The 69,605-nt window shown below is 35.7% G+C and overlaps 1 protein-coding gene and 1 long non-coding RNA gene across 2 annotated transcripts; one reads left to right on the top strand and one right to left on the bottom strand.

Annotated features, from left to right (window-relative positions):
- Positions 1–40,510: 40,510 nt before the first annotated feature.
- On the bottom strand, positions 40,511–43,577 carry LOC131033974 (uncharacterized). The gene is made up of 3 exons (XM_057965300.2): positions 43,110–43,577; positions 42,857–42,946; positions 40,511–40,677 (listed from the first exon to the last, which is right to left on the bottom strand). Exons 1-3 carry the CDS (start codon positions 43,479–43,481, stop codon positions 40,663–40,665), a joined length of 477 nt encoding a protein of 158 aa, XP_057821283.2. The 5' UTR covers positions 43,482–43,577; the 3' UTR covers positions 40,511–40,662.
- Positions 43,578–47,260: 3,683 nt separating this feature from the next.
- Positions 47,261–48,591, top strand: LOC131033975 (uncharacterized). Its single transcript, XR_009103725.2, has 3 exons — positions 47,261–47,497; positions 47,587–47,681; positions 47,864–48,591. It is a non-coding gene; the product is annotated as an uncharacterized LOC131033975 (long non-coding RNA).
- Positions 48,592–69,605: the final 21,014 nt, after the last annotated feature.

Raw genomic sequence — 69,605 nt, 5'->3', positions numbered from 1 at the left:
GAAAACCCATCTCTCTTCGTTGACAATTCTCATCAGTATTCTGTTTCAGTGTGTTTGTGGCAGCCTTCTTTGGAGATTTTTGAGTAGTTTTATCAGTTTGAGGGCAGGTTTTTTACAATTAGTTGCAAGACAAACTTTATTGAGGCCATTACCATCTATTTTCAGTTCAATTCCAGTTAGCCACTCCATTTTGGGAAGAAAGGCATCGAACCTTAGGGTATAATTAGGGTTCTAGCATTTATTGGAGTAAAACTATTCTAGTGTCTCCATTTTGTTCCTTTTTGAGATGATGTTCAAAGCAACATTGTTTAAAGAAAAGAAAAGTAGTGAAGAAGAATAAATTAGAAAAGATGAAAAAAGTGGTGATATGTTCCATTCATGAGAAAGAAATAAAAGATTAAATTGTAAGATGACGTCTTTTTTAGAAGTTCTCTATGCAAAATTTAGGCAAGTGAGCGCTCAAAACAAGAAATGTAAATTAAAAGGTTAGATGAAAGAAAAAAGAATAATGAAGCGTTGGATTAAAAAAGTGAAGTGAGTTGCAAAATATGATAAGGGTAATGGATGTATGATTATGGATAAAATGTTGAATATGGATTTTATTAAATTGATGGATTAATGATTTGTTATGTGGACATATAGATAGTAACTTTGTTTTAATATAGAAATATATGTTATGCGCTAAATTATGATGCCTTTTTTGGGTCTTGTGATGATACAATCTATAGACATAAGGAGTTTCCTACACGTCGCATAGTGTTTGACTTTGGTGGGTCTTATGAGGAAACAACCAATAAACATATAACATAAAAACAATAAACGATACCTCATTGTTAGTCAATGTCAACCTTGACTAGATGTAATATGGGTCAAAAGATGAATCAAAGAAACACAATATTAAATCTCATTTGATTTATAATAGTGCTACCTCCTACCAAGGTGTTGTAAAGATAAATAGATGGATGATTATGCTTGATTTTGGGAAAGGATGCATCTTGTGAAGGCCAATGACGTGTGATAAAGAGAAGTTTATCATGGCAAAGGATGTGAGAACTGCATGTTATCAAGGTTGATATAGAGCACTTGCTTGCCATTGAAAGTGATGTTTTAAGAGTGTGATTTGTAGTACCCCTACTTGTTTGAACTCATTAGACTCATATTTTATTATTGTTTGTTTTTAGTGGATACATTACCATGATATATTATTCAGATTTTTATAACATTATGCTTTAACTGGAGATGAGATGTATATTTTATTTGCAGTATTTTAGTACTTGTGATTTATGACATTTTATGGATTATTGCTATGTACTGACATATTACTTTACCTATGCAATGTGAAATTATATGTTGCGTGTTAGCAAGTGTATTGGATGCAAGGGGACGATTTTCTTTCACTCATTTCGGTGAGACAAGGAACGTCGCGATTCTCCTTCATCGGTGTGAATGCAGTGTTTTCTAAATTATATATATATGCATGTGTGGTTCAGTGATGCAGATTATTGCAGGTACAAGTACCGGGTAGGTACGAGGTATCGTCTCCACCTGGCTTCACAGTTCTGAGCGCGCCTTATATTTTCCGATGGAAGTGGAGGAGATAGTAGTTGACCCTATTTTACTTAGTTACACTCATGTGAGTGTCGTCAGTTGGTCATCTTGTTAGTTTGTTCGGCCTTCGTATTTTGTCATTTTATCTTTTATGGGTAATTGCTTGAGATTTGTTTAATTTGAGTGTTTTAAGTGGATTTAATTAATTAATTAAGTTTATGAAATTATCTCATTATTGTATTGTTTATGCATTGAGATTATAAATTTAGTTAATTAAAAGAAATTATTAAATTAAGTTGCATGATATTAGAAATATATTTTTATTTAAATGGAAAAATAAATTAGATTAATTATATTTATTGTTTCCTTGGATTTTAAATAAATAAATAATTAAATAAATAAAAGAATAAATAAATAAATAAATAAAAGAATTAATTGGAATTAAAGTATTGTTTTAATTCTTTATTTATAAATTAATTAATTTGTATAAGAAAAGAAAAGAAAGAATAATGATTTTTAATTATCGTATGTTAGTTTATCTTTTGTTATAAAATTAGAAAAGAAAAGAAAATTACTTTTATTCTAAATTTAGGTTTTTAAAAAAAGCTATTGAACCTATAATTTTAGTTTAAATAGGGGTATATGTCTTTATTTTAGTTACATAGGAACAGGTTTGGAATTTAGGTGAAGGAATTTATTGGAAGCTTATTGAAAAAGTTAGGGCGCTTTTACAGATTTCTTCCAGGAAAGCTATATCAGGTTGGATGAATTCTTAGTTGTGGGTTTTAGTAGATATTTCTATTTTTCTCTGTTTGATGTGTGTATAAAATTATTGTTGAATATAAACCCTCTTCTCGTGAATTCGAGTTTGTTTTAAAATCCATGCCTGATGTGTTTTTTTAGTTTATGGGAAGGATGTAATTTTGAAAACATTGAGAAAATTATTTTATTCTCTCTGATTTGATTTGTATTAATAGTCCTTTAAATAAATCGTGTGGTTTCTTAGAAATAAATTTAATTGTGAATTAAATTTATTTGATTATCTAAATTTAAAAAAAATTGTGTTTGAAATAAAATTATGTGAAGGAGTTTTCAATTTATAGGAAATTTTAAAATTCTATGGGAATCCTGTAAAGTGATTTTTTTTGGTGTTTGGAAATTAATATTTTAAAAAAATATATATATAAAAAATGTAGGGCATATTACCTACGGTAGCATCTGCTACCGGCGGTAGTACATAGTACTACCGACGGTAGGAGCTACTACCTACGGTAGCCGTGCTACTGGACGGTAGTACTAGCTATCGTGCCAAGGGCTAAAAACAAATTATAATGTTTTTTTAATTTTTAATTAATTTTCTAACCCCTGTGCGTACTGCGGTATGGTTGTTTCGGGTTTCATACCCAGGGGTTGGGTAAATAAAATTTATTATGTGTTATATTATATATGTATATAAATAGATATATGTATATTCATATATGTGTTTATATATTAGATATGTTTTTCTTATGGTGGTTATTATAATATTTTAAATATTATTTAATTATAGTTTTTGAATGTTCAGAAATAGAGTTTATAATTTTTATAAATATGTTGAAAATACATTAGGAGAATTATTTCTATTTTAAATCTTTTTGGACAAATGACAAGATGGATGTTTTTGTATTAAATAGTTGTATTTTCTTATTATTGGAAAAATCTTTATTTGCAAATAATTTATGCTTTGGCTATTTTAAGAAAAGATTGCTTGTATTAAGATCTTGTGTAAATGGAGTTTTCAATCAAGTTTAAATTTCATTGGTATTCTGGTTGAATTGTCATTGTGTCCTATGTTATTATTTCTCCTATAGTAGGTGTTGTTGTATAACCTTTTTGATATGAGCCATTGTGTGTTTTTGTCCAAATGGTCAATTTTGGGTTAGTATTTGTGTATCCTTCATCTGTGCTTGTCAGGATTATTTATGGTTGTCTGTTTTGCCATATAGTTCTTGTAGAGAGACATTTCCTGCTAGTGTCCTATGAGAGAGTGACTTTCAAGCGGGGGTCGTGCCCGAAGTGGATGACATGATAACCCGTCGGAAGTTAGTTAAAAAGTGATAACATAATAATATATTGGGGGGGAGTGAGATAAATATTAATTAAGATAAGTGTACCTCGTGCATAGGTGAGTGCTTGTACAGGGCTCATAATGTTACGAGAAGGTCTGTAATGACAAACTTACCACCTTATCTTCACGAAAGGATTGGTAGGGTCCGCATGAGACTTAGTTGGAACCGGCGGCTCGGGAGAGGTTACTAGGAGAAACCCAGGATGGGGGCCGAGACCTATGGAGGTTGTACCATGGTAACCATCAAGCTATGCGATGACACTCCCTCCTTAGAGTCACTTGTGTTTTGTGAGTTGAGTTACATGGATGATTGCAGAGTCTTATAGTCCTTTTGTACTTGTCTTATTTTGCTTGTTTGAGGGTTTTCTACTATCTCTTAGCACGGTGGGGTGGTTCCATTTCGGGATCACATGGTCGGGTGGTAGTGCCACTTCCCATCGGATGTTCTGGATTGTTTCTTCAGGCAAGGAAAGGCTTTGTTGGTGTTTCTTGATTCGTGGTTCTTGTACCAGCTCTTGTTCGAGATCGTTGTTCAGTTGAGACCTTGTGGTCATTGTATCGGACTTTTATGTAACCTTGATATTGTAACTTTGTAATCCGTGGTATTATTGGAAGCCATGTATGTATGGATATTGCAATATTATGTTAGTGAAATGAATGTTATTGTTTTGATCTTATGTTTAAATGGTTTATAGAAATTGGATACATTGGAATACTTTTATTTCTTTATTATGAAATTTGGATGTATGTGTAGTTTTAAACTTAAGTTTTCAATTTATCTAATTAAATGGATTAATTGTAGTGTTAATATAATCTACGAATTAATCTTCGTTGGTAACCCTTAGGAAAACATATGTTAGACTTCTGCTGTGTTATTAAACGTGCAATGGTTTTAGTTAGTGCACTTAGTCTTTAAAAGAAAAAAAAATTATTTCACCCTTTAGTTGCCTAGTTGTGTTGTTTTCCTTTAGGGTTCCTGGCGGGGCATTACATGATTTGAGGTGTAAAGAATTTATTGCTATTTGATGTTTGTAGAAACATGAATGGTGGGAAATGCATGAAGCTTGTTATTATGGAAGGCATCTAAATCATGGAGTGAGCTAGAAGGTGCATATCCAAATTTATTTTGAAGGAAGATGTAATCATCTACCCCTAGTATAGAACAAGGTATGTAATGTTATGGATGAAGGAATAGACTAATGTGACAAAAGTAGATGTATGAAGGATGAGGACTTGAAAGATGATGGATTTTTGTTATTGCACATGGTGCGAGTAGGTTTTTACCATGGTATTTGTTCAAGGTACCACCTTTTCATTTGAGGATGATATTTTTCTTTATTGTTTTGAATTTTTTAAATTTTTTTTGGTATTTTGTATTGGGATAATCTGTAGATTATGCATAGAGTTTTTGAGGTGCATGATATTCATGGGTTCATAAAGCTTTTAACCTTTGGGAGTAGCTAGCTAATAGGAAGCTCATCAATATTTTGCAATAATAACATATGAGCCCAATTAGTTAGGTTTAAACATGTACTTTTTGTCTATATCATAAAGATTTCTCTAATTGTTTTCAAGTACAAGATCACTAATATTAAACTCTTTGAATATCTTATTGTAGCTATAACAAAGATGATTCTAGTATGATCATAAGCAATTAAGCGTGTTGAGGTGTTGTTTATCAAGAAGATCTAACTATGTATGTGTGCAACTTAATATTCTTCATCATTGATGATATTACACAAAGAGATGCAATGATGGAAGTTTGATCTCAATAATGTAAGTCGCATTAATGATAGAACTTGTTTAAGGACCATGATGGTTGGGCCACCTTGGTTTGGATAGGGGCACCCCAAGCGCCCCTGTCCTCTCAAAACAAGGCAAACAAGCAGGCAAATAAAAGGGCATAGTCCCAAGATGGGGTCCATTCAATCATGTAGCCAAGTGACATCAAATTTGAAGTAAAAATGGCCAAAACAAACCTAGGGGAGAACTAGGATGGGACACACTAAAGTAGGGGCATGAGAATGAGGTGTGAATTGTACTAGGTAATAATTTACATGCTACATTTAGCCCTCACTTTAATGCGAGTATAAGCCTATACAAATACTAACGGTAAAGTAGAATGATGAGGAAGAGAGAGAGATAGGTATATGAGCAAATAGTAGTGACATCGCAAAGAGATATAGTGCTAGGATCTTAACTTGTACAATCACATGCAAGGGTACACAAAACAAGGCAAAGACAAAAAAAACCAAACAAAGACAATCAAAGACAAAAGACACAAGAAAAGGGTCAATACTAAAACAAAAAGCTCCAAGTCAACTAGTTGAAGAGACTACGATAGTCAAAATGTCTCAGCCACTAATCTCATTCTCAGAATACTATTACAAGAACACCAGTGGTCACATGGAAAGAGCAAGAGTATGCAACGGTGATTGTACCACGATCCAACAACTAGCAAAGCTATGAGCTCATGTGGAGGAGAAATGAGAGAACATAGATTCCATGGGCTAGCAAGCTGTGTTATGTTAGGTGATCCATGAGAGAGAGAGAGCAATAAGGAACATGGATTCCATAGGCTAGCAAGCTTTGTTATACTAGGTGATCCACATAAACATGAATTCTCACGGGACAACAAGCTATGTTATGTTGTGTGATCCATGTAGGAAGAAAGAGTCAAAATAGTCTAGGAAGTTGTGTTATGCTAGTTCCAGTAATCTAAAAATGTAGTCTCACAAGGAGGGTTAAAAGCTCTAGCAAGTTGTGTTACGCTTGTCAACCTACCTTAAAGAATTTGGAAAAGGAAGAGTTGAAAGGTCTATCAAGTTGTGTTATGCTAGTCAACTCTTCTTGCTATATATGTCATCTAGTTTTAGGATTTAAGAATCGTGTCTAAGACTTTGGTTTGGTTTTGAGCATGAAACAATTTGTATAGGATGTGCAATAAGGATAACTCAACAATGCATCATGTAAGGAAATCCACAATCTTGAATTAAAAAAGGATAACCAAGTAAGGCATCATGAGAGGAAATTCACAACTTGAATTGAAAAAGGATAACCAAGCAAGGTATTATGCAGGGAAATCCACAACTTGAATTGAAAAAGGATAATCAAGAAAGGCATATGCAAGGAAATCCACAACTTGAATTGAAAAAGGAAAACCAAGCAAGGAATCATGGAAGAAAATCCACAACTTGAATTGAAAAAGGATAACCAAGCGAGAGATTATGCAAGGGAATGCACAACTTGAATTGAAAAAGGATAACCAAGAAAGGCATTATGGAAGGAAATCCACAACTTGAAATGAAAAAGGATAACCATGCAAAACATTATGTAAGGAAATCTGCAACTTGAATTGACAAAGGATAACCAAGCAAGGTATTATGCAAGGAAATTCACAACTTGAATTCAAAAAGGATAACCAAACAACACATTATGCAAGGAAACCCACAACTTGAATTGAACAAGGATAACCAAGCAAGACATTATGCAAGAAAATTTGCAACTTGAATTGAACATATGTTACAAGGAGGCCATGATGTATGCCCCCCCTTAAGATGTCAACATAGCCCTATATTGATGTCTTAAGAAAGATAGAAACAAGGACACACACCTTCATCACCAAGGAGATATACTTTAGGCAACAATGTACAAACTCCAAGATAAAGAGGTATAACTCTTATAAGCAAGGAAATATAGTTGTAAAAGAGATATCTTGCAACAAGTGTAAAGGGATCGTTTTGGGAGATGCACAAAGGAAGAGATCTCTATCCAAAGATGTTTGCCTCCAAAATAGAGGGGATCTTTGATAAAGATAACATCTTTGAAAAGGAGAAGGAAACTAAGAATACACACCTTCTCCCATTGCTAATAAAAAAGTGGATTCTTAGTAAAAGATTGCACACATTCACTAAGGGGATGTCGTTCATTAGAAGATGCACCAATGCAAACAAAGAACAAGTCCAACAAAGGGACATATATGTACTTGCACGGAGGACCAGTATACGTAAGAAAGGACCTCAAGTTATGAAAAATGCAACTCGAAAGAAAAGACAATCTTTGAAAAAGTGAGGGAATTGAAATATTCTTCTTGCCCCCCCAAGGTTGGAGACAAGGAAGAGTGACCATTATGATACTGACCTAGAATGATTGTAATTTAAGCTATACAAAAGCACATGACAAAGAGCCCCAAATAAAGGTAAACTACAAATGTGATATGGTAATGAGCAACATAAATAGGTAAATGGAGTGCTAAGTCGTACTTCCAAATTTGGATTGAGAAAAAGCATGTGATCAATAGTAAGAGTGATACAAGCTCTATCATGTTGGTCTTGAAAAAATTCTTTAAAAGCTTTAAAATTTCCAAGAGAATGAGAATATCTATGATGAAAGAGACAATCTACATTAACATCTTTGTTCTTATAATTATTGTGTAGTGCCTCTTCCTGATTCGTCTTTCCTTTTTGTGCATCATTAGAGTATATTGGTGCAACTTAGACTATTTCTATGATGCTTCGACTAGATGTTTATGGACTTATCTATGTTTTAGATGCTTTCTATATGGATATTAGACATATTATATTGTGCTAGCATTATTATTACATGTGGATAACGACATTTCTAGACTATTGTGATGATGGATTACTCTTTGATGATTGATATGTGTGTTTATCCCTATGTGTGTATCATGTTTGCTCTATGTTAATTTGATGATATCTTATGATGTATTAACCCTATTTCATGATAATGATTATATGAAATGACTTGATGTCTTATTGTGTGCCTGTTTGTGTGAGTAGAGACGATTTCATATCACTCATTGCGAGCATGATATGCCGTCGCGATTCTCTATCACTTGTCTGTTTATTTCATGTTTCATATTGTAACGTCATAAATTGTACGCACTTGCTAAAGCAATACAATTTAACACCTAGTTTAGCACCCGCCTTGGCGCAGTTGCATTTTGCATTGCATTTCCCCTTTAGCACTTAATTAATCAAATTAATTAGGTCTAAAGGTCCTATTTCATCATTTTCCACATCATAAAGTCGGGCCCTTTCATTAAAGCGTGCCCCTTTCATTTTATTCTTCCAATACACTACTTAATCAAAAACCCTAATTAGGCCCTATTCTGAGCTTGGGGGCTTGATTTCGGGGGTCAAAATATCTCGAAATCACCTGTAACTTCGGGATTCTCTCTAAAATCATCATATCTGATGGCCCTTAAAATTTGGTGAAAAGTTGTTGGGACCGTGGCGCCCGGAGTGCACACGGTCCCGGACATTTTTCCTGAAATTTTAGGAGCGCGATCTAATCATAAAATAAAGCTTAACCCCAAGAAATTGGCGGGATATTCAATCTCTAGGTCGGCCAAAAGACGAAATTACGACCTAGGGTTTCATACATAAGAGCTCTCTTTCTTCATTTGAAGGGATGAGAATTTTGTTTTCAGGAACCTCATATGCAGCGAAAGAGCAGATCTTTGAAGACTTCAACAACATTCAACACCCTCTATCAAGCATTCATCAATTTCATTCATTCATTTAGGGCTTGGAAAACATTGAAGAACAATAGGAGATCACCGACTGAAGATTGGCTTGTACTCCTCCCTTGAGGGTTGGGTATGATTTCATGTTGTTTTCATGTCTTTGCATAAGCTTCAATATATCCTTTATTCATGCTTTAGATCACTTTGCATCTTGATTTAGAGCATTTACATTATCATTTACAAGCAATTAGGGTTTACTTTCTAGGTTGCTCTAGTTTGCTTTCTTGCATTTTAGGACCTTGCACACACACTAGGTCTGCACACACAATACATTTTACAATACAACTTGGCTATTCGTGGAGGTGGAAATCACCGAAGTGGGGGTTTGACTAAGGCAAAACCCTATATAGCCGCCCAAACACCTTTTTCAGATATAAGTGCAGGTTTCAAGACTCGGACGATGCTGCAAGTTGCAGATCCGGAAATAGCAGGTTGAGACAGCACCCCACAACAAATTGCAGAGTAGAACACCAGGACAGGGGCGTGGGGCGCCCTGGTCCTGCCAGGACAGGGGCGCTGGGCGCCCTGGTCCCTGGGACAGAGGGGCTGGGCGCCCTGGTCCTCCCGACAGACAGCATTTTCGACAGCTTCCGACAGTGTTCCAGAGTGCAAAACAGCAGTTTCCGGTGCAGTTTTCAGGACAGTGGCGCCCGCGCCCCCGTCCCGAACATTTTCAGTCCGATTTTGACTCCGGGTACGCATCTGCATTCTTATTTCATCCTTGTATTTACAGCTTTCCATTGTTTAAGTTCAATTCTGCAATCTTGTTACTAGTTCATACTTGCATTCTAGGGTTAGGAATTGAACTTGCATAATCTTACCTTTCAATTACAACAAAGGAATAGAAATCCTAATAGGTAGCCCGTGGCTCTCTCTTTCACAAAAAGAAGTAGCCAATTGTGTGATACCTCTGGACTCTTTCGTATTCCGTAATGTGTGACAAAAGGTAGGATTAGGGCATGATAACCTAGTCTCGCTTTTTCCCCCACACACATATATTAGTGTATATGTTGTTGTATACATATTGGTGGGGACGGGTTTGCAGGTACCAGACACCGACTCCACTTGGCTTCACAGGTCTGAGCATGTCTTATCCCAATGGCAAGTTGATCGAAGATGATATGAGAACCCACTCTATACTCTAGGTTTAAGTTGGTCACCCTTGTCAGTTTTGCATCTTGGTGTGAGTTGTTGTTTAGCGTCAAGTGGTCCCTTGGGTTATTCTTATTGTGTAGTATGTTATTATTGACTGGTTTAATTATTAATTAATTAATTGATTTAAATTGATTAATTTAGTTTAATAATGTTAAATTAAATTATATATATATAGTTGGTATAAATATTTAAATAATAATGTGTTATTATTATTATTATTGATTCCTTGGTTTTATATTTTATTAATAGTTTTATATCACCTTGGGTTATCAAGGATTATTTAGTGAGTATTATTTGTTAATTGTTTATGGTCTTTATTTATACCCCTTGATTATTTATTATTGGGCTTTTATAATTATTTGTGCCCATGATTTTCTTAGTTGTTTATATTATTATCCTCTTGTTACTCTTTTGGGTTAATTAGTAAATTCTTTCTACCTACCCTATTATTCTATTGGCAGAATTATTGGGCAAGTTAATTAAATAATATTTTATTATTCTTACCTTAGTTTATGTGAAAGGTTAGTAAGAAATATACTATTTTGCATTATTTTGATTGGCCGGTATTTTCTATAGTTTTGGTTTGATTTGCTATTTATTGGGCCGACTGTGATTTTTGCAGGGTTACCTTCTCTAAGCATTTTCTACATTTTGAATTTGGAGCTTGGATCTTTTGGCCTTTGGATTGTAGGCGCTTCTACGAATTTCTTTTCCATAACTTCAACTTATAGGTCGGTGGATTTCATTGCTTATTTGTATATTTAGAAATTTACCCTATTGTATATTCCGTGTCTTTAGACTGTTTGCGGGAGTTGGGGATAAACGATTTTATATTCTAAAGATTTTATATAGATTGGGAATAAATATTTGGGCTTAAAGTTTATAATATATGAGGGATTTATATAGTTGTATGGGAAATTTATTATTTTTTGAGAATTTTGCCTTGAACGCATTGTTTTTGGATGTCGAACTTCGTTTGTGATAAGGCTCTCTGAGCCATGGAGCATTGAGTCTTCTGTTTGGTTATGTATTGCTTGATTACTGAAGATTTTATATTTTTTGTTTAATAGATTTGGACTTCCTGTGTGTCGCTGCGTGAAGTTCTGAACTTCATTGCCGTGAAGAGTGTTTTGGTTAATTCTTTTCCTTGGGTTTATTATTATTTATTTGGTTTATTTCATTGATTTTGTATAGTCTGGGCGACCTCATAGAACCTATTTTCGGGTCCTTTTGATTTTGTGTATGAATTTATATTTTGATCGTAATTTTTTTGAGTGTGTATCTGTTTTGGGCAAATGTGCTAAAACTATTATCATATGTGAGATTTCTTTTGGTATATGCGTGACCCTATGTCGTATTGTTGGCATGTTGGCATAACTGATGATGATGTTGATATAAGGACTATTGGTGATGATACATTTGATATGATGAGGAGAATGATGTCATGATGATGAATGACTGGTATAGTTGAGATGTTGATTGGTGACTTGATGACCAGTTATTTGTGTTGTCATTGATGGCAACCTTGGCAACCTTATGTAATTATGTTCTATCATGTTTACTTTGTCATCTAAGTCATCTATGTTGATCGATAAGCTATGGAAAGTATTTGACAGTCAAACTATTAACTGGTAAGCAAAAATAGTGAAGGAGATGTTTGCGGTAGAGATCTATGTTGATTCAGGTGTTGCAGTTTGGAATAAGTGTTTGACATTGTAATAAGTCTATGACCGAAACCGCATCATGTTTTGATAATCGAAAAGATATGTTTGTAATTGACTATTGTTTTTCTGTAGGGTTTAAGAACCGATACTAAAATCTCTTGATCGATGATGCTTTATGGTTGGGGTGTGTATTTCATCATGTTGGTAAGTTGGTGATGACGTGGCATAATCCGTGTAAGATGTTGTTTTGGTGCGTACAAGGAACAAATTTCTTGGGAATGAGTGAAGTATTTAGTAGAATGAGCTAAGGGTTTGAAAGTGTATCAGATTGAGTTGCAGTGATGTGTTATGATCATTTTTGTAACTTGTTGCAATGATATGTAATATGTTTTGCGGATTATTTTCCTGCGCTTGATGTAATTTCATGTAGATTCAAATGTTGTTAAGGTTTTGTAACTGACAGAGTTGTAAAGGCTATTTAGGTCAAAGTTTGTGATGGTTTAGTGTGTCGGTGATAAGAGAGAAGTGTGTGCGTCGAACCAGATTGAGATGTCTGCATGAGAGAAGCATATTGGAGCTAAAACAGATTCGTACAAGCAAGCAAAGAGTGCTATTTCCAGACCATCTATCTGTTGTTCCCTAATAGTTGCAGTAGACTTAAAATCCCTTAACCGGGTTGGTCCTAACATGCCTGATTGTATAATTCCCTTCACCAGATGGCTCATTAACTTAAGTTTAAATCTTTTTGCAAGGTTACTCCTAACAGAGTAAAGCTCCTAATAGGGCTGAGGTTAAATCCCTTAACCAGGGGAATCCTAACAGGGTCTACTCCTAATCGAGCATCATTGTAAGCTTCTAACCGAACTTGGCTCCTAATAGGGCACATTCTAAAAGATTGCATTATTTGTGGGTACTAATTCCCACCGTGGTTTTTCCCATTTGGGTTTCCACATGAAAATCTTGGTGTTCATGTGATGTTTATTTATCTATGTGGTGATTTGATATCTTTTCTTTACATGCATATTGAAGAACACATGAATGAGTAAGTTTCATAAATCTTTTTAAGTGGATGAATGAGTAACTATCGATACTGGTTATGAACTATTTTTAAGAGTTATTTGCAGATTGGTTGAAGTTTACTGTAATTACTGATTCACCCTCCTTTCAGTAATTACCGAATCCTCACAATAACACGTATATGCGCTTCTATTATGAGTATATGCACTGAATCTCAATAAATGCACTGCAGAACGTCATAAATGCGCTACAAGATTTATATATGCACTGAATCTTAGTAAATGCACCGCAGAAGGTCATAAATGTGCTACAGGATTTGTATATGCGTTGTAGGAATATGTACCTACACTAATATGCGAGGTAAATGTGCTGTACTGTCAGTTTGAGTCAGTTTCATAGCTTGATTGTTTTCTAATTTTTCTGTCTTTGATCTTCAACTTCTAGAGGCTATGATCAGATGCCTGAGTTATGCCAGGAAGATTGTATAAGCTGATTGATGCATCACTTGGTTTGTTCGACATATTTGTGAGATTCTTGTAAGCCGAGATTTTGATTGAATTATTTATGTTAGTTCTTGATTGTGTGTTGGTTAAGCCCATGGTCTTGTTGAGTTATTTTCATGTTGAGTATTTTATCCTAAGGTCTAGGTACATGCAAGGGGGAGAGTGGGCTTCTTAGTGAGTGATTGGGATCACATGGAGTGGGCTGCCAGGTGTACCCAAGGTCTAGATCACTAGGTATATCATGAGAATTTTTCCTTGTAAACAAGTGATAACCTAATTAAAATACCTAAGTTGGGTAGATTAGTTAATCTTAATAAGATAATAAAATATGTTGGCCCCTTTGCCTTGCCTTGTGGTAGAGGACCAGGATAGGACTGGGAAGGCCTTGGCAACTTGGGTAAGTTAATATTTCTCACTCCATAAAGGGAGATGGGTCCACATGTGCTTTGGGATAGTCGAGACCAGTGCCCACATACCCACATGTTGCATGTGATGACACTATTTTCCCTACATGTAGATCCTAGTGGTTTGAGCCTTTTTGATGTGTCGCCTCTAGGGGTTTGTGTTGGAGTTCTTATTGTTTTTCATGATTTTGCATTTCTTGTTTTTGTGTATGTTGTGTGAGTCTTCCTTTGGTTGTTAGGTGTCAGCCTAGATCTAGAGTATGAGTGGGATCTTGTGTCATCTCCTAGCACGATGGGCGGTTCCTTTAGTTTCACATGGTCGGGTGGTTGGTGCTTTTCAACCATTGGGACGTTCTCTTGGATTCTTCATGCGTGGATGTGGATTCTTTTTATTATAGCAACTTACAGATGTTCTTGTGGCAGATTTATGTAATGAATATTCTGGAAGGAGTAATGTGATAACCTGTAAAAGTAGATGAAATCATGTGTTAGGAATAAGTTGTATCCATGATGTATTATTCATATGTTTGTAACTGTTTTGTAGTTGGCATTTAGGATTACGACATGATTTGTAAAGATGAGTCTATGAAAGTAAAAGATTTTTATGTACTTGATGTTGTAAAGGAAATATACTTGAAATGAAATGAATACAATGTAGGAGATTATGGTTAATTAATGATATCATGTTAGTTGATAATGTTACTCATGTGTTTGCATTGAAGGTTAGGAAGCATTAGGATTCTTGCATTATGCACTTGAGATTAATGTTAAGAGAAATGCTCATGTAGATAGGAAATGGATAAGGGTTTAAGCACATTTGGATTTGGTTTATAAAATGAACTTAAGGAAAAGGGATTTGTCTTGCATTTAAGAAGTAAGCACATCAGGATTGAGTAAAGTGCATCTCATAATGGATAGATAATCAAGTAGCTTGGATATCATAATGATAAGAATGCACATAATTTGCATTTGGATATAATAAAGAATTAATTGATGATAAGTGTAGCAATCAAGTGAGTAGATGTTATTGCTTATGGATAGGATTTGGTAATGACTTTGAGATGCCCTAGGGAATGCTTAGATGTATCATGATATTGATGTTGTGTTTATTTTTGCTTGCGTTATTTTCTGTCGTGATTATGTTAAGATGATGAAATGTTAATGAATGAATAATGCACTTTGAATAGTTAGTTATATGTGGTTGCATTTAGTAGATGTTTAAAAAAAAAATGTCTCTATGTGTATCTTAGATTAGTGTATTTCTCTAGGGTATTTTGGCGGGCATTACATCTTGATATATTTTATGAAAAGAAAAGTAACATTCTTATCATATTTCAATCTCCAAAAGATTCTTGTAGCTATTTTTTCTTTATTTTCAACATGGATAGGTCTTGTCTCTTGAGATGTAAGGCCAATTACACTAGTGGAGGAAGAAGGGTTGTTTTCTTGTGGTAAAAGAATTGATTAGGAAGTAGGAGAATTCTTTGATGAAGAAGAATTTTTAGATGGAAGATAGTTTCTATGTTTTGCAAAGTACCCCTTAAGCATTTGAACCTTAAGAATATCATCTATAAATGTTGATGAATTGTGATATCCTAGACCTTCTCTAGTATAGTGTGAGGGAGGATCTATAGGGAATTTGATTCCTTGTTCGTGTTTTCCAAGTCCTTGTCCTCTATAACCTTGTTTTGAAATCATACCATAGCCAACCTCATAGGATGTTTTCAATTGTGAAGAAGGATTTTGATCATGAGTTTACTAAAAAATTGTCATGTAAGGACAAGTTGGTGTTCCAAAGGGATAAGTGGACGAGGAAGAAATTTCCTTTGTAGGGAGATTCTTTTTTATATCATCACTTTTAATACCCTCTTTGGGAGAAGAATTGTCTAGATCTTCATCTTTGCTTAATGCTATGTTAGGAGGTAAATTTTTAATGGGATGCATAACATCATCTTGCCCTAAAATATGTTGATGATTAAGGTAAGCTCTAGGAGAATAAGAAGGATCTAGAGAGATTGATGTGCTAAGATTAACATGTTTAACTGGCCCCTCTTGTGCTAAAGTACCTTTATGCGAAGAGGATGGTGTCATGTTGCTCTTCAATATTGCTTCTCCATTAGAGAGATCATTGATAGGAGTATTGACATAAGATGCCCTAGGAGAGGTACAAGTGGTAGCCTTTTCAATGCCATCTCTAGGATTATCATGAATATTTTCCACTAAAGCCCTTATGAGATCTACATATTCTATCAATGTTTTTAATATTCTCATTATGTAACCACATAAAATATGGATAAAATATTTGAACAATGATCTATAAGACAAAAATATTTTTGAAACTCTTGAAATTGGGTATGTGAAAGTGGTATGAAAAATGCAAGCAACATGAAGTGAAAAAGGCTTTTATCCAACACATGATTTTGGTAAATATAACCAATAATTAATGTTATCACATGTGCAATAGAAAATCAATCAGATTTGGCAGACTCCATTAAGAAAAACCAGATTTGAAAACACCAAAACAAAAATATGCAAAAGCGTCGAGTTCACCAAAATGTAAGGTAGTGAAGTTAGGAATTCACCACTTAGATTGATAAGGCCACTAACTTCACTTGAGACCAACCTTACACTAAGGAGGGAATTAAGTTTATTGATTGATCAAATCCTGAAAGGATTGAATATAGATCAAATTAATCCTCCTTATTTGAGTTGACATTAAATTTTATTAGGGTTAAATTGCAATGCTAGATCTAGAAAAAACATGAGAAATTAATCTAAAAGAACAATATTAGAATGTTCTAGATATCATGTAGGGTCATAAACTTAGATCTAATAATGATAAATAGATCAAAACCTTTGACAAAAAGTTCACACAGAATTGTCGGGATCAACGGGGTGGACCATCTTGGTCCTTCGAGTATCAGGGGATACAAACTTGATGTTTTTTGGTTCAGGATGACACACGTATTCTACTGTCAAAAGGTTGTCAGTAATTATTAGGACCAAGGGAGGATGACCGTCCTGATCCTTTCCTTTTCTTGCCTTCAAAAGTTGAGTTTGATTTTCATAGTCTACTTCATCGAATTCTCACTTATAGCTCCTGAGTCAATTTCCTAAACACAAAATGAGAAAAAGCGTTTGTTGATGGGGGTTCGCTTAGGTCAGACCCTAGTTTAGGAATTAACCTTGAATTAAAATACGAAATTCTGAAGTAAATGTTGAATGATATACCTCAAATTTGCAATGGTTGATTGAAGTTGATGATTCAATGCTCTTTAGATCTGATGACAAGTGTTGATTCAATATCATTACTTGACATGAACATGAATGACTTAATCAAACATACATGCTTGCATAAAAAATTATGTAGATTTGCGCCATGATGCTTGAAGATGTTGAAAGGATATGGTGGGATGAAACACTTCCTTGAATGCTTGAGAACTTGAAGATGTGAATGATAGATGATATGGTTTGAAAAATGACATCAAAATGAATTGATAGGATGTCTTTACATAGGTAATTCACTAATTAAGCTAACATGTGATGGTCAAATTGAGCCATGAGGAGAAAAAATCATTGGGGACCAACTTATTTGAAATAAGATTTGTTTAAGGAAGACAATGGTACCTTGGGAGCCCCAAGCGCTCGTATCCTCCCAAAATGGGGCAAACAAGTAGGCAAATAGGAGGGCACAATCCCAAGATGGGGTCCACTTAATCATGTAGCTAGCTAACATCAAATTTGGAGTAAAAAGGGCCAAAATGGACTTAGGGGAGAACTAGGATGGGACACACTAAAGTAGGGTCACAAGAATGAGGTTTGCATTATACCAGGTTACAATTTATGACGTTACACTAGGGATATGTTGTGGCATATTTAGGAGGGATATGATGTTGGATATTGGATGATATGTTGTCATTGATGTCAACATATGTGGAGATTGTTGATGAGGAGATTTTTGGATAATTTTTTGTGTATTCCAATGTTGCAGTTTGATTGGATGAGTTGGTTTAGCCTGTGGGTTACAAATGGGTTGTTGTGATTTAAAAGGATTCTGGTATGTTGTTTGTAGATGGTTCATTCCCATTTGCAGTGGTTTGCATGATGATTTGATCGAGTTATGAGATTCGGTATTGAGGATGTTATGCAGTTGTTCGTTTTATTCGGTATTCTAGTTTGTGCTCTGTATTGCTCCGAAATTGCTATATCTTTGGTTGATAATGTTTGGGATGTGTTTTGGATGTTGATGTGTGTCTTCAGTTTGAATGGTTCATGATTCGGAGGTCTGAAAGCAAATATTTTAGGTTAACAGTCAGTTATGTTGATGTTCTTATGCTTCGATAGAGAAATGATGATGATTTTGGTAATTCGAGTTGTTGTGGTTGTTGTAATACAATTCACGTTGCTTGTGAATGTCTCTAGATTGTGTTCTATGCGTATTGGTGGTTCGCATTGATTATTGTGCACATTATTGAATATTCTTTGTTTGATGATGTTCTTCATGTTATGTGACATTCTTGGTGATTGTAGTGTGTTGCAGATGATCGAGGCATAATTCTTGGAGGTGTTTCATATTTGTGGTATTGATTTGGGTCCAAAGTATGTCTTAGCTGACATTGTTTTGGTCCACATATGTTGTTTTAGCATGTGAGAATTTTATTTTGTAGTTTATATTGAGGGTTTGGGGGACCTTCAAATTTAGGTTGATGTTTTGTATAAACATATGAAATAATCATGTAAGATGTATGTCTGCGAGTGTTTGCATTGTATATGTGTGTGTACGATCGAGTTGGATGTGTGAAAAAGTGATCTGATCTTTCAGAAGTGTGAAGAAGAGAAGTGTTACAGAATAGACTGTGTGCTTAACCAAATTTGTACTCAAGCATATGGAGATGCTATTTTCACAGTTCATATGATCTGGATTGTAGTTCGAATGTCTTTGTAAGTCAGTGAGACTTCCTGTAAGGTAGTGAGCCTTCCCTTAAGGTTGTAGCCTTTCTAGGTTTCTTATTTTGAGCAGTGAGCTCTAGGCAGTGTGTTTGAATGCATGTGCATTCTCCATTGTAATATTCACATTTACTCGTAACAGGTTATTATCTCATTGTGGGTAGGTTCCCTTTGTGTTTTTTTCCCTTAACCTGGTTTTCCACGTCAAAAATCTCGGTGTTATGTGTGTTATTAATGTGGTGTTGTTTCATGCTTTAATTGATGATTATCAAATCTGTTTTGTGGTTTTAGTTGCAGTAAGTTTTAGTGCAAATTGGTTGACCCCCCTTTCTTAGTTTGCTGCATTGTTGCCAACAATTGGTATCAGAGCTAGATCCTCCGGAAGAAGCTTGATTGCTTGAGGAGATCTGGGATGGAAACCTTTGCTTTCAAGAAGGATAGTTTGAGATTTTATGGAACGAAATACACTCTTTGGAAGAGTCGGATGCAAGTTCATTTGAGATGATTGGAGAAAAATATTGGAAGATCACTAAGAATATCTATAATGTTTCGTAGAATGGTCCTTCTACTCCGGATGAGCTAAAGGAAGCAAAATGCAATATTAGAGCCAAGGAAGCATTCTTGAGTGCCTTGTCAGATTCTGAGATGACTAATGTAATGGAATTAGAGACCGCTCATGAAATCTGGGTAAAATTGGAGACCTTGCGTGAAGGTGACAGTCATGTGAAAGTCGCTAAGCTGCAGAGCTTAAAAGGAAAGTATGAGAACCTAAAGATGGGCGAAGATGATAATATTACTTCTTTTATGCAGAAAGTGAATGAGCCTGTGTTTGGAATCAGATGTGCCGATGGAGTTTTTGCTAAAGTGTTGAGATCCTTTCATTTGCTTACAAACATAAAGCTACTACTATTGATGAGATCCAGACTGTGACAAATGTGACAAGAGATATGTTGGTTGGTAAGCTTGCTGCTTTCGAGTTCAGTGAGTTTGGAGACCCTCTTCCTAAGACCGAATCTGCCTTGAAAGCTACTTTTTTCAGGAAGTAGAGATATGATCCGGGAGAAATTTCTACAAGAGTAGCTAGATATGAGAAAGAGATGAAAGAGATGGAAGATGAAGAAAGAGAGCTTGAGGGGCTTGAAGCACTTATTGCCAGAAGATTTCCTAAAGGTGTCAGTAATTATGAAGGGAATTTACCTCTTAAATGTTTTTCATCTAATAAGATATGACATTTTGCATCAAGGTGTCTAGAAAGAGATAGAAATCCTAAGAAGCCATTTAAGCCATATAAGCCTAAATACCAGAAGAAGTGTTATTATGCTGTTGATGAAGGTGTGACAAATGATGAGTCGGATAAGGGTAATTCATTAGATACATTTGTGTTCATCGCTATCAAGGAAGATGATCTTGTAACTACAAATTCGACAAGCTACACTAATGATGTAAATGCCAATGCAGAAGAAAGAGTTCAAGAACCTGAGAATCAAGAAAATCTTTATGTTGTGATGTTATGGTTGTTTATTTTATGTTCTTGCATATTTCTCTTGAGTATTAATAAAGTTTTCAGAACATTATTGGTTTCATGGTTATGCAAGTGTATTCAGGTGGTATGGATGAGGCAAATGTTGGAAATGAAACTTGATGGATACTTGGTATTTCATTTCTTGAGAGAAAAAGTGAATGAGAAAGAAGTCAGATTGGAGTATGTATCTACAAAGGAATAGATTGCAAATATCTTTATAAAGCCTTTTCCTAAAGATATTTTTGAGTATCTCAGAGAGAAGTTAGGGGTGAGTGCCCCTCGTGATGAGAACTAAGGTGCATGGATTTGCATCAGTTCGGTGAACTTCAAAGAAGTATTTTATGCTCCAGATTGGTGAGTGAGGCTACTACTCAAGGGGAGTAGTTAGTGTCAGTGTTAGTGGTTTAGATGTTTAGATTTGTAGGGAAAGAAGCTCGATTCTTGAACCTTTGTCATTGATGTCAAAGGGGGAGAGAAGGATGTGAAAAACCCTAAAGAATTTTGAGTTGTCTATCAAAGGGGGAGTTGATCCTTGTGATTTTGAGGGAGATTGCTGAGAGTTGATTTCTTTCTTTGCATTGATTGTTTTTCACATTCATATGTTGCAATCAATGCCAAAGGGGGAGATTGTTGGATATTGGCTGATATGTTGTCATTGATGTCAACATATGTGGAGATTGTTGATGAGGAGATTGTTGGACAATTTTTTGTGTATTCCAGTGTTGCAGTCTGATTAGATGAGTTGGTTTAGCCTATGGGTTGCAGATGAGCTGATCCAATTTAAAGGGTTTTTGGTATGTTGTTTGTAGATGGTTCATTCCTATTTGCATACGATTGCATGATGATTCGATCGAGTTATGAGATCTGGTATTGAGGATGTTATGTAGTTGTTTGTGTTATCTATATTTTGGTTTGTACTTCATATTGCTCAGAAATATCTATATCTTTGGTTTTAGATGTTTGGGATGTGTTCTGGACATTGATGTGTGTCTTGAATTCAAGTGGTTCATGATTTGGAGGTCTGTAGGCAAATCTTTCAGGTTAATAGTCAGTTATGTTGATGTTTTTATGCTCCGGTAGAGAAATGATGATGATTCTGGTAATCCGAGTTGTTGTGGTTGTTGTGATGCAATTCATGTTGCTTGTGAATATCTTTAGAGCATTTTCTATGCGTATTGGTGGTTTGCATTGATTATTGTGCGTGTTATTGAAGATTTTCCTTGTTCGGTGATGTTCTTAATGTTATGTGACATTCTTGGTGATTATAGTGTGTTGCGGATGATTGAGACATAATTCTTGGAGGTTTTTCATATTTGCGGTATTGATTTGGGTCTAGACTATGTCTTATCCGACACTATTTTGGTCCGCATATGTTGTAGCGTGTGAGGATATTATTTTGTAATTGTATTGAGGGTTTGGCCGACCTTGAAAAATAGGTTGACGTTTTGTATAAATATATGAAATAATCATGTAAGATGTATGTTTGTGAGTGTCTACATTGTATATGTGAGTGTATGATTGAGTTGGATGTGCGAACAAGTGATCTAATCTTTCGGAAGTGTGAAGAAGAGAAGTGTTGCAGAGCAGACTATGTGCTTAACCAGAACTGTACTCAAACATATGGAGATGCTATTTTCATAGTTTGTATGATCCGGATTGTAGTCCGAATTTTTTTGTAATTCAATGAGACTTCTTGTAAGGCAATGAGGCTTCCCTTAAGGTTGCAGCCTTTTCGGGTTTCTTATTTTGAGCAATGATCTCTAGGCAGTGTGCTTGAATGCATGTGCATTCTCAATTGTAATATTCACATTTACTCCTAACATGGTATTAGCTCATTGTGGATAGGTTCCCACCGTGGTTTTTCCCTTAACCGGGTTTTCCACGTCAAAAATATTGGGTTTATGTGTGTTATTGATGTGGTATTGTTTCATGATTTAACTGTTAATTATTTGATTTGTTTTGTGTTTTAAGTTGCAGTAAGTTTTGGTGCAAACTGATTTACCCCCCCTTTGAGTTTGCTGCATTGTTGCCAACATATGATGGTTGCTATGGCATTTACTCCTTTGTTATTAATTTTAGGTACCTATAAAAATTGGATTGAGGTGAAGTATTCCTTGAAGTTGTTTACCATCCATTTGTAAGGAAGTAGTTTGCCATCCTTATTTGATACTCATTGTTGACTTGGTTTATTATAAGTTGTGAATATCTTTTGACTAGGAGATGTTGAATTTTTCATTGAATTGCTATGAGACCTCCAAATAAAACCTCATATTCTACTATGTTGTTTGTGCAATGGAAATCCAATTTGAAAGCTTTAGGAATAAAATTGAACCATGAGAAGTGACAAATAATATTTTTATTCTTGATCCTTTGTTAGCATAGGAACCATTAACATATAGTTTCCAAGTTGTTGGATCATCTAGAGTGAAGATGGACTCATGAGGAAAGTACAATTAAATGATGATAATTTGTGAGTGGTTCTTTGGCTAGCTAATTGGCCATGACTTGTCATTTGATTTCTTTTTTGCCCACATATTCTATGTCAACTTCACATAGCAACATGACCCATTTTGTCATGTGATCTATGAGGGATGTCCTCGAAATAATATTTTTAGTGGGTAAATTTTATATATGAGTTTTGATCTTATGACTGACATAATTTGAGAGATAAAAATGAAAGCTAGGTATTCACATTCCATTAGTGTGCAATTAATTTTATAATCAACTAGATCCATGTTGATTGAATAGACGACTTGTTCATGACCTTCTAAATCATGCTATGCTAGTAGTGATCATAGGGTAAGTGAAATTGTAGAGGTGTAAAGTAATCATAGTTTTCCTAAGGTGGGTGCCATGATGACTGGTGGTGATGCAAAATATTCTTTGATTTTGTTAAAGATCTACTTACACAAGTCATCCCAATTAAATGAATTATTATATTTAGGTGAGATAACGGTTTATACTTATTTTCTAGTTGTGTGATGAATCTTTAAATAGCTCAAAGCTTGCCACAGAGGCTCTATAGTTTGAGAGATTTAGGAGGGGGCATCTCTAAGATGATAGTGACTAGAAGGAGCTGCATTTGTACCTCATTGGAAGTCAATAAAGTCTAGAAGTTCACAAATGTGAAACTAAAGACACATTTCTTAGGATTGAGGCATAATTTATATTCTCTCAATTTCCCAAATTATACATGCTCCAGAATTTGTGGATGTCCCTCTCATGTTATGGACTCAACTAACATATTGATCACATAGTTTTCCATAGTGTCATGCAACATGTCATGAAAGATGATTATCATTGGTCTTTGATAGGTTTCCTTAAAGTTATTTATATCCCAAATGGAATGATTTAATAACAAAAGGTGCCCTAAGGAGTGGGAAGGTTATTTTGTGCTAATTGTCATGGGAAACTAAAATACGATTATATCTAGAAAACGTATCGATGAGGGTTACTATCACATGTCCTATTGTAAAATCTCCTCAAATCTCAGCCTATAATTTTATAGGGATCAAAAGTTTAGGTCATATGACTACCTATAATGGTTCTCTTGGATCATGTCTATGTTTAGAAGTGTAAATTTTCTTTAAGACATGCCTCATTGAGGTCTCTAAAATTTGTACGATTTTTTTCCTTTTGGATTGTTCTTGATGAACACAATATTAGAGATCCACTTTTGATAGTTGATTGGATGTATGAATCCAACCTCCAATAGTTTTTAAATCTCTTTAACTAGTAGGATGACATACAAATGCATTTTGTGAAGCTTCTATTTGATTAGCTTTCTATTCTGATGCACCATAAGACAATGGACAAACAATAAAGAGTCTAAGATTTAAATATTTACATATGAACAAGAAAAATTATCTACGTATTTCTTAAGATTTTTTTGGTTGTTTCCAACTCTTTTGCTAATATGTTTGGTAGAAAATAATTGATTTTGGGATTAATATTTGGGATTAATATCGATAGCCAAGTTGACTTCTTGTGTTACTTCTACCAAGACTAATAATTAGTCATCTCATAATGAAGATATTGGGGGAATGTTGAGTTCTTTACTTATCAATGCCTCAAAGAGGTTTTCATTGATAAAAATATCATTTTTTGTTTATTTTTATTTTGCATCTGATAACACCTCATAGAGGTTTTTAATTGGGATCTTGATTTTTTGGACCAAAGAACTTTACTTGTTCCCCAAAGTATCTAATGGATTACCTTTCTTATGGCTACTTATTTGAATGCCATGTCACAGAGTCCCATGATTTTAATTATGACTTCATCATTTTCAAACATGTCAAGTGACTTAAGATTTTGTTAATTCCAATTAATTACCTCTAGATGGATGAGAGGGAGCTCAACATAAGGTTCAGTGGTGGAGACAATTGTGAAATGGTTATACCATGAAAAATAGTTGTAAATTTGGAGTATTTGATTTATCATTCTTTGATATGCTTAAGAATGAGAAAGGATTCACTTCTAGTGTAAAAAGTGTCATTAACACCATATAGTTATTCATCTGGTGACATGCATCCTAAGCCAAGTTTGTAGTGATTAACCCTAATGGTGATTAGCTCAAGGATTTATTGTTCATGCTGTCATAGGTCCTTACCTTGTAGCCCATATTTTCATATCTAGAGTACTCTTTGAGAGTTTTCTTCAACAAAGCATGGTTTGTATTCTTTTTAGTGCTAGCCATTAATATTTGTAGTGATGATCTCATCATCAATAAAACCATTTTGAACAAAGGTCATTGTACCACATTAGATGATATTAGGTGCTTTATTAGTGTGGTGTTGATTTTTTTCACAAACTCGCAAAGAAAGGAGTTGTTCCACATAAAAAACATTGTGGAGCTCATATTCTTAATATCTTTTATTAGTGATCTTGAGCTTGATTTGATGAATGAGATTTGTGGATGATTATGATGCTAAAGAGGTGAGATCAACATAGGATGATAATGGTAGTGTTGTAGAGGCAATGATAAGGTCAATTCTTGTATAGTGATGGGATATATTGTGTGGGCCTTCCAATATTTTATAATATTGAAAGTGTTGAGGATTAGAGAGGACTAATTTCTATGCCAATGTAGGGAATTTGATGCAATGGAGATAGGTGGATGGAATGACTTGCATGGCCTGATTCCATGGGTGATTGAGGAGAAGGTTGTAAGAAAGATCAAGGTCAAGAATGTGGAATATTATTTGTTGTAATACATAACGTTGACTTGAAAGGGAAGTCAAATGGTTCCCTCATCTTCTCTTTATGCATCATCGTACGCTTTAATTTTTATCTTCTTTTGTGGTTCCATAGTGGCTTTGAAATATAGTAATACTTTAATTGATATATATATGCACAAATATTTAAACCAAATCCACCATTAGTTAGGATTTACCTGACATCATGTCTATTGATTATGGATTCGATATGAAGAGTTTTGGTATGTGATGGATCAATAGGAGGCATATTGGTTTGACTTTAAAAAAATGATATGAAGAAAATAATTGACCCATATGGGCTGATGCCATTAAAAACTCACAAATTTTGTAAAGTGTGTTCCAATATATCCTTGTAAACAAGTGATGCTTTGAGAAGCTCAATGATAGATATTTGCACTAGAGTCTTCCCAAGATGTCCTAGAAGATTATATTAAGTACCTTGTTGGGAGGACAAGGATGCCCCTTGTATGGTGACCCAACCATGCATGGTCGTGGTGGAACAATTAATTTTTTTTGTTTTGATTGTTGCTATTTGTAGGCAAGCCTTGTTGATATAACCTACTACATAATTGTATGAATTGAATGTTCTATTAGTATGGATATTAAATTACTATGGTTATTTTGGGACGAGCCTTTATTGGACATGGAGGGTTGGTTTTAATCATTCTTAGGAAAAGGATCTTGATATATTCCTAATTGCTCATTAGGTGAGGAGGATTTATGGCTTCCCACTTTGATCTCATTATGGTTAATGATCTTTAGGATATAATTCTCATGTTTCATGCATTTCTAGATGGTGTGACCTTTTATGTGATGATACTTACAATACTTATTTTCTTTTTACCATGCATGTTTGGGTTTTTTCTCACCAAAAGGTTGTGTGTGGAAATTTTATCATGTTAGCTTGGATGAGCTTTTGGAATGCCACTTCTACCATTTCCCACAAGGAAGTGTATTTGTGCCTTGGATTATTAGGTGGTTTTGGATATCCTTGTAGTATAGAAACATGGCTTCATTACTGGATAGATTGTATGTTGGGGCTTGCAAGTTATTGCATTGTTTGTGTAGCTTAAACAAGTTTGTATTTAGTTACCCCATCACTAAGTATTCTTTTTTATTAGTCTACAATCATGACTTGTTGTTGGTTTGATTATTGTTATATTTGTCTTTGTTATAAAATTTGACCAAACCTTTAGCATTGAGGTCATTCTTGATGGTGATCCCTTTTTCTATGATGTTGTCAAAGGTTTATAGATAATAAACTTGCATGTGAAAGGCCATTCTTGATAAGGTTTGTGTGAAAATATTTACAAGTTTATTTTTTCTAACCAAGGAAAGTGGCTTGCAAGACTTATACATCATTGGAGGAAGGCTAAAAAACTCTCACCATTACATTGTTTGGCATTGTGGAGATCAAACATTCTTAATTTGTGTTCAATGTTGTATGAGAAATGAGTTATAAATTTCTCAACCAAGTCAACAAAAGATTTAATGGATCCTTGAGATAGGTGTAAGAACCATTTAAGTGTGTCCTACCAAGCTTCAAGAAAGAGTCTCATTAGGTATATTTTTTTATAGAAAATCTCTTGATATTTAATAAAAGGATCCTTAGGCATGATCGTGGGGATCTCCTTTTCTCATATTATAGTTAATTTTAGAGATTTCAATATTTTGAGGGAAACTTACCATTGTTATTGAATTATTAAAGGGGTAGGGAGGAATTTCTTTAAACTCGTGTCTTATTTTGATGTAATATCCCTATTTCTAACCCCTTAAGTGTGTACAAATTCTTAGAAGGGATTCATAGGAGTTGGGATTGTAGAGTAAAATATGTTTGTGTGATATATGTTGATGGGTGGATTGAAACATGTTCATTGGTGGTATGTATTGTTGTTGGTGTGATGACAACTTTTGATGTGTGTAGTTTATTAGTGAGATGTAATGTTGTTGTTGTGATTGTGGTTGAGGAATAAACTATGTCATGGGAGGATATGGGTAGTCGAAGGTTAATGTGTTATTTGATATGTTTTTAGAGGATGTGATGTTGTAGGTGGATGATACAAGGATGCATGATGGGGGATGTGAGGTTAAACCATTATTTGTTGATGAAGTGTCAATTGTGATATGGATATAGGTGCTAAGAATTGAATTAGTTGTGATGACGATGTATATGTTGTTTGAGGTGGATTAGATAGAGGATGAATGTTTTGGTTGGTTGGATTGGATAAGATTTTAAGGTGAATTGTGTTAGAGGAAGATTGGGCATGGTGCAATGCATTATGTTGTGACATGGATGTGAAGTGACCATGATCTGTTTGATATGTATGCCACTATATTTTGGGTGTATATGATGTAGGAGGATTGTATGATGATGCAAGGGAAAGGTGGTGAACACCTTATATAACATGGTGTGATCATTTGAAGGGTAGTGGGTTGTTTGTTTTGAGTGGCTAGCCAACAGATTTTTAAATGTGGACATAACTACGGGCTTTTGTTAGACAAAATTGTTAATGTTGGATGCATCAAAGTTAGGAAAGACATTGGTTCATTCAATGAATTGTTCCAAGAAATAATATTGATTAAGATTTACAAAGCAATCTAAGCATACTACATTGTATGGTTGTTCATGAATTCTATTAGTTGAGAGAACTTGGGTTGGATTACAAGGTTTTCTTACTCATTTATTGGATCATGATGCATTTGTTACTCAAAAATTTCATCTTGGATATGGTAACCATGACTAATTATAAAATGATTCTTGTTATCTGGTCCTATGTTTTTCCTTGATTCGAATATAGTGATGGGTAAAATGAAATGGCAATTAAATTTTGTTGGTTTTTTTCTCATTTTTCTCATTTTTCTCATTTGTTTATTAAGGGTGACATTGGATGGTTGGAAGATAGATGATTTCATTACTATTGATGATTTAGATGTTTTGATGTTGTTGATTTGGAAAGGATAGCTACATTGTCTTTGGATCAAACAATGGTTGATGTTAAAACTATAGGTGAGAAATGTTTTTAACTCAAAATTACTTTTGGTCAATACTTGGTACAAGTGATTGAATCTTTTGTACTTGAGATAAACAAATTATCAAGCAAGATTGATTAGCAATCTTGGATTGGTTAACTTAGGACAAACTAAGTTCTTAAGTTATTTTTTTTAAAGGTTGGATAAGATAATTTGATTGGATTGGAATTAATTGGCTTGCTACTTAAGAAAGGCAAGGTCTTCAAACACACAAAAATTCAGGATTGTGATTGGATATGATGTCCCGGATTTAAGGAATATTTAATTTAGATTAGATGACAAATGATGTGGGTTGGGTTCAAATTTATCTTTAGCTTTAGTGTAAATAGGATAGGTTGAGGGTAGATGAGATTGGCTTCAAAGTATTTTCTCTAGTGATGGTATCTTGATTCAAGATGATATATGGATTAAGATAGATGGATGGTTAGATTTGAATCAGGAGATGATATATCTAAAATAAAGGCTTTGGACAAATGTGACACATGTAATCTATTTGATCTTCCTAAGAGAAGGAAAGCCATTGGATATAAATGGGTATTTAAAAAAATAAATAGAGCAAGTGGTAAGTTTGAACGATACAAAGCCTAGTTAGTGGCAAACGGTTACTCCCAAGTTAAAGGGGTAGATTTTGGTGAGATATTTTCTCCTGTACCTAAACTAACCTCTATTAGATTCCTTTTATCTATTGCCATTGATTTAGAAGTAGAGAAAATGGATGTTAAAGTAACTCCCTTACATGGGGATCTTGATGAGAAAATATTTATAAAACAACCAGATTATTTTATTAGTAGGGGACAAAAACACTTGGTTTGCAAGTTAAAGGGATCTTTGTACAATTTGACGTAGTCACTAAGAATGCGGTATTAGAAATTTTATGCCTTTGCACTGAATCTTGACTATATTAGAAGTGAAGAAGATCATAATGCTTATTTCAAATTAATTAATTCGATTACTAATCATTGTCCTACATTTTGCTGATATATAATTTATTAGAAATGATAGCGTAATGAATGGGGAACTTAAGAGTCAATTACCTAGTCCTTTTGATGTGAAAGATTTAGGGGTTGCAAAATATATCTTGGGTATAGAAATCAACAAGGATCAGGTTAACATAAAATTTTGGGTAAATCAAAAGAAATATTCTAACACTATTTTGCAACATTTTTCGATGCATGATTGTAAACTAGTTAGTGTAGCATCATAAATTGTACATGCTTGCTAGGGTGGTACAATTCTACGCTTCATTTAGCACCCGCCTTAGTGTGTTTGCAACTTGCATTGTAATTTCCCTTTAATCATTTAATTAATTAATTTAATTAAATCTAAAGTCATATTTCATCACTTCATACATCATAAAATTGGGCTGTTTACCCTATGTGTGCCCCTTTTTATTTTATTCCTCCAATAAATCATTAAATCATAAACCCTAATTATGTCTTATTTCAACATTTAAGGCCCAATTTTGCATATCAAAATATCTCAAAATTAGCTGTAACTTTGGGATTCGTACTAATATCATCATATCTAATGACCTTGAAAAATTGGTGAAAAGTTGGGCGGACCAGGTGCAAAGTGCACCTAGTCCCCAACATTTTCCCCAAAATTTCGGGAGCATAATTCTATGATATTATAATGCTTAACCCCCCAAAATTGGCGGGAAATTCAAATCCTAGTTCATCCTAAAGATGAAATTAAGATTTAGGGTTTCATACATAAGAGCTCTCTTTCTTCATTTGAAGGAATCTATCTAATCTAAGGAGTTTTTGGCAAAAAGAGCTAGCGATCACAAGGAGCCTTCTATGTAGTGAAAGAGAAGCTTATGTGGAGTGTTCAACAATATTCATCAAGAATTCATCAAGTATTCATCATCAATTAGGAACCTTGAAGACATTGAAGAATAATAGGAGATCAAGTGGCTTATATCTCTCCCTTGGGGATTGGGATGGTTTCATGTTGTTTTCATGTCTTTGTATGAGCTTCTTTATACTCATTTTTTATATTTACATTCATGCTAGATCATTTAACACGTTTGATTTAGAGCATTATCATTTACATTTACATTTACATTTATATACATTTAGGGTTTACTCTGCCAAGCGTAGGGTAGCTCTAGTTTCTTATCTTTCTCATTTTAGGGTCTTGCACACACTATTTGACTATGAAAATCAGTTGTTTGTTGAAGTGGAAATCACCAAAACAGGGGTTTGATGAAGGCAAAATCCAATATAGCCACCCAAACCTTCTCTTTTCAATTGCACGTGCAGGTACAGGTACCCGAAAGACTTTCAAGATTTCTAAAAGGCACAAGGACTATTTTAAACCCTCAAATCTATCCCAAAACTATCAGGGACAGGGGCATGGCACCTTGGTCCTACAAAGGACAGGGGTGTGGCGCCTTGGTCCCTCCACTTTCAGGTGATTTTCAACAAGGTGGCAACTCAGGGCCTTCAGTTTGTAGTCTTTCAGTTGCAGCTTCCTATCAGACAGAACAGGACCAGAGCGTAGCACTCTTGTCCAGGTTAGTTTGGCTCATTTTTCAACATCAGGTACACATCCAAATTCCTCTCTCTTATATGCTTTCAGTATCTTAGTTTCAATTTTGCAAGTCTTTGCAATTTTGGTTCATATATGCTTCATTTTTCATCTCCTACTCTAGTTGATCAATCTCCCACATCTTATCTTCATATAAAACAAGAGGAATAGAAAACCTAAGAGATAATCCTTGGCTCCTTCTTTCTCACAAGAAGTAGCCAAAGTAAGCCATCTCCCTAGGCTCTTTCGTATTCCCAATATGCTGGCTAAAGTGGGATTAGGTCCTAGTAACCCGGTCTCGCTTTTTCCCCTCCACATTTTGGTGAACGCGACGTGAATCTAAACTTATTTAATTCTGATTTATGTTCTCAGATCTAAGTGTTTTTGCTATTTCAAATTCAAATTTACATTTACAAATTTCAGTTCCTTGCAAATTTAAAAAATTTAGAGGTCAATTTTGTTAAAACCCTAATTTTTTCAATTCAAAATTGAACTTGTGGATAGCTTAATTTGGATCATTAATTTCATATCTGATTTAGGGATACATTTTACTCATAAATTTCATTTTCTAAATCAACATTTAGAGTACTTGCATTGGCTAAAATTGAACATTTTCTTCTATTTTGCATATTGAAAGAAGAAAATTGTTGTCATGATGCATTCATTTCATAAATGTGATAATGGGTTAGCTTCCCTTGCTTCAATTTTTCCATCTCTTAAAGAACCTCCTCCTATATATGACAACATTTTAGTGCCTAAAAGAGTTGTTACCAACCCCTTCAAAACCCTCTTATGCTCTAAGGAGGAAGATTTGAAGAGTGATATGGACAATTCTCCTAAAATGTGCCCTTCCCATCTAGTTATCTTAGAGGAAAAGGATGATATCATAAACACCTTTCTCAATGTTACCTTACCTTCCCTACATGATGCCTCTCTAAGTGAAAAGGTGTTGATGGACGTTGACTTATCTTCTCCTTAATTTGGTCTTACAAATGGGGGCATGCTAGTGCAACAAGAGGTTAAGAGCAATTCTTTCAAAGATCTCCTTCCTAAGCATGAATCTTTGGAGAAAGATGTTCATCTCCCTCCTAAAGAATACTTCCCTCACAAGGATAATTTTTTGCAAGAAAATGGTATTGTCCCTACTTTTCCTAGTGATGGCATTTCCTCTTTTGACTTCAACAAAACTTCCACTAGAGATGATGCATTAATGAGAAATGCTTCTCCTTGCCCCAAAGCTTGTCTTACCCATAAAGATGCCTTAGAAAAAGAAGATGAAATCATAATCAATTTCCTTAATTCTCTCTCCCCTAAACATTCAATTGAACACATTTTGAGGCAAGATGATGATTTAAACACATGCAGTGATACTCTCCCTTCTAAGGATAAATAATTAATTAACAATGTTATCCCTTCTCCCAAAATTGGCAATAACAATAAGGACATCTTTGTGCAAGATATTTCTAATACTATTTTCAATGACCTCACTGTTTGGGACGAACAATTAGAAGAAGGTGCTGATTATTATTTACCCTATGAGAGTAACTCTCTTGAGAGCATCTCACTTTCCATGAATCTAAATCATTTTTCGTTTAAAGGTAAGACATCTCCTTTTCCCCAACTAGGTTCTACTCATAAGGATACCTTAGTTCAAGAAGAGATTGTTAACATCTCTTTCAAATGTCTCCCTCTCAAAGGTGAAATTTTAGAGAGTATTGTTGATCGTTCTCCTAGAGAGTCTATTCCCCATGTAGATCCTTTGATGATAAAGGATGATATGACCTTTCCTGCTAATATTCTTCCTTCTAAAACATCAATGCCTACTCGTAGTCTACCTCCTAAAATTGATCTTATCCATGATAACATTTTTAATTCTTCCAACAATCTTGTCTATTCTTCTTCTAAAATTCATAAGGACACCTTTTATATTCCTAAACCATCTTCAATCAATTTGATACATTTGAATGAAACACCTAATGAACCCCTCTTCACAGTTCAAGGTGCTTGTCCTTCTCAAAGTTCTCAACGTAAGCCCATCTTAGTGGTTCAAGGTGGTTACGCTAATGATTCTTTTTGCACTCCTAAGAAACCTGTCATTACTGTGCAAGGATGTTATCCTACTAAGAGCCCTTAAGAGTATGCTAAGAAAATCACCGAAGAGAGTTATCATATGATTTCTCATACCTAGAACACAAGAAACAATAGGCAACCTAATCCTCTTCTAGTTATCTCAACTTAACTTCCTCCCTCTCAACCCACTCTTCCACAAGCACCTCGTATATCACAAACTCTTAGTAAGGAGTATGATCTCATTGAACAACTTAAAGCTACTTGTGCCAAGATTTCTATTTGGGTTTTGTTTCAAACTTTACCTACTTATCATGGGATGTTACAAGATGCTTTGAAAAACTTAGATGTCCCACCTACAGTGACACCTAATAACATGGCTTCTTTTATTGATCCTACAAACAAACCCAAAGCTCAAATTATATTCACGCAAGATGATTTACCTTCTCATGAAATCCATCATCAATATGATCCTCTTATGATTGTGGTTATTATCAACAATATTGCTATAAGACAAACCCTTGTGAACAATGGATCTGGCCTTAATGTTTGTAGTGTGGCCTTATTGGATAAGATTAATGTGGATCGTTCTCTCATCGAACCTACTTCTATTTCTATTTGAGGCTTTGGTAATGTTGCTAAACAATATTTAGGTATCATAACCTTGCCTGTTAATGTAGGTCCTTTTACTTTTCCCATATCTTTTCATGTCATGCTTGGTAATCTGGTATATAACCTTCTATTAGGGAGAGCGTGGATTCATAGCATACAATCTGTCCCCTCAACTTTGCATAGGCAAGTCAAGTTCATTTATAATAATAAGAAATACACCTTGTTAGCGGATACCAATCTTCAATCTCCATTAAAAGTTGGATCTTCTTGTTCGACTACTTCCCATTCTTCTCTCAATCCTCCTACTTCTTCAAATACATCTATTTCCTTTAATGCTTTTGTTCCTTCTAGTACTCCCGATTCTTCTACTCAATCAGAATCTCCTCCTAAGGATAACTTTTCTCCCCAAGGAGTGATCTCAGATGATGATTGGGGATCTCTAGACTTTAACCCTACTTTTATAGGAGAGTATAGAGTATCTTGGAAAGAATCTAAGACCAAGAAGGAGAAATCTAAGAAGGAACCTAAAGAGAAACCCACTTTGTCTAAACAACTAAGTAACCACTTTGTGGCTGCTTCTAATTCAAATAATTATTCAGATCCTTCCTCTAATTCATACAGCATTGAGACCTATGAGGCACAACCATCTCTTTCTGATTTGGCATCCTTTATGGTCTTGGTTTTCACATTTTAGCTAAGAGTGGCTATAATGGCAATGGTTGTGGCACCAATGAACAAAGAATTAAAGTTCCTTTAGAACATAACACACATGAAGCTTCATTTGGACTTGGATATAATCCTTCTAAGCCCACCAAAGCATCTAAAAGACCATCTCACAATGTGAATGCTATATTTAGTAGTGATGATGACCTCACCTCAATTAAATCATCTTCTACTTCTTTCAACACTCATCCCCCTCATAAGGAAATCTTGGTGATGAACAAATCTCTTTATGAATCTCCTCAAGAGATTTATACTCTCACTTATGAGACTTTATCTTCTACTCATTCTAAAATCCCTTCTTCTAGGAATAAAGCTCTAATGAATTATACTTATCCCTCTCCTAAGATTTCTTGTGTGCAAGAAAAGTATGACTTAGTGGCCTATTCTTCTCCTATAAACTCCTATTTTTCTAACGACTTTAACATTCATCATCTTATATGTGTTTTTAATCTCACTTATAGTAGAGCATTTAATATGTCATATTCAAATACCTCATTCAATCTATCATGCCTTTAAATAAAATTAATGGCTATTATGTTGCTCATCATTATGTGACATTGGTAGCTCACTTATTGGGGGCTCATTGTCATTCATGATGGTACAATTTCATGTACAATCATACATTTGTAGGCAACATGATAGCCTATTTATTTCTCATCTCTTCTCCCTATATATGGGGGCAAGAGTGATTTCAAACATCTCTCCTTTTTAAGATTAAAATTTCCCCTTTGTGAAGTAGTGTCTTCTATAAGGATTTCTTATTGATTGTAGAGGTGTATTCATATTTGAATTGCTTCTCTCATATTGGAACAAGCATCCCTAATGGAGATCTTAAGTATAGATCCTTAATTGAAGCCTCCTCCTTGTTGTTGGAAGTCTCTGATCATTCATCAATTTACTTTCTTCATTGAGTAGTATCTTTTATAATAAACCGTTCTATTTTGTGAACATGCATGTCCTTGATGAGGATCTCTTGCCTTCTTTTAGAAGAGTGTTACTACAAATAATCTCTCTTTGATGTCATTTCAATCCTCCATTATTTTCCAATTTCCTTTATGGAGTTGCATTTTTGGATTATATCTCTTGCATTTGTTTCCATTAAAATCTTTCATCTCATGTTAGAGAGCTCTCAAATCCTCACACTCTTTGTTGTGTTGGAATTGAGGTTTAGTCTTATTTCTTACCAAATGATTCTCCATTAGTTTTTGATCTTGTATCAAATGTTCTTGTGAGCATTTGTCATCAATCTTCTTTCACAATTCGATGAGGTAAACATGATACTCTGTTTCAACTCACTAAATTAGCAAGCCGAAATAGGGGGGGGCATATAGCTACTGTCGAATTTTCATTACCTTCCTTATTAAGCATTTGGGTGATTTTGTGATTTTATCTAGCATGTGGTTTTGTAGGGTGTGGTTCCTAACTGTGTACTGTAGATACCACTGGGGGTTTCGTCCGACAACTTGTGGATATATCCTTTTTCATGAATGTTTACTTTTATTTACTTTAGCTTGCATATGCACGTAGTGTCATATGACCGCTAAAGTGGGGGCTAAATGTAGCATTGTAAATTGTACATCCTTGCTAGGGCGATACAATTCTACGCTTAGTTTAGCACTCGCGTTAGTGTGTTTGCATCTTGCATTGCAATTTCCCTTTAAGCATTTAATTAATTAATTAAATTAAATCTAAAGTCATATTTCATCACTTCATACATCATAAAATTGGGCCCTTTACCCTAAGTGTGCCCCTTTTTATTTTATTGCTCCAATAAATCATTAAATCATAAACCCTAATTATGTCTTATTTCGACCTTTAAGGCTCGATCTCGCATATCAAAACATCTCGAAATCAGCTGTAACTTTGGGATTTGTTCTAATATCATCATATCTAACAACCCTGAAAAATTGGTGAAAAGTTGGTCGAACCAGGTGCAAAGTGCACCTGGCCCCCGACATTTTTCCCGAAATTTTGGGAGCATAGTTCTATGATATTATAATACTTAACCCCAAGAAATTGGTAGAAATTCAAATCTTAGGTCGGCCTAAAGACAAAATTAAGATCTAGGGTTTCATACATAAGAGCTCTCTTTCTTCATTTGAAGGAATCTATCTAATTTAAGGAGTTTTTGGCGAAAAGAGCCATCGATCACAAGGAGCCTTCTATGTAGTGAAAGAGAAGTTTATGTGGAGTCTTCAACAAAATTCATCAAACATTCATCAAGTATTCATCAAGTATTCATCATCAATTAGGCGCCTTGAAGACATTGAAGAATAATAGGAGATCAAGTGGCTTATATCTCTCCCTTAGGGATTGGTTTGGTTTCATGTTGTTTTCATGTCTTTGTATGAACTTCTTTATACTCATTTTCATATTTACATTCATGCTTTAGATCATTTAGCACATTTGATTTAGAGCATTATCATTTACATTTACATTTACATACATTTAGGGTTTACTCTCCAAAGTGTATGGTAGCTCTAGTTTCTTATCTTTCTCATTTTAGGGTCTTGCACACACACAAGATTCCTACACACACTATTTTGAGGTGGAAATCACCAAAACAGAGGTTTGACCAAGGCAAAACCCTATATAGCCACCCAAACCTTCTCTTTTCAATTGCAGGTGCAGGTACAGGTACCTGGGAGACTTTCAGGACTACTAAAAGGCACAAGGACTGTTTTAAACCCTCATATCTGTCCCAAAACCATTAGGGACAGGGACATGGCGCTTTGGTTCCTCCACTTTTAGGTGATTTTCAACAAGGTGGCAGCTCAGGACATTCAGTTTGCAGTCTCTCAGTTGCAGCTTCCTGTCAGACAGAACAAGACTAGAGCATAGCACTCTAGTCCAGATCAGCTTGGATCATTTTTCAACATCAGGTACACATCCAAATTCCTCCCCCTTCTCTGCTTTTAGTATCTCAGTTTCACTTCTGCAAGTCTCTGCAATTTTGGTTCATATATGCTTCATTGTCCATCTCCTAGTCTAGTTGATCAATCTCTCACATCTTATCTTCATATACAACAAGAGGAATAGAACCCTAAGAGATAATCCTTGGCTCCCTCTTTGTCACAAGAAGTAGCTAAAGTGAGCTATCTCCCTAGTCTCTTTCGTATTCCCAATTTGTTGGCTAAAGTGGTATTAGGTCCTAGGCACCCGGTCTTGCTTTTTCGCCTCCACAATTAGTATTCCCTTTTTAGTTGGCACTAAGCTATCTCTAGAACAATGTTCTAAAATAGATGATGAACTTGAAGAGATGTATAAAGTTCCAATGCTAGTGTTGTAGGAAGCCTTATGTATGTTATGGTTTGTACAAGACCTTATATTGCCCAAGCAATGGGAGTTCATAGTAGATTTATGGAGAATCTTGGTAAAGAACATTGGACTTATGTGAAAAGGTTTTTCGGATATTTATGTGGGACTTCTAACCATTGCATTTGTTATCATGGATCTTATGATATGAGTAAGGTAATTTGTTTGCATGACATTGTTGATTCATATTTTGCCAGTGATCTAGGTTGTAGAAGGTCCACAAGTGGCTATGTTTTTAATTTATTTGGAGGAGCAGTTAGTTGGATGAGCAAAAGACAACCTACAGTTGCATTGTCTGCTACAAAAGTAAAGTACATGATTGCGAAACATGCTTGTAAGGAGGCATCATGGTTAGAGAGATTGTGTTTAGGTATTGTCTTTTAGTTTAAACAAGTAAGAATTAGATGTGATAGTGCCATCTATTTGGCTAAAATACCAATGTATCATGTTCACATAAAACACATAGATGTTTAGTATCACTTTGTTTAGGAAATGGTTGAGAGTGATAAAGTAATGTCACAAAAAGTAGACACTTAGATAATGTTGTAGACTGTCTTACGAAACTAATAAACACAAAAAAAATTAATTGGTGAAGAGAGGCCATGGACCTTACTTCTTTTGAAGCTTGATTTATTTAGTTTTCCTTTATACTTTTTGCAAGGTGCTCGATAACTCGGAGAATGTTAAGAAAATGTCTCAACCTTCCTTTCACCATATTCATATTTAATTATTAATTGATGTTGCTAAATGCAACTATGACAACTTGTAAGGTGTTTTTTAGCTGTCAAAATAGATAGAGCATGAAAAATGGAAAGTTAAACGAAAGTTTGGATAAGATCTTTTAAAAGCGAATAAATTCACAAAGTTGGAAGAGAAATTTTCTTATTTATGTGATTTATTTTGTGCTTGCTCTAATGGTTATTTATTTAGTGCTTGAGTTGAACAGGTTGTTGAAGCAAACAAGAATTGCAGTAATTTGAATGAAAAAAATCAGGTTGTTGAAGCAATGAAGCATTGCAATAATTTGAATAGACAAGTTGTGTTGATATAATTTATTTGAAGGATTAATACAAGTCTTGGATCTCTTTAGGTGTGTAGTTTTTCTTATAAGTATTTCTCCATGCAATTCTTGACTTTTGATTTGCTTAAAGGCTCCAAAATCTCCCACTACTTATTTCAATTTTAGAAAACCTATTCTTCATTGGTTTTTAAATTCCATACATTTTTGAACCCATTTGTCGTTACAACAAAAGATCACCATTTCATCCATTCTTCAACACAGTTCTACGGCTACCGAACACAAAACCAGTCTGGCTGGTAAAATTGTCACAGCTGATATGTAGAAATTTTAAATACAATCCAATTTTATGAATCGTAACACCATTTATAGAATGTCTAATGCCAGTCTCTCTCTATAAACTTTGATATGTTAAATAACCAATTTTACTTTTCAGCTCCACTTTATCCATCTACATACCATTATTTATTAATCCTAGAATATAAGAAGAGCAGACAAATCGAAAACCTTAAATTTCCTCAATCTATGCCTTCTACGAAAATATAAAGTAAACCCATTATCCATCAAAACTATCAAAAGCTCATTGAATGAAACACTCAATGTTCATTCAATTTTATCATTCAGGCATCTTTATATTAGTTTTCGGCTACCTCCTCCCTAAATGGCCCCTCGTGAAGTTCATTTCACTGGAAATCTTTACCATTTAATCATTCTTATGGATTTTCAGGCCACTTAGCTCCAAAAGCTCAATCCAGCACTGCTGAGACTATGCTTGATTAATATTAGTTCCTGCATTATGTTAAGGCAATTTATACTTTGACTCAGTAACCCATTTGAGCTGCGAAGATAAATTGCTGAGAATATAGGATGGATTTTGGTGGTTTAAGGCACGAATTCTCAAATTGACATTGTCTTTTCTATAGATACATGGCTCTTGTGATCATGTGCAGCTGTGTGGAAGGGTTTGGTTTTAAACAGGATTTATTTCTAGAAATAATAGTATAATTTATTTTTTTCTGAAAATTTTCCCTCAAAAGATCACCTCCAAGATGCCTCCAGAGAAGCAAATTACCCTGCAACTGTGGGAAATCCTTTAAAAGCTCCTTTGCTAATGGCAAAATGATTCTGTTTAACCTGATCAATGATATTTCTTTTCCCATATTAGTATGATTTAGCAGGAATTACTTTGTAGAAGGCAGAACATTTACTAAACTTCTCCCATCTTCAAAGAGATTTTATTATGTTTTGTTCTTACAGTCAGACATGCTTCTCCAAAGAAATGTATTTTGCTAGCTTGCACACAAGAGGTTGCTAAAGTATGTGGCTAGTTTGAAATGCAGATTCAAACATTATTTTCTGCTTATTATTAATTCTTTCAGTAGAAGTTGTCTTTGATAGTGATTGTTTACAATGCAAGTAACTTGTTATAATTTGACCTACTTAATCCTGTCATTCTAATGCCTTTGAGGTTAAAACTGTTCACTGAAATAATGTCTTATCTCAATGACTGCAGTGTATGGATATTCTACTTCAAGAATCTGTTGCATATAGATTACCTGAGACAAACTTAATACTCAATATATGAATTAAGGATCCGGCTGCACATATTATAATTGCTCAAAAATCAAAGTCAAGTTTACATGCTTGATTTCTGTTCAAAGTAACTAGAGCCTAGAGGTTCAGTGAAGTTTCTTTCTTTTCGCATGTTTGCAATTGTGGTACTTTTAGTCCACATTAGTATAACCGAACCTGCAGCAACAAAGAAGATGTCAAAATGTAAACCGTTAATTCAAGATGAACAAATTTCATGCATTCCATGACATTTAGCTCTTGGTGAACAAATTCCTCAAATGGTAGAAGCCTAAGAATTCACTTGTAGTATAGGAAAAGTGTTGCTATAGTTACTATCTGAATATTGAAAACCTATTTTATCGAGAGGGTTCAGAAGCAAGAAAATCCAAAGACAAGTTAAGGAAGCAGAAAAAAGCTCCCAAAAAGCATTCAGAGTTTAGCCGGCATTTGCGACTCTATGAATTCAGATTCAACTCAGAAGCAAGATGTTTCCAAAAGAAAATAAAGTGGGCTAAAACAGAACTCCGAAGAAGCTATCAAGATAACCTGGCTATTATGAACGTTTAATACAATATTTTTTCCTTCAGCATTTATAATCAGTGAGGAAGGAGTTAGAACCCCTGAAGTTCTTTGTTAGAAGAATTCAATAGTTATTTTAAGGAATTTCATTTTAACAAAGTGATGATTCAATGTTAATAGTGTAAGATCACTAATTGCTCATGACGGGTTATGATATGTGATGATAATCCCTAGACATTTTTTTTTCACTCTCATTCTGAATTTTCTTCCACAAATCAATAGAGTGGAATGATGTCACATGCAATTTTATCAATACTTGAGAGTCTAAGGTAGTTGAAGCACTTAATGTTCTTGAACTCAATGGAGGAGCAAGGTAAACAGTGGTAGCAAGTGCAATAAGGAAGATTATGTACAATAATACTATGGAGTCTGCCCACTAGAATACAGGTAAGAACTTTACATCATCTATTGGACTTGCCAAGCCCATGGAAATAAAGAAATTAAAATATCAATGATATCAGATTTTCACCATCTATGATTTTGATCAATGTTGAATTTCTGGATCAGATTGTGTTAGTTCTTGTAAACATTTCAGATCACATTCCGTGATCCATCTTCAGGATAGTAGAGAGTTACTTCTGTGATCCATCATCAGAATAGTAGAGAGTTACTTCTAACTCTCTACTATCCTGATGATGGATCACGGAGTGTGATCCGAAACATTTACAAGAAGTAACACACAATCAGTGATCAAAAATAAAATATTATGGGACTATAACTTGGGGACAAATTAGGTATACAAGTATTTAGAGCATCTCAATCCCAAAGTTATGGAGAAAGGAGACAGAACTGAGACCGAAGTGAAGTTATTGTCAATATGGATAAGATATCTGGAAAGGGCGTGAACTTGCTTCCATTTATAAACATTTTGACCATTTTGATAAAATGCTAAAAAATTTCACTGAACCAATTATTATAGATCTTCGTGAGTCGTGACATAACTATGGTGCCTTGCTTTCTCTTTTCATTTCTGTAAGATTGATTAGGCGCTACAGGTTGTTAATATGGATTCCATGCAAATTTATGGAAGTACAGGAAAACATGTTTTTGGTGTTGTTACTAAAATGAAATTTCAAACCACTGGTGCTAGAACCTGACACGTTTGATTTAGGAGATATCAGAGGAACATATCGCTTATAAAACTGATTATGTCAGTAAGTTTGCCATTCAAGTTACTAGATTTACACTCCTTGACTTTTAGTTTACTTTGTTTAGCACAATATTACGTTGTTAGCTTTGATTATTGTCCATCTATTACCGAAGCTTTTGCAAGGATATGGGGAAGAGAGCCATATAAATGACACTGCATCTTCTGACTCTGCCCTGTTTCGATTCATAAGCCTTTTTAAGTCCAGAATTGATGTTTTCCCCAGCTTTAAACATTATGATTGTCGAGTGATCAAATATCAAAAGAGATCGGATTTCCTTGAATGTTGAAAGGAAAGTTGCGATTTCCATGATGTAGCTAAGGTAGAAGGTTATTTGAACAGAATGTTTTTAGCCTTAACAAGAAATGTGAGAATTCAATAGCTTGTTGGTTTTGAAGTCGAATCTTTCTTTTAGACTACTAAAGATAATCCAAAGGAGGTTAGAAACAGGGATTGATATAAGCATATGGATAACCCATAAGAAAATGTCAAGAAAAACAGAAGAAAAAACAAAATTTTGAACTCATCTCAAGAAATCTTACTTAAGCCTCCTGTAAAATTGGCATTCAAATACTAAACGTTATACTTCTCATCACTTAAGAACATTCAAGAACAGGCAGAACTCTTACCCCTAATGTGACAAGTGTTACAAGGTTTGCCACAATAACCATCGCAGCTAGACCATACATCCAATCAGTGACTTTGGCATCAGGATTAATCTGCAACAAGCAATCCCATATATAATCAGGGCCTACTTGTACCAGGCATTAGTAGCATCGGTGAATGGTACTGGTGCACTCAACAATAGAAATCCCAACAATCAAATATGAGAGCATTAATTAACAAATTGACTGAAAAGAAACAGAACTACACAACACTAGCCTTATCACGATAAATGTTGAATAAAAGATACGAGACAACAGGGAATGCCAGAACTGCAGGTGCAAGCCACTGTGGTGCTTTAGAAGCAGACTGCACTATCTCACTTGACATTGAATCTGCTGCATATGCATCCTCCAAGAACAAAACAATACTTGATATGCTTGTTATCCCTGCAATGGAGACTGTTATAGATTGTTTAGGATTTACTGAATATGTCCTGAATACCCTTTTGGATAAAGAATGTTGCATTGAAAGGGCTCTGCTAAAAGTTTTCCGTGAGCAAGGCCATCTAATACCCAATTGCAGATTTGTGGAGGTTTTAGATGAAAGGGAGAATTTGGGTTTGATAGATAGAAGTAGCTCCATTTCCATTTGAATTAGCAACAGGGAACTCGGTCCGTTACTGTAAGTACGAAGGGAGCATTATAGAGTGAAAAAGAAATAAGCTTGGACTTTGGACTTTGAATATACAAGATAAGTAGATCAGGGCAGCGCGTGTCTTCTCAATATTATTCGCTGATTTGGATAGCTCTGGTCCATACAACTTAAAAAAATTGAAACACATCTTCAAAAATATCCTTTTTGCCATTTTATTATTTCCAAGATACTTACATCCAAGTTGCTCCTCTTAAAGGATAGTGCAGCGACTATCTAAGATAGAATGTGTAAGATATTTTGGGATTGAATTCTATAATAACATTTTCCTTCAATATCTTTTATTTTGTGCATGGGTTAAAAGGTGCAAAGTTATGTTGATAGTAAAATATATTTTGGATGTTTGTATATTAAATTGTTTAAAAATTAATTAAGAAACAATTATGTTTATAAATAGACTTGAATACTACATTCAATATTTTTTAATTATTTCATTTTTTTATCCTTAACATTCATACATATGACTATTGTAATATTTTTTTAATACTCTCTACATAACCCAATATGATTAGGCTAAGTTGAACTACGAATCAGCTAGCATTCTATTGCTATTTTATTAAGTTTGCAAGGAATAAGGAACATAACATTACAAAAATAACTATTGTGTCGATTTCTCATGCAATAAAAGATTTATTTTACCTTAGAAAACAGTAAAGAAGCTCTAATAATTTTTAATGCTATCTACACAACCCAATATGATTTAGCTAAGTTTAACTACAAATTGGCTAGTACTCTATTGATATTTTATTAAATTTGCAAGGATTGAGGAACACAACATTACAAAAATAACTGTTGTATCAATTTCTCATGCAATAAAAGATTTATTTTACCTTAGAAAACATGAAAGAAGCTCTAATGACACATGAAGTTTGTAAACCGGATTGAAAATTTCTAGCGAGGACATGGTAGACAAGCTAAAACTTCCGCAAAATCAACTTAGTGATCACCTACACAAAATACAATCACTTTCAAGCTTAGATCTCTAATGAGGTATAAATTTTTTCCTATTTAAAATTCAATGATATCACTTCTCTCATTTAGACATACTAATATCATAGAGCATAATATTAATTTTCTTGATGCATTTTTTAGTACTAATCTATGCTGTATTGGACATTTGAACTTGATACTGATACAATTTTGTGATGAAAGAAGTGTGAAGTGTCAAAGATGGGAGAAGCCTAAAATCATAGATTCAAAGATGGGAGAAGACATTAGATAATAGATCCATTTATATGCTAGATTGTGATGAGTTTTATTGTCCATAGGGGTTGGAGTTTCAAGAAGATGTCAATATGGGGCTAGCTTATGAGCTCCCAACCTGTGACTTTCCCATTTGAGGGAGACAATGATTAATGTAAACATCAATATTCAAGACCTTAATATTAGACTTACCCATGTTTGACTATTTGCTTCATCCCAATGATGAATCACGTAGTATTATCTGAAATGTTGATGATATACACACAACTCAAAACCAAAAATGAGAAAAGCAAATAATATGGACTGTGGAAATTACATGAGTTCAATCATAATATGGCTTCTAAAACAATTTCATACGAAAGGATTAGAGAGTCGTTGTGCTCACCATTGTAAATATTTGTTGAATTTCTTTGAATCTCACTTCTGTTGGATCGTAAGGACCAACTACCAAGATCTATTCTTGCTTGTTTAAATATATCTCAAACATTAAGAAACACTTTAGGAATAGCCACATATACTAGAAGATTTAGAACTATTCTTAATATTATATGCTATGAATAATTTTTTTTAATACAATATTTGTTGTGTAATGCTTGTAATGAAATAGTTTAATTATTTATTTATATTTATATTTTATTTTATTTCATTTAAATAGTGTAAATCAAATCCCTATATAATAGTTAATCAATTTTATTATCTATATTTTCAAAATTAAAAATAAATATTATGAAAATTTATATATATTTATATAGAAAAATCACTTTATTTACAAGATTATCAATATTAAATTAAAATTTTTATTTAAAATAGATATTTATTTTTTAAATATAAAGAAATCTAAAAAAAGCCTATAAAATCTATCATGCCTATATATTTGCTCCTATAACAATTTTTTTCAACCAATCATATTGTAGATAAATAATTTCCAATTTAAAAATATAAATCTTAACTTTATAAAAACCAATTTTATTTTGAAAATAAAAATAATAATCATTTTGATTGGTGCAAAAAACCGATTAAATAAGCTTAAGTGAATGCAATAGTATTACGTACAACTAGTACTAATAACAAATAAAAAATAAAAGTTAGATCAATCTCTTAAAATAAATAATACGATTCAAATATAATAACATTATTGCCACCGATGACAGTATTTTTGAAAAACAAAGTGAACGACATTCTTGCCTTGATATTAATGTTGTCACAAGGATTTACACCCAATGCAAGCTTGAATTTCTTGCAATCCCATGACACATTGGACTACTCTCAGGTTGTGGGTATCCTATTGGGAGACTAGACCTCCAGATTATAGGCCGACCTTCCTATTTGATCACCTAAAACTAACTAAAATATCACTGGAAAAGGGAGAGGAAGATATGTAGTAAACTGAAAAATAAACTATTAAGGTGATCCACCAATGATAAAGACCTGCAAACCGCTTACAAATCCACACAATAACCAACTAATGAAACTATTTAAACTCACAATTCAAACATACATGTCTGCATAAACGATTCTCATGAAAGGCTAGCTTACTGATGTTCACAAAAAGAAGAACAATAATGTTCTCACAATTTTGATATAACAGAATCACATACACAATCAAAGACCCGCACTATAACATGTATTTTAGCACTAAGCATCTGAAGAAATTGAGATAAAATGAAGGATCCTATAAAAGAATCACAAAATTTTAATCAAAATGCTTACAATCATAACACTTAGACCAAAGTATTTAAAGAGGAACTCAACTTCTTTATTGAAAACAAGGAACTTTCTGCATTACAAATCTGGAAAAACTCATAAGAAATGAGTTACAGGAGCATGAAAATCAGCTGCTACACAAAATGCCAACTCCAAAACTCTAGAAAAAATGAGTGAGCAAAGAAGACATACAAAAAATGCTTTCCAAAATTCAAATTCAAAATTTGGCTCCAAACTGATGACCTCTAAGCCCTTCCTCGAATCATGTAGCTAACTGAAAGATAACTCCCCTCAAAGTGCTCAAGGAGTTGGCAAAATGAAACCAAAGTCCTTGGGCGAATACAATTGAAAATCCCTAAAAATTAGGGGTAGAACTAGAAGAATCAAGGAGTTAAGTGTTTTAAAACACTTCTTGACCGATCCTTTATCAACTAGGACTCTTTGACTGAAGTGAAACTTACAATTAGATGACAAAATCCCTAATTTTTCTCCTAATCTTGACCAAATCACCTCAGTTACCTCCTAGACTCTTGCAAACTCAAAAGGTAACTAACTCTTTCATTTGACTTATGCTTTTGAAAACCCCATTTGACACTTTAACTCCTATATTCTTGCATTTCAAATATTATTTACTTGAAGTGATTTATATCATCACTTAAGTAAATATTTACAAGTTTTATAAATCAAATGCATAAAATAAAGAGGTTTCTAAGAGTGACCCTAAAAAGGTTTATTTTTCTTATTTCTTTACGTGTTAATCAAACACTTAAAGTAAGAATAGAAACCACGACATAAAAGTAAAGCCCTTTGTAAAAACAAAGGGAACTTTCCTTCTCATGGGTTACATTAGGGTTTTCAACCCTAAAGAAAAAAGGCAAAACAGTGAAACAATTCATCTTTTTCATATGCATCTTTTCTGCTAACCTTGGAGGGCACCGCCAAAGAAACCCTAGGTCACCTTGGATACAGTCTACTCTACGTCCTTGGAGATTTGCTGAAATTGAATCACAAGGAATGCTAAAGATTTTTCTGCAGGGAATTGCAAGGTAAATTCATCCTCGATATTCGGCTCCTTATCTTCACATATTGTATAATATCTTTTTCCTCTTTCTATCCATGATTGTGGAATATACAGGCACAATGATCTTGATGACCTGCAATCTTGTGGCTCTTCTATTATGAAAGGTTTATGACTATTCATGATTAGATGTGTCATTTACGCATACAAAGGTATTGTGATCATTGTTAGACTTCTCATAACTCTTTCACATGTACATGGTCTTGATGCCCTTTCACTGTGACACTGTACTTTCTCATTTTGACAGTGGATTCTTCAATGATTTCATTTTGAGCCTCATGACCCATGCCAATGGTTACCACAATATGTTTGACTATCTTTTCTTCTATTGCAGCATTCTATCGAATCTTCCCTGCTTGAATGGTTTTCACTCTGACGATCTAACAGGCCCAGAAGACTCCTTCCCTGTGTCCTTTGATCATCGATATTTTCTGAATTGTTTACTGTTATTGATGCTATGAGGAGCTGTACATTGACACTGCAAATTGTTCTTTTTACTTGTAAAGACTTCCACCCATCATTGATATTGACTCTTGAAATAGTCACATTCAAACCTGTTTTCACTAGAGCCATGAATTCTAGTAGTCACAAGGCTGTGCATGAACTTGCTTGTGATATCAAATTGCAATCACTATGTCTTTATTTTCTGAGATTACTGCTACATATTTGTTCTTTGCATTGGATTTCTCATGTTCTTGCCACAAAAGCTTATTCACGACTTTACTTGGCCTATATTGTTCTATCAATGACCTTTTGACTGTAATTATCTGGTTTAGTATTGCCGGGTACTATGTAATGGCTGTCTTTGGGACTGTATTCCTATTCATTTCTTTGTGACTGTCTTTTAGCTTATTTGCTGCTACGTGCTACTATTTGAGCTATGTTCTACTATATGGCTTACTGTCCATATGTCGATTTAGGAGCTTGTAACATGGTGACTATAGTTTGATGCACTTTGGAGCTGCTACAGTGATCAAGACTTAAACACTACCCTTTTGATAGTCTCAAAGTTTCTCCTTGAATAGCAAGTAACTCTTATATGAATACCTCATGATTACTATCTATTGCCTATTTGTTATTTGAGACACTTATTGCTATGATGTTCTCACCGCATGTAAAGGATTCAAAACTTATGACCCCCCCCCTTTTTTTTACCATGAGTAGACCTTCAACATTATCTATGAAACTAATAGAGAATAAGATAGAATGAAAACACCAATATGGGATTTAATTGATTGCTGTTCTGACAGGATTTTATGCACTTCTTAGAGGGCTAACATCCCTGTGATTGTTGTTAATCCCACATGACTATGCTTTGTCAACATATCACTGTATCATGCATTTGCTGTTGTACATTGTGCAAGTGACTGTCTTCATTGACTATGCTTCTTCATTATGGTTGGGTCTGCATTTTGGTTGCAAATGGTAATTGTCTCTTCACCAAATGCTCCATAATATACATATAAGTTGTCCTTATTCAATGTTTTCTTGAGTCCTTTTCATGTGAGTAGGCTACTACAACATTATGACACCTCAACTTCTCTAAGATTATTGTTATTGATCTCTGATATGATGATTATGATTATGCTAACTTTTGATGCTTCTGGCATACTCTCCAATGGATATTTGGTATCTTATCTTGTCATTGCCCTTCTTAAAGGATTGCTCATTGTGATTATATGCTGCCCATATTAAAAACAGTGTCTATCCTCTTAGCATACATCTTTGTATGAAGTCAACTATCTTGTGACTGTTACTTCATTATCTTGGAATGGAGCTATTCTTTCTTCAATTCCCTAACTGAGATTTGTGACCCCTATTATCATGACTCTTTGTTCAGGTTTGTCTTTGAATGAATCTTTATCTTGTCACTATTTCTCCTTCCACTGTTGGATCCTCTGAGACATTAATGGCTGATTTTTGAGCTGTCAAACTTGTATCTTCCATGGTATTATTCACTGTGTATCACGGTGAGACTGTGCTCTTTGGAAGATAATCCTATTCTTGATGCTGAAAACATTGACACTAACCTTCTTTATGCTGTCTTTTGGTCTATTGAGACTGTTTTTAAAGAATTCTTACCTTTGTGTTTGCCTTTTCTTTGAGATCATGACTTCTTGACAAAAATATTGCTACAAAAACCCCTACTACAACAACAATTATCATTCTTACCTTAAGTTTGTCATACTATTGAGTTTGGATACCGTAGCTGCTTTCCTCCTTTATGTTTGACTTCTTGAGCATGGTGCTTTGATAATAAACTTTGATGCTTTTTTGTAGCTTGAATATTGCTAAAATTGCATATTGCATGGTAATTTATCTTATATCTCAGTGAGCTTTCACTTATCTCTGGTAAGAAACTTTGTTGAATACTGAACAATATCATTGCAAAGGATTTAATAATCTATCTTTGATTGCACTATAACCAACCCCTGCCTTCATTTTACTGAATATTGCTTTCAAGAAGATAGAAATAGTGATTTTCCTATTAAAGCCTTAGCACTCATGACTTTCTCTAACTATCTTTTGCAAACAATAAGGACTGATTTCCTTGATACTTTGTGATCATCATACTATTTGACAATGAACTAAGTTACTTTATTGGGGTTGTGGTTTTGCTTGACATTATCATGCACTTAACTATTTATCTTTTGTTGTTCTTGACTTTGATCACCTCCTTATGACTATTGACTGTTACCAAACTCTCTTTGTGATTGTTATCTTCGATGCACTATCTTGAAGGTTTTATGATTGATTTTAGGTTTGCTATCATATGCTTAGCAGCATGTTGGGCTCAACCCTTGTGGGAGCCACATTTTACCCCACATGCTATATTTTATGAACAACCATGCTACTTTTCCTGTATTCGCACATAAAACATACAAGTTAGAGAAAAACAATGCATAATGTGATTTCTTGCTGATGATTTGACCTGATGTTTATTGATTTGCTTGGCATATGCACATGAGGGTTAGATTGTATATTTGTAGGTGCATGTGCATATATGGGATGATGACAGGTACTCATGGACAACGAGGACAACCAAATGCAGGATGAGCGAAAGACTATTGTAGACGTATAAATCTGACCACTTTCTTAAATAAATATTTAATATTTATTTTAACCCCATTTCTCCTATTAATTAATTCTTATTTAATTAATTTCTTCATTTTCATCTATTTGATTAAATAAATTATTTAATTTATTTAATTAAATTCACCTAAACCTTTTCTAGCCTTTAATTAAATAAATCATTTTATTTAATTAATTCCCCTTTCTTCCTTTTAATTAAATTTACATTTAATTAAATCCCCCCATTTGTATTTATGCAAGTTGCATCTATTTTGGTTGAAATAAAACAATTTTATTTTAATTAAAATCCTAAATCCCCCCACTTGCATTTTCCTACATCTCCCACTTGCCTCCTAAACCTCTTCTAGAGCCTTCTAGATTCTTCTAAACTATCTTAATTAGCTTTAATCCCTCCAAACATGTCCTTTCCCTAAGTTTGAGGAGGTCACCTCTCAAAATTGGAGGAAAGTCTTCTAAATGCATTTAAAGCTATATTTATTCAACAAGCTAACTTGTTGAGTTCCCCCAAATTTGGAAGGACTTACAAATTTGTCCCCAAAGTCTTCTAAACCATTAATGGTTAACTCAACCCTCCTCTCATGGTTAGAGACTTTCTCTCTAACTTAACCTTCATCTAACCTAAGGGTCTCATCAAGCACTCATGGCTTTAACCTTGGTTATCCTATGAACCCTTGCACAAGAGTTTATCCCTTGGGTAAAAGTTTTATCCAATAGATAACTCTAACCTAACCTTAACCTTACCTCCTAAGGTAACCTTCATGTTTCCTCAGACATTTAATGCCTCTTGCATCTCCTCTGAAGACACCTCTTATTGATAATTGTCACTGTTTCATTGGTGAAAATTGTGAACATGGATTGAACAACTTTCACTCCTAGCCCTTGTTGAGATTATTCAATCTTAACTCTCCATTGCCCTATTTTACCTATAAATAGAGCTCTCATTCTTCATTCTCCAAGATATCCAAGTTTCATGCATCTACATTTTAATATGATTTACTAAGCATTTTAGCCTCTCTTTGTTAAAATATCATCATAAACATTTAGAAGCATTTCATTTCATATCATAGAATATTCATGCTAGTATATCATGTTAGGATAATTTGTTAATCTCATTATCATATCACTATCTTCATCTTAACTTAATCATCATAGCTTTTAACATATCATATAGATTTTAGAATGCATTCATGCAGATAGATCATAATATCACTCGTTCTTGGAGTTGTCATTTCCAAGTCATTTGCTCAATGATTTGAGAGAAAAAGATTGTTTTTTAGGGATCCTATGAGATAAAGAACAATGGGACACCCCTTGAGAAGTAAACTTAGTTTAAATTAGTTTATACATGCACTAAGAGTCTCATTGGTATGAGGGTCATTTGATCTCGATTTATTTGTTTTGATAACCACATTTTACTGCGTACATCTTTAGTGCCCACCGTGGGGCACGTCCCCAAAAATAACATCATTTTGTGTGCAGGTAGAGAACAACAATTACGTTAGATTTGCAAACCAGTGTGTCTGGGACTTACTTTAGCACACATGTGATGAACTTTAGCACGTACATCACAATGTTTAGCGCATAGAGACCATTATTTAGCACATACTGTCACTTTTCTGGCACATACCCCTCTTTGCTTGTCAAACACATAGGAGCACTATTTTAGCGCATTCAGGTAGTAGAATAGCGCATGGGTGCTCTCTTTTAGTGCTTCTGCACCATACTTTAGCGCATTTGTGCGAAAGTTTCGTGCGTATCTCTGACAGAGAGAAAATTTGTAACAGAGAAAATTTAGGCTTGTGAAGCCCACCATCAGGATTTAAATTTTGACTAAGTGAGTGTAGGTTCTAACATTTTTCACTGCAAGAAAAGGAGGAGTTAATTAGTTTTATTTACTTTCTTTTATAAGTTGGTAAAAATAACTCACTTTTTTTTAATTGGTAAAAATAACTCACTTTTTTTTATTGCAAAGGTTTAAAATGAATTTCACCTTTCTTTTGGATGCTTAAAAAAACTTCATCATTTCTTTTTGGTGCCTAAAATAGACTGCATCTTTCTTTTTTGCATGATTAAAAAGAACAACAAAATCAAATCTTTCCTTTTATGCAAGATAGGATCATCTTTCTTTGGGCTCTAAAAAGAACAAAACAAAATTTCCCATTTCTGTAAAGGGTTAAAATTGAACATCATTTTCTTTTGGTGTTAATTAAAATGAACCTCATTTTTCATTTGGGAGTTTAAAAAGAAACTTCACTTGATTTCAAAAAGCTTTCAAGATTGCAAAACTGTTGCTATTCATTTGATGAATTTATTTTGGTTGACCAGGATTTCTTTAAGTTAAAAAAATTTGCTATCTTCACACATTGCTATATTGGGATAAAAAGAACATCATGTCTTCTTGGAGCAACATCTCCATCTAGCTTAGATAATTTTGCAATGAAGGCTTAAAAAGAATCCTTGTCTTTTGTGTTTGTGAGGTGATAGGTATATGCTCTCACCTTCAATTGGTGATAAAAAAGCCAGAACCATCTCTTTTATGCTTTCTTTTAATTTCATGCATTAAAACCTTTAGAAGGCCTGCCCTCCCGAGTTGTCCTTAGGGTGCCATTAAGGCCGGTGAGAGGGGAATGACCTAAGTGGGAAACGATTTTATCGCCAAGTATTCCAACCCACTATAATCAAATGTGGAGGTTGATGAAAATCCCCTCCAACGGTTTTGCTCAATGGTAGCCTTCTCCCAGTATCTTTAAGATACGTACAGTCTTTGTTCTAAAGGTTGGGAAGCCTCTCGAGGGAGTTTATCACTGAATATCAAACAGAAGCCTGATTACAAACCTTAGCATTATAAACTTTGAGTTGAGTCATTTACCAAACATTGGCAATATCATAGTGCAAGGGTGGGGAAGAATCTGCCTCCAAGATTACTCACCATATATCTCCCAAGATAACTACCCAATTGTGAACCAATTCACTTTGGGTTAATTTCTGTACAAAGGAAAAGAAAGGGACGGCCCCTGGGGGTGACAAAGTTGTTTGAGCTGATGGAGTATCGAGACTAGTGAGCCATGATATTGTTAACGACCTTTGAATAAAGTGTTTGCTTGATTTGTCTTCTTTGTAATCCAAACCAGTGAAAACATCAGGGATTTGAAAACATCCTCAAAAGAACATACACTATTTGTTAGCATAACCAATTTTTTACTGCTTTGTTTACTGTGTTTTCAAGTCATTTTTTAGAAAATCATCCATCAAACACAAGAATGATTTCTCAACATCTCAGCAAAATCATCAAAAAAAAGTTATCAAGACAGATTAGCGTGTTGGAGCAACGTCCTAGCACATTTTGACCATCAGATAGCGCATTTCAACCAAATATTAGCGCTTTTATCACCCACTTTAGCGCGTAAGAAGTATAAATTGGTGAAAACTTAAACAATGCGTATCAACATCATTTCAGTGCATTGAAGGATCAACCTAGCGCACTTGAGCCATAGTTTAGTGCATTCAGACCAAACATTAGCGTTTAAGAGAGACATATTAGCGCATAACATTTTCAACCTTTGAGATAGCAGACAGTGAAAAACAACGCATTTGAGGGACAACCTAGCGCATCTGGAATGTTCTGTAGCGCTTTGGGGTCATATTTTAGCGCATTAGGACTTTGTTTTAGCGGATGATCAAAAATAGCAAAAAATAGAGAGCAAACCAATGACCTTGTAAAAATTTCACCAATAGTTTTGGATACCCTTTTAGGTTCTCTGATAAACATCATAAGTGAAGAAGTTTTAAAATCCAACTAAACACTCTTAGAAAAAGTATCAAATCTTCAACTATCTTGAGATAAGATTCCATCCAACAAGATTAAGGAGTATTAGAACAATGATAAAAAGTTCCACCATCCAACAAATCCTATCAAAATGAATACCTATTTAAAATCTCAAGTTGTCAAATTAAGTTTCTACATCGTGAAACTTGACGCATACCATTTGACACACTTTGTTGTAGAAGCGAATCAAACTAAAATTCTACTTGACAAGTAGGCTTGAGTATCCAAAACAAAGTATCCATATCCAACATCAACATCAACTTTGATCATTTTGTATGACCACTCCCCACATTTTGAGAAGAAGAAGTCTTCATCAAAAGACTAAGTTGAAGAAGATACAACCTAGTTCTAAGGTCCTTTCCAAAAGGAATAAATTTCTCTATATCAACCGTCAGCTCTTTAAATCACATTGCATTTTCTTACGTCATATGCAGTTGTATATCTAAGGAAAAACCAACGAATTTGACAAGGAGCCTTTGAGAAGTAGAGCTTACATTCAGAAAGTAGCATTCAACCAACACCTTAATAGTGGAGGAAGGATTTATCACGCCTTGTTTCCAAAGCTTCTTGTCACTTACAACGAAGCTCAACCTAAACCACCAACTCCACCAAAAACCCCGATAGAAGAAGAAGAATTCACTACTGTAGAGATATATTGATGCCCGTTGTCACTCGATGTCAGAAAAACAAAGAGAAGGATTCACAACCAAAATCAAACATGAGTCATAGGGAGCCCAATCCTTTTGATGAATATGCAAATATGGAAGAAACAAAGATTACCGAAGAGCTTCTCCAAGAATTTCAAGAGAACGTTGCTTTCCAAAAAATCGTAGAAAGACTTATAGAATCGGATAAGCAAAAATATCTCCTCATGTTAACTAGTAAAGGAGTCAATATTCTTGTAGATTTTGACATAAGAAATTTAAGGAATACTGATGGGGGAAACTCACGAACAAGGGCAAGAACCTATACTTACAATACCCGAAATCAAGAACATTTGAGAGGAGAGGAAACACATGATCAAGAAAACACACGCAACCAAGATCACACCCATGGACAAGATAACACTTACAAACAAAACAATGCCGGTAATCGTGACCATCTTAATGAACGAGGGGAGGCTCACCATCGAAGGACCAATGCACCCCTAGCTGTTCTTACACAACAACTCTAAACACTTGAAAGGCAAATGCATGACTTGCAACAAGGAACCACGATACGATACTCATTAGAAGGCAACAAGGAACCACGATACGATACTCATTAGAAGGCAACAAGGAACCACGATACGATACTCATTAGAAGACATTTGTCCTTATCCTTTTGATAGGAGATTAAACATGATACCTTTTCCCCAAATTCAGATATACCAAAGTATGACAAATACGATGGTAAGAATGATCCCCATGATCACGTCCGGGAATTTTGTACTATGAGCTTGGAATTCGCTCACAACGATACATACTTAATTAGACTATTCCCAAGAATTTTGGGAGGGCAAACAATTGAGTGGTTGTCAAAACTCACACCTCCCATCAAATCATTTGATGAGTTGGTGAATAAATTCATAACACAATACTCCTATAATATCCAACATGCGATCACCATGCTTGACGTATGCAATATGAAACAAAATAATAGTGAAACATTCATGGTGTTTCTACAATGATGGAGGCGCATGGTCGCAAGATACCCACGAGATGTGCCTGAAAAGGAAAAGATGGAAATCTTCATAGACAATATGAATAGTGAAATAAGTTATCATCTCAAACTACAATGTATACCATCTTTTGCAAAACTAATAGAGAATGGTATCCAAGTAGAAGAAGCTTCCATCAAGAAAGGAACCTTGAAATTATTTAAGGAAGGTGTTAGTTCTTCAAACAATAACACCTTTAACAATCAAAACAATAACAACTCAGACAAGTCCAGATTTTGGACAAGAAACAAAAACGTTGTTAATGATGGGGTGGTCGATGCCAACAATGTAAAGTCTAAACAAAAAGTGTTGACTTTATCAAGCAACCCACCAAACAATAATGATCAAAGAAGTGCCAATCAAAACACTAACACTCATCAATGCAATACCAACCAAGGGGCTTCAACGTCAAACAACAACAACATTCACCAAGGCAACAACAACAAAAACCTAGGGAACAACACAAACCAAAGAAGAAATGCTAATGCTTCCCCGTATCGACGAATATACACACCATTAGGACAAACCTTGGAATCAACATTTTGAGAGCTATTGGCAAACAAGATCATCACATTGCCAACCACAAGCAACTTTGAACCCCAAGTCAAACCACCATGGTGGAATGATTCACATTATTGTGATTATCATCAAAACAGGGGGCATGGAACAAATGATTGCATGAGGTTGAAGAACCTAGTTCAAGATATGATAAACAAGGGAGATCTAACAGTCGATGGTCATAAAACCAATGGTGACCATGAAGCTTTCAAAAACCCTCTTCCTAATTACGATAAGGGAGGATAATCAACATCAAACAACACCAAAGGAGCTCATATCAATCACATATACGAAAACACCATCAATTACATATCGACATATGACAATCAAGTGAATGTCATAAAAATCAAAGAGAAACAAGAACATGCGTCGATAAATGTGACAACGAGAGCTCAAAAATATGTGTTGAAGGGGAACACATCAACAACAATAACTCTCCCCAAGGCTCAATTTAACTTGGTCGACCAACTACGGAGAACACCCGCTCATATATCTATACTTGAGTTGCTCATATCTTGGAGCAGGCTCTTGTCAAAATAACTGTTCCAAATGATCTGGATATTGATCGATTCCAAGCCATAATGGTCCATATGATGGTGCCACATAACATATCTTTTTCTGAACACGATGATGTCTCTTTGAGTCATCCGCATAACACCCCACTACATATCAAGGTCCTAGTCTATAAACATCGAGTAAAAAGAGTATTAATAGATGGAGGAGCCGGTCTCAATATATGTACTCTAAAGCTTATTCGTGCATTGGGCTTCTCTAAGCAAGCTATTGATCCCAAAAACAAAATCACTATCAAAGTCTATGATGATGAAGAAAGATCATTCGAAGGAACTGTGATACTACCCATTCAAGTAGGTCCCGTACAAAGAGACACAATGTGCCAAGTCTTGGACATAGACTTGACATACAAATACTATTGGGTCGTCCATGTATCCATGAAATGCAAGCGATACCTTCCACACACCATCAATGTCTCAAGTTCCCCTACAATGGACTATAAATTTCAATATCTGCAAATACTAACCCTTTTCAATACTGCAATGCTATGGGGGAAACTCAAGATAGCCTAGTTCCACACAACAGGGAGGCCCAAGCTTCCTCATCATCCAACCATCAAGAAGAACTCAAGTCCCTATCCATGAACTTCAAGCAAAAGATGAAAATAAAGGACTAAGGCATGGGCGAGTACTCTTTTGAACCCTTGTGTATATCTAAGTTGCCAACTTCACCAAGATCTTATGGACAACCTTCCACATCAAGACATCAGGCATCACAACCAATCACAAAGTTTGATGGTAAATTTACACAAATGGGCACATTGGTTGAAGAATCAGAAGATAAAGACATCCTTAGCTGGCTATACAAGGATGAGGAAGAAATCAGAGCTGCTACCCTAGAAGTAGCTGTACCAACAGAACAATATGGAAATGGGTTCCAGATCATGCAACGAATGGGATACAAAGGAAAAGGACCTATTGGCAAGCGTCAAGAAGGCATCATAGAACCCATACAACCCCGCTCACAATTTGCAAAAGACAAAATAGGACTTGGGTATGACCAACATGTTCGGCCTGTGCAAAAGCAAGATCACCATCAAAAAATTTAATGGAAAGAAAAAGAAACATAACGAAGAATCATGACAAGAAGCACTGCACCAAGCAGCAGAAAAGACAAGGAAGGAGCAAAAACATGAAGAAAATGAGAGGCGACAATAATAAATCGCTATCCAAAGGGAGGAAGCTTCTTATAAGAAAGTACACCATGTACAAGAACTTGATCAAACCAAGGCCGAGCCACGACCTAAGGAAATTGCTACTAAAAGAAAGGAAACGATGTATGAACAAATTCAAAGAGTACAAGCAAGCACCGATCCTGAATCAGAACAAGCTACCAAACTTATGTCAATTATCAATGATCTTTTCTCACCATACAACATACCTGTCCGATTCAGTGAAGCCACCTGGGATAGCGATTTTGAAACAGATTCCAATGAGTATGAGTGGGACACCTGTTCTGATGTTACTGAAGATATTGAGGTGGATACAATCCACGCACACACACCCATTTCTCATGAGGGACAAGGCTCAAGATCTCGATCGTTAGAATTCGGACCACAACATATCTATGGGGTTAGTGATAACGAGCAACGACAATACAAACAAGGCAATGTCGAGGAGAGTACCATCGAAGATCTCGAGAATATCCTAAACCTCACCAATATCCCAAACAACTATGATGATGTGTCCATCATGACACTCACAATAGCTGATCTTAACCCACCAAATGACTCCTTACCGCTCATATATCTTGACTTCATAGATTGGGAAGAACTCGAACATCATGATATACCAATATTCCCAAATGATGAGTCAATTGTCCAATACCTGTGCTCAGTCAACCCAGAAACATGCTCCACCAGTGAACCACATAATGTTATTTGCAATCAAGGGAGTGCCAAGTCTCTCAGTCGCAAAAACAAAATAAAAAATGGATCTAATGGTGAAAACCATTTAATGACAGTATTAGATTGCAAAAACAAAAAAATAAAAATAAAGGACGTATTTGAAGGTGAAAACCTTTTTGAGGCATCTAAAGATGGGAGACTTGACACTCTTCCTGAACATTACCAGGAGAGGTCACCAATCTTGATTGAGCCAACTCAATCAATAAATATCGGCACTGAAGCAACAACCAAAATCATACATCTGGCAGAACCACTCATAGAAAAAGAAAAACCAGATTTTGTTAAATTCTTCATGGAGAAGCAAATCAATTTTTCTTGGTCTTATGCTAACATGCCAGGGGTAGATCCAAGTCTAATTATGCATCACTTGTCCATCACTCCTGGAGCTAAACTTGTCAAACATAAATTAAGGAAGATGAATCGACATGTGGCATTATTAGTCAAAGCAGAACTAAAGAAGTTATTAGATGTCGGATTCATCCGACCTATAGACTATGCCGAATGGATCTCAAATATTGTACCTGTTTCTAAATTGGATAAAAGCATAAGGATTTGTACAGACTTCAGAGACCTCCACAAGGCATGTCCAAAAGATGACTTTCTTTTGCCAAACATCAACACCATTGTTGATCTATTAGTAGGGCACACAATGCTATCACTCATGGATGGTTTTTTGGGCTACAACCAAATTAAGATAGCTCCAGAGGATCAAGATAAGACTGCATTCACATGTCCATGGGGAATATACTGCTGGAATGTCATGCCTTTTGGCTTGAAAAATGCTGGTGCAACTTATCAAAGAGCCATGACAATAATTTTCCATGATATGATGCATACTTTCATGGAGGATAATGTAGATGATTTGCTAGCTAAATCATTCACAAGAACTAAACACCTGAACATCCTAGATAAAATATTTCAACGTTTGGAGCAATTCAATGTCAGATTAAACCCTAAGAAGTGTATCTTCGGGGTCACATCTGACAAAATTTTGAGCTACATTGTATCAGAAAAGGGCATCAAAGTGGATCCAGCATAGGTTCAGGCTATCATGGAGATGCCACCTGCTAAAAACATTAGCCAACTATGATCTCTGTAGGGTAGGCTACAATCCATCAGATGATTTATTGCTTAGTTAGAAGATAAATTTCTCCCATTCAATCATCTGCTTCATAAGAATATACTGTTTAAATGGGAAGACAAATGTGCAAAATCATTCCACCAGCTCAAATAATATCTGATGAATCCACCAGTTTTGGTACCACAGATAGCAGGCAAGCCACTCATCCTTTATATGTCAACAACAAAAGTATCATTGGGGGCACTGCTAGCACAAGAAGATCTAGTAGGCAAAGAAAGGGCTATCTATTACATCAACAAGACTTTGAACGGATATGAACTCAATTATACATTCATCGAAAAGGCTTGCTTAGCAGTGGTGTTTGCTTCTCAAAAGTTACGCCACTATATGTTAGCCCACACAATCAAACTGGTAGCAAAGATTGATCCTCTCAAGTATCTACTTAGCAAGGTTGCTCTCACAGGAAGACTAGCTAAATGGGTCATGATCCTAAGTGAGTTCGACATTCAGTACACGAAACGACGGGCTATCAAAGGACAAGCAATTGCAGATCAATTGGCAAAAGCACCACTACTAGACCAACACCCAGTATAGGTGGACTTTACAGATATGGAAGTACTCACTATCACACCCAAACAATGGACCCCTATACTTTGATGGATCCTGATGCCCTGCAAAATGGCACAAGGTTAGTCTAAGATCAAACAACACAAAAACACACAAAGCATTAGCGTTAGTCAATCGAAAACTAATCTAAAAAGGCATACCAAAAGAGAGACTAAAAGCATGCAAGCATATTTAACTATCAAAGCAAACATGATGAGGCATCTCCAAATACCTCCTAACATACTCCTAGTTCCTTCTCCCTTGTTCCTCTCCTCTCCAAGTTCCAAAATAGTGTAGCTCTCAGCAGCTTTTTGCACTATGGATGCTTATGGAGGATTGAGATTTGTAGTATAGCTCCCAATATGAAATGAAAAGCTATTTTTATGCTAAACTGATGTATTTTAACCAAAAAGACAAGATTTAGTTATGCTATGCTAAAATGCTCTCTAAAATGTCTATAGCTTAGATACATACAAGTTTTCAGGATCTGGATTATGAAGGAATGGGCTCTATTTATAGGAAAAATGGAGCAATGGATGGTTGAGATTGAGTAATCTCAACAAGGGTTAGGATTGAATGATTTCAAATCCATGTGAGGGCTTTCAACCCAATCTCAGGATGACAAGTGTCAATGTGAGATAGGTTGAGAGGAGAGGGAATAAGCATTAAATGCCTGACATGACTTTGGGATTTTGAGTCAAGATTGGTTGAATGAATAAACTCTTTATTCAAAGAATAAAGCTTTTATCAAATGGATAAACTCTTGTGCAAATGTGAAATGGATGAATATGGTCAAAACAATAAATGTTTGGGGAGACAAGATTGAAATAACCATAAATGGTTATGTAAGAGCCATTAGTGGTCTTGGAAGACTTTGGGGGTTAATTTGTTGAACACACAAAGCATTAAATGCTTTTCAAAGACTTTGGAGTCTTTGAGAAGTGACTCCATTTTGCTTAGGAATGTGACAATAATTAGGGGATGGATTAGGCTAATTAGGAAGGGGTTAGAAGAATCTAGAAGGGGATTAGATTTTGCAAGTGGATTTGGTGGGTGAGGGAAAATAGGATTTTATTAAAATAAAAATTCATTTATTTCAAAATGTGTGCAAGTTGCATTTGTAGGAAAATGCAAGTGGGGGGGGATAATGATTTAAATAAATGTTTTATTTAATTTATTTAAAAGAGGAATAGGGGGATTTAATTAAATAAATAGATTTTATTTATTTAATTGATTGTGAATTTGATTTAATGAATGAATTAAAATAAATTGAATAATTTATTTAATTAATAGAAGAATGTTTGGGGATGAATTAATTAAATATTAATTTAATTAATTGATGGTTAGTGGATTTTTAATCAAATAAATACGAAATATTCATTTAATTAAAATGGACAGATTTGTGTGACTACATTTGCCCCTCTTTGAGATGGTGCAGTTTATCGCATCGTTTCAAAGAAAGAAAAACTGGTGTGAAGAAATGCCCCATAAAATGTAAATTTAATGGGTGGTATGCCCCCTCGAGGGATGGGCCGAATTTTTTTTGAAAAATCGGGTGATCTCTCGAAAAAGAATGAAAATTGGCGAGGTGATAGAAAAGAAGAAGTTAGGCATACTGGGGAAAAATAGAAGAAAATGGGGGAAACATGGAGAAATGGGGGCTCGGGAAGTTCACGGGGACCACGGCGATGAGCGGGGCGAAGTTACGGTGACGGCGGGGGGTATAAATGGGGTGAAAGGGGTGAAAACAGGACCATTTGTGACCATGACCAGTTGAAAATGAGAGCTCTGACAGTGACATTTGGAGGAGCAAGGAGGAGCTACGATGCCGATTCCGATTACCGAGCACCGATTCGAGTGAGTCCGACGGTTCCAGCGCCCAGCCGACTATGGACTAGCGGTACGCAAATTCGAAAACTTACTTTTTATGTATTTTTGATAGGTTTTTAGCTGAGTCAAAGTCAAGTCGGAGCAAGAGCGCTGGAACTATGGTTTTAGCGCTTTTGCTCCATGAATTAGCGCTTTTGTGCCGCAATAGCGCTATTGTGGTCTGGTTTAAGCGCTTTTGTATGCATTAGCGTTAATGTAGGCAAGTTTTAGCGCACTTGACAAAGTAGCGCTATGGTAGGGTTAATTGAGCGCTATTGATGTGTAATAGTGCTATTGTATAGCGGATTGAGCGCTTTTGTTTTTGTAACGCTTTTGTAGAGCTTTTTGAGCGCTTTTGATGTTGTTGTAGCGCTATTGATGTTGAACTAGCGCTATTGTAGATAAAAGAGCGCTTTTGCCTTAAGATAACGAGATGCCCCAGTGTCGGACAAAATAAATCTCCTGATTCCTAACGATTGATGGATGACGAGGTGAAGTGGGAGTTGTTTTGAACCATAGCAGCCCGATGAGACTTAGGTCATTTGTTAGAATAAATGCCTGTTAGAGTCTAGGCGGCCATGATTGCTTACCTGTTGAGACCCGAAGATACTTGATCAAAGTATCTGATGATAGTCTAGGTTTAAACTTAAGAAAGTTTGATAACAAAACAACTGATGGTGATTGGATGAATGTCTATGTGCAGGAGGATCTGCGCGTGTTGCAGTTACGTGAGCGCCACCCTGCGACACAGGGGTTGCGGGATCGATTGACGCAGATAGAGATAGACTGTATTGCAGCTACTGGCCTCTACGAGGTGATGCACATGCCCGTGATTCGGATGAATCACGACCTGATCATAGCCTTGGCAGAGCGATGGCACAGTGAGACGTGCACGTTTCATCTAGCCCAGGGAGAGATGACGGTGGCCTTAGAGGACGTGTGGCGTATCCTTCGGATTCCGATTCGGGGGGAGCTGGTGACATATGATAGATCCTGGTAGACGGTTTCTTGTCAGAGGATTTTTGAGGAGGATGTATACATTGATGATGGCTCGATCGCATGGGAGGATATAGCGGCACTATATGAGCCCCTTCCAGCAGTGTTATCAGGGATCGTGGGAGGACTTCTGTGTCCAGACAGGCGGTCACATGGATTGGCGGTGGGATGGGGACAGGTGATAGAGATGATGATGACTGAGGGGACCCGATTTGCATGGGGGCCGTGCATGCTAGCACACATGTATCAGGAGCTACACGAGGTAGTGTACAGAGGGCGGGGTTCTTTAGCAGTGGGCATGACGCTGCTGCATGTGTGGGCATGGAAGCACTTACCAGTGACTCAACCAGTGAGTCTCAGATTCTGAGTCGTGGACCAGCCATACATGTTTATGTACAGTGGCATGATGAGTCAGCCCCACTTGGGGAAGTTAGAGTGGTGGCGGCGGGCATTGGATGACTTGGATGCAGTGATCTGGCGGCCATACTTGGAGTGTGAGCCATGGGAGGATGATGTGGAGGCACTACCGTATTGCTTCATGACCCGATTCCTCATTGGGAGGACCTCTTATCATGTGGAGAGACAGGTGCCGGGACGGGTGATGAGGCAGTTTGGACGGCAGCAGGGACTGCCTAGCGGATCAGGGGAGTATGCACGAGTGATTCGGGAGCGGTATGCATGGGGTCCAGTGCTACCGTATGATCAGGCACTGGCAGAGTTTCGGACACTGCAGGCGAGGCCATGGGACCTACGACCGAGGGTCGTTGATGCAGGGGTGACAGAGGAGTATACACAGTATCGGGCGACGCACCCGATCCTACGGATATCAGACCCAACAGAGCCGATCCCAGCTTTTGAGGATGAGAGGGGACGGGGACGAGGACGGAGAGCAGGAGGTCGAGGAGGAGGAGGAGGAGGAGGAGGAGGAGGAGGAGGTGGAGATGGAGGTGGCGGAGGAGATGGAGGTGGGGGAGGGGGAGGGGGAGGAGGTGGAGATGGAGGTGGCGGAGGAGATGGAGGTGGCAGAGGAGGTGGGGGAGGGGGAGGAGGTGGAGATGGAGGTGGCGGAGGAGATGGAGGTGGGGGAGGAGGAGGAGGAGGGGGTTTGGGGATGCCGAGGCAGCGGAGAGGGAGAGGTGGACTACCTCTTCAGATATCACAGGGACCTTTGATGCAGGGAGGAGTGCAGCTGAGTGGGAGGGGGATGGAGAGAGAGATCCCGATGGCGATAGGTGCAAGGGAGGGTGGTGTAGGGGAGGGACCTAGTGGAGGGGGTGATACAGGTGCGGCAGCCATGGACAGGGGGGAGGGAGCTACTGGGGATCTACGGGAGTATATGATAGGTTATTTGTAGACCCGGGTGGAGAGATTAGAGGAGGAGATAGCAGCTAGGGATGTGCAGTTATTTGCACGTGAGTCAGAGCTGACAGTGGTGCTGCGGGAGAGAGATACTGCGGTGGAGAGATTGGCGGAGCTGCAGGAGAGAGTGCGGACTGGTGCACAGGGGCCTTCAGGGGAGATTATGAGGGAGATGTGGCGAGCTCAAGCGGAGATAGAGTACTGGCGGGGGTTATATGAGCAGGTGGTACCGATTAGCCAGCGAGCTCTCAGCTATTCACAGATGTGGCAGGCCAGATCCGAGCGATCACAGAGGATGCAGAGCAGTGGGGGTGTGATGGGTCCTCTACGGCAGGAGAGATCAGGGGATGCAGGAGGGAGTGGGGGTTCGATGAGGCCTCCACAGAGAGATGGAGCAGGTGGTGCAGGTACCAGTGGTGGAGTAGGTAGGGGTGGTGGTGGTACAGCATCTGGCCAGAGTGGCATTTGAGAGAGCATTTTTGCATACATGTATTGTATCATTGTCTATTTTTTGGACTGTATCTTGGATGGCTCTTGGTAGCTGATTTTTGTAGACTTCATTGTACTCTGATATATGAGATGATATATATGAGGAGATCCCATATTGTGATGATTATGCATGTGATTATGTATGGATGTTTATGCATGATGATGATTTATTGCTTAGATGTATATGTGTACATGTATGCATTTGATGAGATGTTTCTTTTATGCATGTTTTTATGATGTTGGATAATGTTGTATACTGACATATGAATGCAGGTTTATATATATATGATGTATTTGATTTGTGATGTAATGCTTTATGTATGGAATGCCATGATGATGATATATGCTTATGCTTGATGCATGAACAGGATTTTTGATGTTTCCTATTGCAATGTAATGATGAGATGATTTATATGACGATGTTTGAATGAATGATGTTATGTATTAATATGCATCTAGATGTGTTTAGATGAATGCAATATGGAGAAACAAAATGTAAAGTACAAATGTTTATATGAAAATGTGTAAATGAATGCAGATGGATAAACAAATGTAACGTACAAATGTTTATATGATGATGTCTAAATGAATGCAGATGGATAAACAAATGTAAAGTACAAATGTTTATATGATAATGTGTTTTAAATGAATGCAGATGGATAAACAAATGTAAAGTACAAATGTTTATATGATAATGTGTTTTAAATGAATGCATACGTAAAATGGATATATGAAATGGTATGAACCAATGTTTTGTAAACAAATGGTCTTATGAATCTAAAATGCATTAAATATGAAAGTGGGATGATACTATAACTAATATTTGTAATAACTGTACCTTAATACAATTAAAAAGAGGATAATGAATGCAATGTGAAATGAATCCTAAAATGAACATAATTAGATGCTTATTAATGAATGAATGATTGCACTTTGTAACTAAATGGATAAATGGATGTGTGTAATAATAATAAGTTGATAAGATGATAATGGATAATTTATACTGGATGAAATGTTTAGTAAATGATTTAAAACAACCAAAGACAATTTGATCCCATGAATGAATCTAATTATTTATGATTGATGCAATGATGAAAAAGATTTTTAATGAAAACTAATGTCAATAATGAACTATATGCAATGTTTTAAGTTTTTAAAAATGACATGAATGGACATAATGCAAGATGCACCTAAATGCAATGATGATATTGCCATGAGGAATGCAAGGTTTTTAAGACTTTGCATGATGCACTGATGATGTATTAGAGTACTCGGTCGTGATTGTATCCAAGACCAGCTTAATTTTCTCATTTTTGCATATAAAACCTCTATATGAATAAGTGAACGGATGGGTGATATGCAACGGAATGCAATATATAAACAGATGAGATGAAATGACGATCCATTAGTGCTCTATTTTCATCATTGAGCTTTAAAATGTTGGAAGAGAATACAAGCATCTTGACACAATGATTCAAGACGACCTGAGTATTTCTTTCATGGATTTTAATATAGCAAGTTAATACAAACGACTTGATATAAGGGTCAAGTCAACCAGAGTATTGCTTGCGGAACAGACAAGGATTATCTCCTTTCGTGCATGACTTGGATCGTCCTCCTTGATCTTAGGCTAATCAGATCCTGAGACAAGTTCATACCGTACTAAGAAAATAAAACCTTTATCCAATTTGGAGGAAGAGGAACCAAAGAATGAGCATTGTACCTACAACCAAACAGTATATATACATAAAGAATAAAGAATAAGGATCCTTGGTAATGGTTCATGTCCATATGGTCGAGATATACGCTGTAGTCAGCAACCCGTAGTGATCTATGACTGCATGTTTGTCTATGATCACATAGCTTAGTGAACTTCCCACGTAGACACCATTAGTACATGCCCCAGAACTTCATCGGAAATAATGCGCAAACGATACAAAACAATGCTGAAAGATCCCGATACAGATAAAAAAATGATTGTACTCACAAATCAACCAAGTATTTGATAGCCTAACAGAATTTTCTTGTCAAAGAAAATGTCATCTTGTCTTTGTTTTGGTAAGGAAGGATGCATCCTTGTTTTAAAGACAGTTTGGATTTGTGGATGTCGTTTGTTTTGGTTTGATTGGTAAATGGTCAGTGTGTGAGTAATGTTTGTCAATGTTTATTTGGTATCTGATCGGATGACTATGTACAAGGTGTTGCCATGTTTTTTGTGTGATTTTTGATGGGTTTTGTCGATGTTTTTGGATTTTGTGAATCATTTTTGAATGTTTTTGGTATTTTTTTGAGTCATTTTTGAATGTTTTTGATATTTTCTGATGATTGCCTGAATGAAGAGCGTAATGACATATAAGACAATGTAGAATCCACTTCCATCACTAGGGTAAGGGTATTGCCCCCAGTTTGTAGACCTGACTATGAAAAGGTGGGATGCTAGACGCATGGAGTACTTTCTTAATTGCAGATCAAATATCAAGCCATGGTTGGGATGGATGGATGTATGTGTGCATGAATGTGATCGCAACGAGCCTGAAAGATACTGGAGCCATTGCCTTTACGAGTGGCGCCTGTTTGCCAGGTTTTCACCATCGTACTTACCCAAGGTGTCACCGGAGTGTTTGTTCACCGTTTGGATGCATGATTTTTCTTTACTTTTTTGAATGTTTTTGTATTTTCTTCAGGACATTTTCTGAATGTTTTTGGTATTTTTCTGATATGTAGGGGAGCCTGATGCTCTGTACACCTTAGGTATAAAACCGTTTGAGGTGCATGCTATTGATTGGATCTGCAAGCGGTTCGCCTTCTGATGTAGCCAACTGATATGCCCCGGACCCGAACACGGTAGTGACAATATATGGGCCGAGCCAATTTGATTCAAACTTGCCTTGATGTTCTCTGTTTGGTTGGTTGCGAGGATTCTCTCGAAGAACAAGATCACCTACCTCAAATGTACGAGATCTAACTCGGTGATTGTAGCTTCTACTCATGCGCTGCTGATAGGCTTTGAGGTGATTGTATGCAGCTTGTCGTTTCTCATCAAGTAACTCTAAGTCCTGAAGACGTGAGACTCTGTAAGCTTCATCATCAATGAGATTATGCAAAGAAACCCGTAATGATGGTATCTCGACCTCAATAGGTAAGATAGCCTCTACACCATAGACCAATGAATAAGGAGTTGCACCTGTAGGGGTTCGAATGCTAGTTCGATATGCCCATAATGCTGGATTCAATTGAACATGCCAATCACGACCGGCATCATTGACTGTCTTTTTTAGGATTCTCAATATGTTTTTATTGGATGCTTCAGCCTAACCATTGCCTTGTGGGTAATAGGGGGTGGAAAAGCGGTGTTGGATATGAAATTTCTCACAAAGTTCATGGACATCCTGATTTTTGAAAGGAAGACCGTTATCTGTGATGATGGACATGGGTACACCATACCGATAGATGATGTAGTTGAGGATGAATGAGGCGATCTGCTTGCCGGTGACTTGGGTAAGTGGAACAGCTTCGATCCACTTGGTGAAATATTCGGTGGCGGTAATAATGAATTTATGGCCGTTGGATGAAGATGGATGAATCTTACCCACAAGGTCAAGGCCCCATTGGCAGAAAGGCCATGGTGTTGTGATTGGTTGCAGTTCTTGTGCGGGTGCATGTATCAGGTCACCATGAATTTGACATTTCTTGCATTTCCTGACAAAGTAGTAGGAATCCTTTTCCATAGATGGCCAATAGTATCCAGCTCGCATGATCTTCTTGGCTAGTGATGGACCACTTGAGTGAGTCCCACAAATTCCTTCATGTACCTCTTCCAAAACCTTTGTTATCTCACCTTGTTCCAGACATCGAAGGAGAGTACCATCAAGACTGCGTCGGTATAGGGTTTCGGCAATAATGGTATATCGAGTAGTTTGGCGAATGAAGGTTTTTCGTTGGTTATTCGATTGGTTGGGAGGAAGGGTATGATCGTGAAGATAGGTGTAGAACTCACCGTACCATGGGGATTTAGAACCAA

The sequence above is a fragment of the Cryptomeria japonica genome, chromosome 7 (genome assembly GCF_030272615.1).
Source record: "Cryptomeria japonica chromosome 7, Sugi_1.0, whole genome shotgun sequence".
NCBI lineage: Eukaryota > Viridiplantae > Streptophyta > Pinopsida > Cupressales > Cupressaceae > Cryptomeria > Cryptomeria japonica.
Note: the sequence above shows the minus strand (reverse complement) of the source record. Positions and strands in the feature narration are given on the sequence as shown.

Bases quoted from the DNA above. Each gene is read 5' to 3' on its own strand.
- LOC131033974 (XM_057965300.2), bottom strand. From the start codon at position 43,481: ATGGAAATGGAGCTACTTCTATCTATCAAACCCAAATTCTCCCTTTCA. The intron at 42,947-43,109 runs GCTAGTGTTGTG...TGCTTGTTGCAG, and splicing joins TCAACATTTATCGTGATAAG to ATTAATCCTGATGCCAAAGT.